General features: G+C 35.7%; 3 protein-coding genes across 4 annotated transcripts in view; all 3 read left to right on the top strand.

The window, feature by feature from the left end:
* The window catches only part of LOC139495717 (carboxypeptidase inhibitor SmCI-like), a 19,858-nt gene extending 14,266 nt beyond the window's left edge, over positions 1-5,592 (top strand). Inside the window, exons 3-6 of the mRNA XM_071284047.1 lie at positions 615-779; positions 1,595-1,722; positions 3,835-3,946; positions 4,767-5,592. Coding sequence (XP_071140148.1) covers positions 615-779; positions 1,595-1,722; positions 3,835-3,946; positions 4,767-4,915 — 554 coding nt within the window. The 3' untranslated portion in view covers positions 4,916-5,592. The remainder of the gene's footprint in view (positions 1-614; positions 780-1,594; positions 1,723-3,834; positions 3,947-4,766) is intronic.
* A 3,395-nt stretch (positions 5,593-8,987) lies between these two features.
* Positions 8,988-37,376, top strand: LOC139495683 (uncharacterized). 2 transcript variants are annotated; one of them, XM_071284012.1, is made up of 11 exons: positions 8,988-9,088; positions 10,852-11,002; positions 12,038-12,271; positions 14,508-14,717; positions 15,620-15,682; positions 16,258-16,380; positions 32,815-32,961; positions 33,928-33,984; positions 34,751-34,864; positions 35,990-36,554; positions 37,173-37,376. In XM_071284012.1, exons 2-11 carry the CDS (start codon positions 10,951-10,953, stop codon positions 37,360-37,362), a joined length of 1,755 nt encoding a protein of 584 aa, XP_071140113.1. In that variant the 5' UTR covers positions 8,988-9,088; positions 10,852-10,950; the 3' UTR covers positions 37,363-37,376. The 2 variants fall into 2 exon arrangements, with proteins under 2 accessions (XP_071140113.1, XP_071140112.1); XM_071284011.1 differs by having other exon boundaries at positions 8,994-9,088; positions 10,852-10,998.
* A 17,568-nt stretch (positions 37,377-54,944) lies between these two features.
* LOC139494866 (Rieske domain-containing protein-like) lies at positions 54,945-62,727 on the top strand. Its single transcript, XM_071283024.1, has 3 exons — positions 54,945-55,314; positions 61,184-61,299; positions 62,418-62,727. Exons 1-3 carry the CDS (start codon positions 55,122-55,124, stop codon positions 62,517-62,519), a joined length of 411 nt encoding a protein of 136 aa, XP_071139125.1. The 5' UTR covers positions 54,945-55,121; the 3' UTR covers positions 62,520-62,727.
* Positions 62,728-68,497: the final 5,770 nt, after the last annotated feature.

Genomic DNA, 68,497 nt, shown 5'->3' with positions numbered 1-68,497 from the left:
TCGATCTTCAGTCGGACTTAAAAAGTCTACCTCTAGAGGTGGTTTTAAAAAGATCGATCGTACATGTATTTGAATCGATCTTTTTTTGGTGTAAACGCTAAGATCGATCGCGATCGATCATTTTCAGGTGAATGTTATAGTTAGATATGAAAATAAAGGTCAGATCGGTTCTTTTTATGTTGTAATGTAAACGCACTGGATTAAATAAGATCGATCTTAATCGATCTTGCTTGTGCTATGTAAACGCGAACTGGTCTTTTTAAGATCGATTCAAATAAAGATCGATTCAATTTCGTTGCCAGTGTAAACGGGTTATATCAAACTCTACACCGATCCAAGGCTGGATATTGAATAAAATTTAATATATAATAAATTAGACATTAATTTTTTTCTCGCATAGATTTAACGACTCTCGTGAGAAATAACGATATATTTCTTTCCATTACGCAGTAGATAACAGTCAGTTTGAAACTTGTAAGCATGTAAGCATGTATTCTGCTCTTTAGTCAGTGGTTGTCGTTTTGACACATTCCCAATTTCCATTCTCAATTTTACACAATTATGCTGTGTTAAATTTAACAAATTGATATAAGACATTTTTTTTTTCTCTACAGTATGTACTTTGGTAGTACATTATGGGTCTGGTGGAGCTAAAATTAAAAGATGGTTCTACAATTCTGAGACGATGAAGTGTGAAACTTTTATATATGGTGGATCATATGGCAACAAGAATAGCTTCAAAAAAAAACGAAGCTGCAAAAAGCTGTGTAAGGGCGTAGGTGAGTGCATTATATTTAAGTTAAAAATAAAATACAAAAACGCATTATACAATAAATATGATGGAAATGATAAAGTCATGAAACTGAAATTTTAAACTTATTAATTGGCTTCTTAAGGGAAGATTTTTTTTTTAAATCAGTTTGACCAGAATTAAGTTTTAAACTTTTCATTTGTGAAAGAAATATCCCAAAACTGCATCAAGCGACACTGTTCGATAAAAGAAATAAAAACATAATGTTTAATTTGAATCAAAGGTAAGCTAATCCATAACAACTTTTGTAGACAGTACTATTTGAACACTTATTTTGACATTACATGGATAAAATCAAGTGATTTAGACTACTTGCATCAAGCAGTATTCAAAAGAAGAGAGGGAGTATGCTAAAACTATAGTCATGGCTAACAACAATACAAGCTGTTTTTGCTGCACAATTACTAATTTTAAGGTGGTACCTAACACTACAGGGAGATAACTCTGTAAAGTCATCTAAACGTTTTAATTACGTTGTGTTGTAAAAGCAATATTAAGCTTCTCAATGATCAAAATTGGTGTTTGTCAAACTGCTATATAACCAGTGTAATTTTTCTGACAAAACGGTTGGTTCAAAATTAATGAAATTTTTATATTTTTGTTAAAGGGTCAAAGTAAAATACAAAATTTTATGAAAATTAAACGAGCCAAATTAATTTTACTGAAAGTGTTGGGTACCACCTTAAGTCATGATTGGATACCCTATATAGTTTCTTTTCTATTATCAATACATTTTTCACTTTATAAACACTTCAAATATAGATCATTACTTTTGTATTGCAGAAAGAGATCCTTGTGGGAATATACCACCATGTATTCGTCCCCAACCGAATGAGTGCAGTGATTTCACATATGACATTATAAATGGAGTAGAGTGTATTGTTGGCTGTTTTAATTCACGATGTAAACAGGTGATATATCTAGATTTACACATAGATTTCATACTTAAGTTTGTATATTTGTTATTCTCGTGGGATTTTGTCTCATGCTTGGTCCGTTTCTGTGTGTGTTACATTTTAGTGTGGTGTCGTTGTTCTCCTCTTATATTTAATGCGTTTCCCTCGGTTTTAGTTTGTTACCCCGTTTTCGTTTTTTGTCCATGGATTTATGAGTTTTGAACAGCGGTATACTACTGTTGCCTTTATTTGTACATCCATAATAACTTTTGTACATAAAAATTTGGGTTATTTCTAACCAGTTATTTTGTCTCATTTGCAGCAATTAGTCATTGTTTACAATTCAGTGCTTGACTGACTTATCACCGTGTTGGTACTTACATGAGCAACACAAAGAGTGTCACATAAGGGAGCTACCATTTGATTTTTATGGGGGGTGTGGGCTAGGATGAAAAATTTTGTCTTGAATTTTTTTTTAGCTGTAATCTCTGTCCTGCCTTTTTATTTTTCACTCTGTACGGTCCTGCCTTTTTATTTTTCACTCTGCTCGGTGCTGCCTTTTTATTTTTCACTCTGTACGGTTCTGCCTTTTTTTTTTATAGTTTATCCTGACTTTTTTACCTAAATTGTCGTCCTGCCTTTTTTTTTTACTCAAAACTCCTGTCCTGCCTATTTTTTTCAAATTTCAGCCTACCCCCCCCCCCCCCCCCCCCCCCATAAAAAATAAAATGGTAGCTCCCTAAGCAGTAAAATCTGCTCACCTTTCGGGAGCACCATATTTCTTTTTGATAGATGACGTATTTGTTTAGTGATATTTCAACAGACAGTCCACCTTTACATATATTGATGATGTCCTAGCACTTAATTAAAAGCATTTTAATAAGTAATTGCATCTCATATAGCCCACTACCTTTAAGATAATGGCTACTTTAAACCTAGAAAGTCTGTTTTATTTCTCGCTGTCTGCCTCTATATTGACAGAAAAGGACGACTTAAAACTCGTCTATAAAAAAAAACGTGATGTTTTCAACTTTTCAATAGTCAACTTCCTATTCTTCACTAGTAACATCTATCGTAAAGTGTTTATAAATATCAATTGGGCGTGTTGTTATGATATGGTGGTCATTAGCTGGGTTTTTTTTCTCATCTGTAAATAATGTTGCAACACAAGTTTAAACTCATTTGATATTTTCCCTGGTCAAGTGAGGCTGTTAAAAAACAGGGGTCCCTAAGTATGCGACCTGGGCTACTTAGGTATTTATATAGCAGGAAGTAATTGAATAAAAATATTTGTTATCGTTAAAAAAAAAAAAAAATGATGATGAAAAAAAAATTAAAAAAAAAATGTTGCAACACAAATATAAATATGCACGAATGAAACATACTATACAATGATGTTACGATCGCATTACAAGTTGATTGATGTGTGTATCTTAAATCACTAGTGACATGTTTGTGTAATTGACACGAGTATATCTGTAGGTACTGAAAAAGTCGTGTAATATGGTGTTTTATGGGGTTCGTGTTGTTTATTCTTTAGTTTTCTATGTTGTGTCGTGTGTACTATTGTTTTTCTGTTTGTCTTTTTCATTTTTAGCCATGGTGTTGTCAGTTTGTTTTAGATTCATGAGTTTGACTGTCCCTTTGGTATCTTTCGTCCCTCTTTTATCACATGTTTCCCTTTCCCGATTACGACATTTTGATTGTGGATTTTCACGACGAATGGGGCTTTGATAAGAGAAGACGTGGTCACGCTTAACACTTTCTCGGTTCATTTTAAGCTCATGCTTTAATTTCAACATTTTTTGTGTGATATCTTAATTTGTCTTTTTTGTCGGTTAATAAAATTTGAATTCGATGAACACAAAATTTAAATTCGTTCAATTTCGAAAAAACTAAAGCCGACGATGTATTATGTTTGTCAAAAGAAAATAAACAGAGAACATATTTGTATCCTGAAATTAATTGTTCCTTGTAATTGCTTAACATTCAGTGCTTTGAAGTAACCAGGTTATTGTAAGTGCACCCCCCCCCCCCCCCCCCGGTTTAAGGTTTAAGATTGCATTGTTTCTTAGTTGGTATAACGTAACTATCTGTTTAAAAACAATAATATTTTATTACTTTCAGGGATCCTGTCCAACAAGTCCCTTTCCAGTATGTACAAGTGAATGTTTGTTGGATAGCGAATGTGCTGGTAACAAGTTATGTTGCTCCGGTTGCTGTCGAAGTCCAATTCTAGGTATGGAAAAAAAATGATTTTATCGGTTTTATACTATATGTGTACACAATGCATATGAATCTCATTTACTGTGTATCTATGAACGAAATAGATTAACTAATTCAAACAGGGGATAACACATCTAATCAGGTATAATCACTTTTGATGTGATCAATTCTAAGTTATTCCTCTTTTTGTAATTAATTTTGCCAATAATGTTGTTTTGCAAACTGAAGTATTTGCATTAGTGTGCATTAATATCAAGAAAATTTATGGTAAAATCGTTCCAATAGCTGTAACAGCAATCCGATCCTCTTGTGTCCTATCATGACATCAGTTTATTGGTCTACTGGGTAATTGTGAAGCTGAATGTGCCTCCCGTTCGTAGCATATTATATCACCTACCAGTTTTAGGTAGAGTTCTGTTGTTCGGTCTTTTATCGAAATAAAGGATATGGGGTTTCCATCTTTGAATGTGTCCCCAGTACACGGATGCCCCACTCGCACTATCATTTTCTATGTTCAGTAGACCCTGAAATTGGGATCAAAACTCTTATTTGGCATTAAAATTTAAAAGATCATGTCATAAGGAACATGTGTACTAAGTTTCAAGTTGATTGGACTGCAACTTCATCAAACACTACCTTGACCAAAACTTTAACCTGAAGCGGGACGGACGAACGGACGGACGAACGAATAGACGGACGAACGGACGTACAAACCAGAAAACATAATGCCCCTCTACTATCGTAGGTGGGACATAAAAACACAGTAAATAAATGTTGGACAGTTTTGGAGCAGCATTTCTTTTTATTTTATCATTCTTTTTATTTTATATCAGATAACAAACCCGGAACATGCCCAACTGATCCTGGACAACAACAGTGTTATGGGAGAACATCGGAGTGTGAAAAAGATAGTCAATGTGACGGCAAGCGAAAGTGCTGCAAGTTCTCATGTATGAATTTCTGTGTAGATCCAGAAAAATAAAATAGAAAAAAACTGTAACACTGTTTTAGGTGTTATATTTTCTTAATTATCATTAGTTTAATAAAATAAAAAAAAAGGAACAGATGCAGATGTCAAGTGACATGTCGACAATACATAATGTCTCACAGCCTATAAGAACAGTTTTATTCCACAGACTCTTGAAAAGTGGAATTCACTTGATGGAGAAGTTAAAAATATTTTAAGCTTTACAGGATTTAAAAGAATACTGAATGCGGACATAAGTCCTTGTCCTGTTTTCTTTTCCACTGGTTCACGTAAAGTTAATATAATCCACTGCCAATTAAGAAATGAGGCTAGTGATCTAAAAGATCATCTCTTCTGTGATCATTTGTCGGACAGCTCTATATGTGCCTGTGGAGATCCAGTAGAAGATAATTTTCATTTCTTTTATATTTGTCCATTTTACATTTATCAGAGATATGAGCTCTTTCGAAAATAAGTAACTTTAATAATGTAAATCTTGATGTCCTACTACAGGGTTGCTCAGACTTTAATATTGATGAAAACACAGAGATATTTACATATGTACAACAATATATTCATGAAACTGGAAGATTTTTTATAATATTTCATGTGATACTATACTGTTTAGAAATCAGCTTATAACCACTCTTTAGTCTTAATTAAAGACAAACCTAACTTTTAACACAAAAAAACAACCAATTGTGTTTAGCATCTTTTTGCAAATAAATTTATATATATTTTATTTTATTTTTTGTATAATAATTATATTTTCAAAAATCAGGAAATTAATAGTCTTGTAATAAGATAGTAAACTAAATTACTTATGTATTGCAAAAAAGGGCCAATCAATTCTTTTTATTCATATAAATAGAACAACTTTTTTGCAGTGAGTTTGTGAATTTGAGTAAAAAAATACTTAATGATCTACTTGATTCCTAACCAACACTTATTAATGTGGTATAAAATTCGACACCACCTTCAGTAGGTCTTGCTTTGACTTTGTTAACATAGTTATTTATATACGTACTAGAACACACCCGTGATATCGCGGGTCCGTGACTGAATTAAATATATAACTATGCGCAAGCCTTATTTTAGTATTAGTACTGTCATCTGATAAAGTCATGCCGATTATAAGATACACAATTTTCTCTGCTTTCAAATCATTCTGTTTGAACCCGTCGAACTGGAACTTATCAATTATTGGTAATATTAATTATTTGGAAAACAAAAGGTCCTGGAATGGAGTATTTTTTTAATCAACAGCATTGTCCTATATTAGTTATAAATAAAGTTGAATTCTTTGATTCGCTGTTTTACGTCATGCCCGCTAACAAATTGAAACTTATTTTTAGTCCAGATTTTTAGTATTCGTATTGTTATCTTAGAAAGTATTACGGATTAAAATACTACAATAGGTAACAATTTGACAATTTAGTAGTGTCAACCCTGTGATTATGACCCGTGTATATAGCATATTTATCCTGAATACACCGTTTGGTGGTGCGCCTGTCAGATGGGGAACGTACAGATAAGGTAATAGGTAACAGGTGATTATACTATTGCTATCGGTATCGGACTCGACCCGGAACTTCCTAATTATTGGCAATATTAATTACGTGGAAAACAAAAGGGCCTGGAGTGGTGTAATTTTTAATCTACACCTTTGTACTATATTAGTTGTATATAAAGTTGAATTCTTTGATTCGTCGTTTTTACGTGATGACGGCTGATAAATTGGACCTCGTAATTTTAGTATTATAGATACACAATAAAATACTTCAAGAAGTGGGAGAATTGCCTCCCCTGACTCACTGCAACAACGTATGATCTATTAACTTATCAGAAAATTATATACTATCATGCATGTTATTCAATCCATCTTGTATGGGAAAGGATTTGTATAGGCACTGCCTTTTGTCCAATCCCTTTGTTTAAATGTACATTTGATATTTGAACAATAAAATATTTTGAATTGAATTGAATACATAATGTCAAAATAAATTTATGTAAGTTTAGTTATAACTGCACAATTTGTTTTTATTGATTTTTTTTTTGGCATTAATTTGTTCTGTTACTCAGTCATGTAGAAAACTGTAACAAAGAGGGACGAAAAATACCAGAGGGACAGTCAAACTCATAATTCAAAAATAAACTGACAACGCCTTGGCTAAAAATGAAAAAGACAAACAAGCAACCAATAGTACACATGACACAACATAGAAAACTAAAGAATAAGCAACACGAACCCCACCAAAAACTAGGGTTGATATCAGGTGCTTAGGTGAACAACATGTTCCAAAATGTTAGTAATTTTATTTTTAATACTTGCAATTGTATTTCTGTGAGGTTCACTCTATAGTTGTACTTTGAAAAACAATTGTGTGCAATGAAACTGAAAATTCAGGGAGAGGACACAAGGAGAACAACCAAAAGTCATGAATCAAAAACAAACTATCAAGACATTTGCTATAAAGGAAAAGAAAAACAACAATAACAAAATATTATCAGAAAGAACTATAGATAAGTACTTGTACAAATGTAACACGAACCTAACCAATACGGCTTTGAACTCGGGTTCTATAGAGAGTTACATAAAATTGCTTGACTCATTATTAATCTCCCACATTCAACATAATGAATTTGTATTCATTTCAATTTCCATTCGAACAGAATGATTACAAAAGAATATTTCGAATATGGAAAAATTAAAATAACAAAAAACAACTAACTCAAAGGGAAATTCAAATTGGAAAGTATATTCGATGGCAAATCAAAAGACAAATCACATCAAACATATTGATATTACAGTAGTTGTCGTTTGTTTATGTAATATATACGTGTTTCTCGTTTCTCGTTTTGTTTATATAGATTAGACCGTTGGTTTTCCCGTTTGAATGGTTTTATACTAGTAATTTTGGGGCCCTTTATAGCTTGTTGTTCGGTGTGAGCTAAGGCTCCGTGTTGAAGGCCGTACTTTAACCTATAATGGTTTACTTTTTAAATTGTTATTTGTATGGAGAGTTGTCTCATTGGCACTCACACCACATCTTCCTATATCTATATAGGTATCCTCCTTATGTAAAAAAAAAGTTGAATCACTTGTTTGGCAGTCGGATTAAATTCTCTTTTATTGACAGCAATGTGTGAAAAAAACAAACAGACATAATAGGTGAGAATGCCTAATTAATTGGGATACAGAAGTATGGGTATATTTTCTCTCTTTTTATAGATCGTCCTCTCTATGTGAAGATTTGTTGCGCTGACTTTAAGGCTGTTGACTAAAATTCAGTTTTGTATTGACATTTTTATCGAGCTTATTCAAAGGTACACGAATATAAAATAGAAGATGTGGTATGATTGCCAATGAGACAACTCTCCACAAGATACCAAAAAGACACAGACATGAACAACTATAGGCCACCGTACGGCCTTCAACAATGAGCAAAGCCCATACCGCATATTCAGCTATAAAAGGCCCCTATAAGACAATGTTAAACAATTCAAACGAGAAAACTAACGGACTCATTTATATAAAAAAATGAACGAAAAACATACATGTATATGTAACACATAAACAAACAACAACCACTGAATTACAGGCTCCTGACTTGGGACAGGCACATACATAAATAATGTGGCGGGGTTAAACATGTTAGCGGGATCCGAACCCTCCCCTAACTTGGGACAGTGTTATAACATTAGAACATAAGAACGAACTATACAAATCAGTTGAAAAAGGTTTAACTCACCAGATGGACAAAAATACAAGTAGTCTATTTAGAAATTGATGACGTAATTTTGGATTCCCTGTTTGTGCTATCTTAATCTATGACAAGATTATGGTAGCTATACGTATAAAGTCAAAAATTGCGTAGCCCTATACGTAGCAACTCTGATATTGATCACATCGACCCCTGGTAGATGATTTTTTTGTGTTTCTAGATTGCTGTCTCATCTAGGCATACTGTCATCCCTTATACCCATAGTCTTGAAAACACCAAAATGTTCAAAATAAATTGTGTGCCCATTAACGTAAACCATGACACTAACAACAGATATTCAGGTTCTTATCACCCTCCAACAGGTGCTGTCGATATCTGTACTATGTGACATTGTTTACAACAATACTTAACATGTCAGTTGGAAAACTTATAATAGGAATTACATATTTCGCAGTTACCTATGGTATGTTTATTTTATTTGATACTAGTACATATAGAAAACTTTGATTTAAAGTTAGTCTGTCTGTGGAAAACTAGAAAAGAGTCCATCAATGATTATTATATTGGAAAAATAAGCGATTGACATATTCCCGATATGATTAACACAGAAGGATTGGTTGTTGGTTGCTTAACGTCCAGTGGCAAATATTTCATGCATGTTCATGATGATTAATGCAAAAGGATAAATTCAAATGATTTAGTAGGGGGTCATGATTAACGGAAAAAATAATAAATTTCAATGATTGAGGAGGGGGATATCAGTAATTAGATCTTACTTTATGATAGAACAGGATACATGCGGGATCAACTTCCGAAGCAAGGTTGTCGGCTCTCCGGACATTCCCGAAGTCCTGCGTTTGATTGCCGAGTTTATGAGCTTCGGTCCTTGCTTGGAAGTTGATGCGAGATATCCAATCGCAATAAATGACATTTTGCATGTACAATACAGAAAAGGGGATACCGTATATCGGAATGTTTAGCAAGCTAGAGGCATTTGTGTATTGGTTGTAATTATGCCTTGTTTTAATAGATCATTTAGATTCAAATAAGGGAACGACCTTTTAACTTATAAAAAGACGGGGTATTTTGTTTCCTTAAAATACATTCTGATCCCCTATTTGATAAACAAAAATATTTTGGTCAAGCAGATGACAAAAACAAAATATTCTGATTCCAGATTTCCCCCAAACATTTGTAATGTTACATTTTGAAACAAAAATTTGATTGATAGCGTCGAAAAACAAAAGAAAAATGTTTGCGCTTTGTGCAAAAAACAAACTTTGTGTCATGGAGGACGGTGGTGGTTGCTTCCTCATTGACGTAAATGTACAGCCCACATATCCAGTAGTTTATAAACAACAACGACTAGATAAAAAAAAAAAGATAACGGTACGTGGACTTAACAATATTTCAAAGATGTAACTGAAAAAAAAATCAAAAATAAAGATAAGAGAAAAAAAGTGCAAAGAAGGGAAGTAAAATAAATTTTTAATTTTAACTATACACATGTCAAGGACCCCCAAACCAGACCCTAATAACTGTATATTAAAGAGTGACGTTCTTATTATTATTCTTACATAGTACAAATGACAGTCCTTGCATAATCATTACTATTCAACACAACCAATATCATTTTGAATTAATTACGTTGACCAAACAATATAAACGATTTTCAAAGTCGTCACATTTTGAATGCTATTCTATATCATCTTACTTTCTATAAATTTCTTGGAATATGATTGGTGATCAGCTATAATATTTCATATTAAGTTAGTAGGCAGGATTATACCAATACACGGTTAGAAATGATGACTTCCAATTTTTTTTTATTCTTTTATATTTGTTCAAACTACATGTATCTCTATTAACTAAATAGTTGTGTACAGCTTGTTATAGGTTTCATGTTTGTTTTTATCATAGAAGTAAACGCTGGTTTTTGTTTGAAAGTTTATGCTAAATAAGATATAAAAAAAATGTCGATAGAAGAAAAAAACATACATGTAGCCTGGAATTCATTTTTCACTTTTATATTTTATTGCGTAACGCGTTAAATGCGCTTTTTGGGGATTTTTATCTTTATCAGGAATAAAAAAAGATGAGAGCCAAAACACGTGAAGAGCTACATATATATGATCATAAGTGGTCTCTGTCTTCTTTTCGTATGGGTGTTATCTTTTGAATTGATGATATATAAAATATGCAGTTTGATTTTAATTTCCATTTCAGCTCAAACGCAGGCCACACCATCGTTTTATGCCCTTGACAATCCATGTTATGATAAATTTAAGCTATGTTCTTCATCGTGTGAGGTCGTAACCTTGAAAAATGACGTGGTGTGTGAGTTTTGTATTTGTAAAAACCCAGATAATAATAGTAGGTAATATATATTTAAAACTATAAAACACATATACTTAGATTTTTTAGGGAAACAAATATATTTGTTGTTGTCAGTTAATTTCAATCTATGAGTGTGACTCCCTCTGGTGTATTTCGCCCCTCTTTTATTTATTTGATGGAAATCTTCAAAAATGTCTGCTATTGAATTGATGTCTTCCCGTGCTATAATTTACCGACAGCTTTCTTGCATGCAGTGATCATAACCACGGTCACGCCCACCTCATCTTTCGTTTGAAGTTCAACGTCACAAACAAGGTACTAAGGGAAAACCTTTAACTAAAGACATTAGAAAGTAAATAAACATGGAAAGTAGATATTACCTATCGATTATGTGAACAATATTTTTATACGTCAAATTATTTCACTAAAGCAAATAAACATGGCTCAACTATATCATTTTAATATTTTCCATGCGCTCTATTATTCTTTGTTGATTGTTTATCAAGGTCCGTCGGTAATCTTCGACACCATGAAAAGCAGCAACAACAACAAAAATAATCTCAAAATCACAGTGAGGTCTTCAACACGAAGCAAAATATAAAAAAAGACCATTTGTCCTTGAACCAGAAACTTTAGTCTGTACACGAATGGACTGTGCTATGTTATAGTCTTAGAGAACAAACACACCAGCACGTGACCCAACTTCTTTCTAAACCACGTGTCTTATCTATGTTGGAGAGCCCTGATTCAGTATACCTTGTCCTAGGTGGTTAACATTTAAGTAAATCAGGTTACATGTACCCTATTTATCAATTCAGGATTTGTGCGTACACCACATATGGAAGTCACGATACAAATAATCGAAAACCTGTCTGAAAATCGTTGCTAAACGGAACAGGCGTCAGATAGATTTTTTTTAAATTTAGTGAAGATTTGTCCAATTTTCTAAAGGAATAAAAAAAGGTGTATTTTACGTAAACATTTTTTTTAAATATATTTTTATGTAGATTCACATTAATATATAAAAAAGACTACATATGTATGTTTAATTCGTTTTCTGGATTATTTATCGTAGTTTTATGGCCGACAACCGTTTCAACTGTACCAACAACGATTCCACCAACGATAACAACGTCTGGAACGAGATCTCCGTATATCACTGTTAATAACATAACATATGTGACCTTGAGGAACCCATGTCAACAGAAACTTGCCATGTGCCCTACGTTCTGTGACAAGTCCAATGTGTCATACCATGGTCGTATTTGTGAAACTTGCGAGTGTAAAGTTCTTCAGAAGGAGTCGTTTGGTAAGTTTTGTTGACATACTTTTAAACGTAAAAACGAAGGCACGTACTTATCTTAAAAACATAACGGAAACTATAACGGAACATTTTTATCTTTGACCCTTTGACAAACAAACATATATTTTTTTTAAACTTGAGCCAATCATTCTTTCGGAAAATTGCATTGGCTCCTAAAATGACTAGTGTAGAACAATTCAAACATGCAAACGAACGCTATAATCCTTGAACCACACCAACAAACGAAAACCACTGAATAGCAGGTTCCTAACTTAGGGCAGTTAAATACAAATACATGTATAGCAGGTTGAAACGTTTTAACAAGCACCAACCTTCCCCAAACCAGAAACAGCATTGTAACAGAACAACGCACAAAGACACGATTTAAAATATCAATTGAAATGGCTTAAAATGATCAAAAAGACATATAGAAGCTGTTTTCCATTCTTCCGTTGGTTTGATTTTCTGAGCTTTAGGGGACTTCCCGTTTTTGGGGAAAGACGGCTTCAAGCCGTCAATTCCCTAATGGGGTTGGCCAGAGTATCATTCCCTCACGTCAATCATTTTGTTTTGATAGTTTGGAAACCCCCTCAAAATGTCATACTGAAATTGATGACAAGGAGAACAGATTGACTTTAAATACATTTTTTACACATTTCCCTTCTGTTTCTCGTGAAATTATCGTATATTGAGCTTTCCCTTACACTACATACGTTTCTTTTACAGTCCGGAAAAATCAGTATTACGAAATATTCTAAATATATCTAACGTAGTGATGTCATTGTAGGAATGCCACACAGGGATATCTTTTATTCATTATAAAAACCAGTCACAGTATTTAAATACCAATTTAAAATCCGTATTTGTTAAATGTAAACCTAATGATGTTTGCTGTAGTGTAGATCATTCACACACCAACATGCAATGCTTTAATCTGAGTCTATAATCAGATAACTTGTAGGTCAACTTTCGCGGTAAACAATGTCAATGGGGATACATGAGATTGGGGAGAGAAACGACAGTTTTCATTGTTTCTGTAAAGTTCTGTTTTTAGAATCTTCCTCCAATCAGGAGCACCTCCATTGATGAGTAATTATACACTAAAATCAAAGTAAATGTTTCTGAACACTTAAAATGTGACATTAAGTATATGATAAGTAGTCTTCTATATAAAACAAAAATTGTGTACCAACATAATTATTGAAATGGTAAAAAAAGAAAAATTAAAAAATTTAAATGTTGCTTTTTGTAGTTTATACCTATTGAGATTGGGGAGAGCAACTCCAGTTTTCATTCTTTCTGTAAAGTTATGTTTTTAGAATCTTTCTCCAATTAAGGAGCGCCTCAATTGATGAGTAATTACTCACTAAAATGAAAGGTAATGTATCTGAACATTAAAAATGTCACATTAAGTATATTTATGATAAGTAGTCATCAATTAAAAAATAATTTTGCGTACCAACATAATTATTGTAGTGGTCATTTTTTTTTTTTTTTTCATTTTTTTTTTTAAATATTGTTTTTTGTAGTTTAAAGCTATTTATTCATGAATTTTACAGATATATCAAAATGTGGGATCTGGAAACAAACTTCACACAGCTTATATCAATCATATTTGATTTTATAAGTACATGTATCCCTGTGATGAGAGTTGTAACTGGGAACTTTATTAATGGAAAATAAAACTGAATAGATTTTTCAGTCCTCACTTTCTTGAGAATACTGTCACAAAAAATTGATAATGGTCTTAGCCTGCCGTTCAGTTGTACACAATTAAAATTCTAAAATATATTGTAGTAGTTGTTAAATTCAATTGAATTTTAGATAATTAACTCCCAACTGTAATCAAATGTTTTGATTTAGAAGGTGCAGATCTCATTGGTCCAAATTGTCTCTATGATGAATTCTTGACTAAGGAAATGAAATAACAATAAACAACAATTAGTTTCAAAATTGTTAGCCTTTCTATATGTTCTAGCTGTTCTTTTGCTCATTCTTTGTATGTAGACTATCAAAAGATACCCCCCTAACAATTGAAACAATGGCCGTCTTTTCCCTCAGAGCTCTTCAGCTCTTTGATTTCTGTTTACCATGGAGTTTGGTTTTTCTATAAATACTTTTAGGTAACTCCCTATCTTATATTTCAGTACATATTAATATACTTCAAGGAGTTCATATAAATTTACACCAGAAAAAAAGTTTCTCGGTATACTTTTTATTTGTTGTTTATTTTTTTTTATAGGAAAACGTGACAATCCACTAGGAAATGTAGTGCTGCCTGGTCGTAAGTTAAAGCGGGAAAATACCAGAGACAGTATTCAGGAATTTTACAATAGGAAAACAAAGCGGTGTGTTCCATTCTTCTGTCCTTTATTCCGTTGCACTGCTGGGAAAGTTTTTGAAATAGGACCTGACGGATGTCAGGTATGCCGATGTATCAAACAACATGCAGGTAATAAATATATTACAGTGAAACCTAACTAAATCGAACCCTGCATAAACCGAAAACCCAAATAAACCAAACATGTTCTAAAGCACTGTCATATCAACTGTGTGCGTTGTGAGCGTGATAAAACCGAACATCGGCCAAAACTGAACAAAATTTTAAATCCCGAAGTGTTTCGTTTTTAACAGGTTTCACTGTATATTATTTTTTAAATACATCTGATATGCTTAACATGATACTTGGGATATATGTCAAAGGGACAACAACCAAATGTGGTATATATTATAGAGGTCAGCATACTATTCAACATTAGACAGACAGGCAGGTATAGAGGCCATACAATATGTTACCAGCTATCCATTTGCCAAATGTGTAATCAGATTGAACGAGTGACAATTTGACAACTCCGTCGAGTACATAAAATGAATTGTTATGACAAGCTACGGGGTTCTATACAACTTGACATCGACCAAAGATCTAATATCAGCACCTTCTAGCAATTGGCCACAAACAAAAACCACGATAATGCTTAATGCTTAACACACATCAACCGCTATACAAATTAACACTCAGTCAATAGAACATATTCGCATAACATGTGTGTAGGTCATGTGATTTGTTTGGTAGATAAGATCTTATACCGCAGAAACCCGTTGTCAGTGAGTAGAGAAACTGGCACATAGTATCGGTCAACCAATTCGCGATTGTCCCGTAAAACGTGTGTAGAGTCAATTTCAGGTGTTTGTTCATTCTAACGGTGCTCATATAAATACATATATTAAGCTAAAGCACGCATTAAGTGCTTTTTATCTTCTGTAGACAATGAACTAACATTATCTCGTGCTCTAATATTGACCTCAATAAATCAATGTTTATTTAGACAAAAACTATCATTGTTATTCTTAAAGCAACAAGTACCCTGGAGCCGTCAACGACACAAGTGGAAACCTCAACAAAGATTGCACATTCAGGTATTATAGCGTTACGATAATTCAGGCAACGAAGACCTTAGATAAAAGTGTACTAATTTTTTTTTATAATTTATTTTCATTTTCTTTAAACATCTCATTTCGGACTTTTTCACGTATATATATACAACCCTACAGGCATTCAAACTTGTTCCGCTGAAGAGTTATATAAAAAAAGCTTCTCTGAATCTCTCAATTTATAAAGTACAGAGTTCAGAATATATTTGTATTAACCTTGCGCGATATAGTTGCTTTCGTTATATTTGCAATTTAGATAACTTCGCATTATAAGAAACATACAAATGCGATTGTAATATCTTACAAACTGGTTTGACAAATTACTATATGGACATTCCGTGAAAATAAGCACTTATTAATTACAGTTAATATCTATGTATAAAACTGAAATTGTGGTTTAAAGATATTTTATTGTTCAAAATGACAAACGGACCAGACACAAGTTTTACAACTTATAGTAACGTCTCCCCAAAAGACGGGTTGTAGTTCCACATATACACAAACATTTACACACAAACGTCATACGTTCTCGATACACATTGGCGTATTTTTTATTTTAGGCTCGAAACCTGATCCTACCGAGCTGTTCTGTTTGCCGGGCCCAGAATACTGTCACCGTGACTGTCTGGTACACAACATTAAAGTCGATGATTGGCATTGTTTCTTCTGTCGCTGTCCACAAGGTTTGAATATGTAGATACTAGTATTCGTTGGATACCAATTTTCGAAGATTTCGTGGGTAAATATAAACCACGAAATCAAATGTTCAACGACCAACACATTTCTACAGGCTTGTATGCAGACTTCAACAAAACCACGATATTAAATGTCCACGCACATGCAAGTTTTTTTTTAATCCACGGAAATTGGTACCCAGGAAAATAAACGAATTCACAGAATAAGATATGGTATGAGGGTCAAAGAGACAACTTTCCATTATAGTCACAGTTTGTTAAAAGTAAATCACTAAGTTCAAAGTACGGACTACCACACAGAACCTACAATATGAACAGCCAGCTATAAAGGGCCCCACAAATGAGCAGTGCAAAACCATTCAAACAGAAAAACTAACGGTCTTGTCCATGTAAAAAAAACGAGAAACGAGAGAAACGTGTGAACCACGTTAACAAACGACAACCACTGAACATCAGGTGGTTTGCATTTGTCTTAAAACTTTATTTACATTGGACTTCAAACCACTTCTATCGTTTATTTGTTAATACTGTTAATCTATTTTATTCCGCTTCAAATCTTCGATATAAGATCAGATTTATTGTTAAGATTGCCAAGAAAAGAACTATACACACCTGAGTCTAAATGCTGAGATTACAGGACTTCTCAAACTTGTCGCAATTTGATACCAGACTCAAGCTAGCGACCAATTCTATCGACCAATCAAGCTAGCGACCAATTCCATCGACCACTTAAGTTAACACTTAGCATAAACACGTAACAGAACCATTTCGAGATATGTCTGAAAATCACAAAATGACATTATACTACAACGTTCTACTAATATTTAATACATGATGTATCGCTATTGATATTAATTTTGGATTCCAACAAATAAACATGAGTAGCGTGCTTGCTTGCTGGAGTCTAATAATCTAAATCAGTTATTCAGTTTTTGAAGACTTTATATTAGGCCAATTAAAATTAATTGATAGATTTTCATCCCCGCCCGCCCCTCTGAAATCGTCCCGCCCCGATTTTTTTTATTTTGGAAAAATTACGATTTTCGGATTTTGTTCATGTCTGTTACCGGTAAACATCGATATGTTCGTTTCATTCAAAACTTCCTGTTTCATATTTCGGTTTTGTATTTCTTCGAGTTATCTAACGAAAATGATTAAGTCGACATATTCTGCAGCTCTATGATGTCAACATCATGTACCGAACATAGATATAGTTTACGAGAAGGGCATGAAATATTCAGGTTTATACGAGTTGAACGCTGGTGTCCTAGAACGCAAATCGCGATATGTCACATTAGAAAACCGTTTTTTTTTTTAATATGATCATTTATACAATGACTTTGTGTCAGGAAATTTGGACTATGAATTCAACGATATCGAAAGCGCAAGAATCGTTGAACACATTGGTACAAAAAACATGTCAGGATTATAGAAATTATAAGAATTGACACCAGCACGAACTTGTTAGATTGATTACCGTATATTGAGCTAAAACAAGGGTCGAAAAACATTAATATTATAGCAATTCCTTAGACTTTAATACCCATGGCTGTTGTTTTTTGTTGACAAACAGCAAACACCCTCTGTCCCAATACCCTCAATATAGTCATTAAACAACAACTTCTTTTTAGTTCAGTTCATGTTTTACATCATAATTGTATGTGCATCTTGCTTTAGCACCAACCCTATTGCTTTCAACATTGTTGGAGTTTTCATTTAATTCTGTACTCATAATACTTGTATTGCATATATTTATACAAGTTTACTTAATTTTATGGGAACTTCAAACCATCGCTTAGAAAGCAAAATAAATTTGGTGTAGGAATAGTCCAACTGAAGAGAGCATTAATTTTCTCCATGTTTTTGATGTTTACTATAGATAGGTTTTTAAAGTAGCAATTACATGTAAAACAGTCAATTGTGGTTGCCTATCAGAGATATTTATTTTTAAAGAGTTTGAAAATTTATGAACGATTCCTTATATATATATACATGTATATACAATATACATGATATATTAGCTTATTTTACACTTGTTTATACGCCTGCGGTATAAAGAACTCGTCACTAGAGGGTTTCTTATGAAATAAAATTTTAAAAATAAAATCCTCCCACCCGCCCCATTTTTTTCAAAAATTTGGATGAAAATCTACTAATTAATTTTAGTTGGCCTTACATGGTATTATTATACATTTATTTCAAATCGAGATTTTTGTTTTAACTAGATCTACTGTTTCAAGATTGGATATTTAAAAAAAACCCTTATGGTCCAAATACCTCATATGGTCCGGCCCGTTTTTAATAAAACGAGTATAATACTGATATGGTCCAATCATACCCCTACGGTCAGACCATATGAGTATATGCATATGGTCATGACCGCACGCATATGGTCCAAATATTGATATGGTTCGGAACATATTCGCAAGTATTGTAAAACAGACTATAGCAAATCTAAGTACAGCCGTTCAAATGTCAACTTACGGTGAGATAAATAAAATGTTTAAGTGAGCAATGAACTAGAATAATCATGTAAGGGTTTCTATATCCGCGGCATTGTCAAATATCGAGTATTTCCTCAAAACCGTTTAGGTTTGAGGGGAGTGGTTCTCGAAACAGTATATATAGGGTATAGTCCAAGGCATTTCAGATAATACTGAAAGCAGTAAAACAAATAAAAATATAATAAGAAAGACAAAACAAAATTTATTCAATGCAACATTCATCAAGTCAAAACATTTAAACTACGTTCAGCCAGATGCATTTTTTTTAAATCTTTAATTCAACATTTATATACAACAGACATATTACATATTACTTAAAAATATCACAAGAATGTTTTAAGTATAATGACATAAATAATCAACACGAAAATTAGAAAATGAATGTTATGAATCCTTCGGTTTCTAGTACAACAATGTTGTTCTTTAAAAAGTGTTTCTCAAAAATATTTCTTATACATCTTGCATCACACAAGTATTCATACAGAATAGTCATATAATGTTTTATACTGTATAAGGTCAACTTTACTGTTTAAACTCTTAAGTAAATTCCTTCTGTGAAGATACAACTTTCATTTTTTTCTCTCGTTTCAACCTTTATTCAGACATTATGTAGCATGTTATTAATAAAGTGACCGATAAAGACAAAAGGGTAATAAGTTGTCTAACAGATAACATTTTATACATTATTCCTTATTCAATACATTCTTTTTAGATAAATTATTCGTATTCACACAATGCAATGTCAAGAAAAAATACTGATTTAATGGCAAAAACTTATGTTGTGTGAATATTCTTTCTTATCTTCTCAAATGTAATCAGAGTAAGTTTCAAATATATCTCGTTGATTTTGTGCATCAACTTGTTTTTATTTTACCTTTATTCAATCATTCTACATATATATTCATAATAGAATTATTATATATTACGCAAAACGATACTGTTACATCAACAATTTTTTTTATCTGCAATATTTCAGTATACAAATCAGTATTTAACAGTTACATTGAAATATTATTATTATTTCATCTAAATAAGTATTAGAAAAATTGTAAGCAAACGTAAATAACATAACAAAATTATAACAAACGTCAAATAAATAAAGGAGCTGGAATGTCAGTCTTGTTCAATTATTAAATATCAATTAGAATGAATAAAATGAAAATATAATATGATAAGCAAATAAAAAAAACCAGTCGAAAATAATTGATAACTGTAAAGGGAAACAATCTAGTCCTATTACATTTATAAAAATTACTATAATATCGGCCCGATCAAGAGAACATACAAAGAAGTACATTATACCAAACAAAATAGTTACTATGCATATTTATAAATCTTTGTCAATAAGTATAATATTTAGTTCATTTTGGTATCAAATGAAAGCGTATTCACTTAGGATCACTAAAGATCCGTGTTGAATAATAATCAGAAAAAAAATAATAAAAACAGGGCAAATTTCCCCCGTTGTATAGTTGGCTTAGTACCGGTTTTTTATTCTGGAATTTCTGGGAACCAGAAGACAGCAATACACAGTTAGGAGTTTGGTTTCGCATTTTGGCCCCTGTGGATTTTTTATATATGAAAGTTGTTGTGCAATAAAATTCATTTTCAGACAGATGACTACTAATTTAGCCTTCAAAGATGGTTTATTAAAGCATCAATGTTATTTTTACATGTTTAATGGGCTATTTTCTGTTTGATTTTCCGTATTTTCATAGCTATACCAGCCATAGTTCCAGATATTAATGTAATATTTCTGGTGCACTTTCCCACCCGGGCATTTTCCTGAATAAAAGGGTCTGGGACAAGCTTTCAATCCCACTAGGTGTGGGTAAAAACTTTGCCGTAGGGAACTGTACAGAAAGAGTGAAAAAATGAGCCCATACCCATTACTGTATAAGTACATCAGACTTTGGATGGACAGTGACGTCTTCAGGTGCACTTTCCCACCCTGGAATTGATACGAGTTGAAGATATGGATAAAAGCTATCAATCTAACCACCTGCGGTCAAGAACTTTGCCGTAGGAGGGTGGCAGTAAAGCCACTGCTGCCACCACCCGTAATGGACAAAAAAGAAAAATTTGGTATGGGGTTGTCAGCTTCTGGTGCACTTTCCCACCCGGGCATTTTCCTGAATAAAAGGGTCTGGGACAAGCTTTCAATCCCACTAGGTGTGGGTAAAAACTTTGCCGTAGGGAACTGTACAGAAAGAGTGAAAAAATGAGCCCATACCCATTACTGTATAAGTACATCAGACTTTGGATGGACAGTGACGTCTTCAGGTGCACTTTCCCACCCTGGAATTGATACGAGTTGAAGATATGGATAAAAGCTATCAATCTAACCACCTGCGGTCAAGAACTTTGCCGTAGGAGGGTGGCAGTAAAGCCACTGCTGCCACCACCCGTAATGGACAAAAAAGAAAAATTTGGTATGGGGTTGTCAGCTTCTGGTGCACTTTCCCACCCGGGCATTTTCCTGAATAAAAGGGTCTGGGACAAGCTTTCAATCCCACTAGGTGTGGGTAAAAACTTTGCCGTAGGGAACTGTACAGAAAGAGTGAAAAAATGAGCCCATACCCATTACTGTATAAGTACATCAGACTTTGGATGGACAGTGACGTCTTCAGGTGCACTTTCCCACCCTGGAATTGATACGAGTTGAAGATATGGATAAAAGCTATCAATCTAACCACCTGCGGTCAAGAACTTTGCCGTAGGAGGGTGGCAGTAAAGCCACTGCTGCCACCACCCGTAATGGACAAAAAAGAAAAATTTGGTATGGGGTTGTCAGCTTCTGGTGCACTTTCCCACCCGGGCATTTTCCTGAATAAAAGGGTCTGGGACAAGCTTTCAATCCCACTAGGTGTGGGTAAAAACTTTGCCGTAGGGAACTGTACAGAAAGAGTGAAAAAATGAGCCCATACCCATTACTGTATAAGTACATCAGACTTTGGATGGACAGTGACGTCTTCAGGTGCACTTTCCCACCCTGGAATTGATACGAGTTGAAGATATGGATAAAAGCTATCAATCTAACCACCTGCGGTCAAGAACTTTGCCGTAGGAGGGTGGCAGTAAAGCCACTGCTGCCACCACCCGTAATGGACAAAAAAGAAAAATTTGGTATGGGGTTGTCAGCTTCTGGTGCACTTTCCCACCCGGGCATTTTCCTGAATAAAAGGGTCTGGGACAAGCTTTCAATCCCACTAGGTGTGGGTAAAAACTTTGCCGTAGGGAACTGTACAGAAAGAGTGAAAAAATGAGCCCATACCCATTACTGTATAAGTACATCAGACTTTGGATGGACAGTGACGTCTTCAGGTGCACTTTCCCACCCTGGAATTGATACGAGTTGAAGATATGGATAAAAGCTATCAATCTAACCACCTGCGGTCAAGAACTTTGCCGTAGGAGGGTGGCAGTAAAGCCACTGCTGCCACCACCCGTAATGGACAAAAAAGAAAAATTTGGTATGGGGTTGTCAGCTTCTGGTGCACTTTCCCACCCGGGCATTTTCCTGAATAAAAGGGTCTGGGACAAGCTTTCAATCCCACTAGGTGTGGGTAAAAACTTTGCCGTAGGGAACTGTACAGAAAGAGTGAAAAAATGAGCCCATACCCATTACTGTATAAGTACATCAGACTTTGGATGGACAGTGACGTCTTCAGGTGCACTTTCCCACCCTGGAATTGATACGAGTTGAAGATATGGATAAAAGCTATCAATCTAACCACCTGCGGTCAAGAACTTTGCCGTAGGAGGGTGGCAGTAAAGCCACTGCTGCCACCACCCGTAATGGACAAAAAAGAAAAATTTGGTATGGGGTTGTCAGCTTCTGGTGCACTTTCCCACCCGGGCATTTTCCTGAATAAAAGGGTCTGGGACAAGCTTTCAATCCCACTAGGTGTGGGTAAAAACTTTGCCGTAGGGAACTGTACAGAAAGAGTGAAAAAATGAGCCCATACCCATTACTGTATAAGTACATCAGACTTTGGATGGACAGTGACGTCTTCAGGTGCACTTTCCCACCCTGGAATTGATACGAGTTGAAGATATGGATAAAAGCTATCAATCTAACCACCTGCGGTCAAGAACTTTGCCGTAGGAGGGTGGCAGTAAAGCCACTGCTGCCACCACCCGTAATGGACAAAAAAGAAAAATTTGGTATGGGGTTGTCAGCTTCTGGTGCACTTTCCCACCCGGGCATTTTCCTGAATAAAAGGGTCTGGGACAAGCTTTCAATCCCACTAGGTGTGGGTAAAAACTTTGCCGTAGGGAACTGTACAGAAAGAGTGAAAAAATGAGCCCATACCCATTACTGTATAAGTACATCAGACTTTGGATGGACAGTGACGTCTTCAGGTGCACTTTCCCACCCTGGAATTGATACGAGTTGAAGATATGGATAAAAGCTATCAATCTAACCACCTGCGGTCAAGAACTTTGCCGTAGGAGGGTGGCAGTAAAGCCACTGCTGCCACCACCCGTAATGGACAAAAAAGAAAAATTTGGTATGGGGTTGTCAGCTTCTGGTGCACTTTCCCACCCGGGCATTTTCCTGAATAAAAGGGTCTGGGACAAGCTTTCAATCCCACTAGGTGTGGGTAAAAACTTTGCCGTAGGGAACTGTACAGAAAGAGTGAAAAAATGAGCCCATACCCATTACTGTATAAGTACATCAGACTTTGGATGGACAGTGACGTCTTCAGGTGCACTTTCCCACCCTGGAATTGATACGAGTTGAAGATATGGATAAAAGCTATCAATCTAACCACCTGCGGTCAAGAACTTTGCCGTAGGAGGGTGGCAGTAAAGCCACTGCTGCCACCACCCGTAATGGACAAAAAAGAAAAATTTGGTATGGGGTTGTCAGCTTCTGGTGCACTTTCCCACCCGGGCATTTTCCTGAATAAAAGGGTCTGGGACAAGCTTTCAATCCCACTAGGTGTGGGTAAAAACTTTGCCGTAGGGAACTGTACAGAAAGAGTGAAAAAATGAGCCCATACCCATTACTGTATAAGTACATCAGACTTTGGATGGACAGTGACGTCTTCAGGTGCACTTTCCCACCCTGGAATTGATACGAGTTGAAGATATGGATAAAAGCTATCAATCTAACCACCTGCGGTCAAGAACTTTGCCGTAGGAGGGTGGCAGTAAAGCCACTGCTGCCACCACCCGTAATGGACAAAAAAGAAAAATTTGGTATGGGGTTGTCAGCTTCTGGTGCACTTTCCCACCCGGGCATTTTCCTGAATAAAAGGGTCTGGGACAAGCTTTCAATCCCACTAGGTGTGGGTAAAAACTTTGCCGTAGGGAACTGTACAGAAAGAGTGAAAAAATGAGCCCATACCCATTACTGTATAAGTACATCAGACTTTGGATGGACAGTGACGTCTTCAGGTGCACTTTCCCACCCTGGAATTGATACGAGTTGAAGATATGGATAAAAGCTATCAATCTAACCACCTGCGGTCAAGAACTTTGCCGTAGGAGGGTGGCAGTAAAGCCACTGCTGCCACCACCCGTAATGGACAAAAAAGAAAAATTTGGTATGGGGTTGTCAGCTTCTGGTGCACTTTCCCACCCGGGCATTTTCCTGAATAAAAGGGTCTGGGACAAGCTTTCAATCCCACTAGGTGTGGGTAAAAACTTTGCCGTAGGGAACTGTACAGAAAGAGTGAAAAAATGAGCCCATACCCATTACTGTATAAGTACATCAGACTTTGGATGGACAGTGACGTCTTCAGGTGCACTTTCCCACCCTGGAATTGATACGAGTTGAAGATATGGATAAAAGCTATCAATCTAACCACCTGCGGTCAAGAACTTTGCCGTAGGAGGGTGGCAGTAAAGCCACTGCTGCCACCACCCGTAATGGACAAAAAAGAAAAATTTGGTATGGGGTTGTCAGCTTCTGGTGCACTTTCCCACCCGGGCATTTTCCTGAATAAAAGGGTCTGGGACAAGCTTTCAATCCCACTAGGTGTGGGTAAAAACTTTGCCGTAGGGAACTGTACAGAAAGAGTGAAAAAATGAGCCCATACCCATTACTGTATAAGTACATCAGACTTTGGATGGACAGTGACGTCTTCAGGTGCACTTTCCCACCCTGGAATTGATACGAGTTGAAGATATGGATAAAAGCTATCAATCTAACCACCTGCGGTCAAGAACTTTGCCGTAGGAGGGTGGCAGTAAAGCCACTGCTGCCACCACCCGTAATGGACAAAAAAGAAAAATTTGGTATGGGGTTGTCAGCTTCTGGTGCACTTTCCCACCCGGGCATTTTCCTGAATAAAAGGGTCTGGGACAAGCTTTCAATCCCACTAGGTGTGGGTAAAAACTTTGCCGTAGGGAACTGTACAGAAAGAGTGAAAAAATGAGCCCATACCCATTACTGTATAAGTACATCAGACTTTGGATGGACAGTGACGTCTTCAGGTGCACTTTCCCACCCTGGAATTGATACGAGTTGAAGATATGGATAAAAGCTATCAATCTAACCACCTGCGGTCAAGAACTTTGCCGTAGGAGGGTGGCAGTAAAGCCACTGCTGCCACCACCCGTAATGGACAAAAAAGAAAAATTTGGTATGGGGTTGTCAGCTTCTGGTGCACTTTCCCACCCGGGCATTTTCCTGAATAAAAGGGTCTGGGACAAGCTTTCAATCCCACTAGGTGTGGGTAAAAACTTTGCCGTAGGGAACTGTACAGAAAGAGTGAAAAAATGAGCCCATACCCATTACTGTATAAGTACATCAGACTTTGGATGGACAGTGACGTCTTCAGGTGCACTTTCCCACCCTGGAATTGATACGAGTTGAAGATATGGATAAAAGCTATCAATCTAACCACCTGCGGTCAAGAACTTTGCCGTAGGAGGGTGGCAGTAAAGCCACTGCTGCCACCACCCGTAATGGACAAAAAAGAAAAATTTGGTATGGGGTTGTCAGCTTCTGGTGCACTTTCCCACCCGGGCATTTTCCTGAATAAAAGGGTCTGGGACAAGCTTTCAATCCCACTAGGTGTGGGTAAAAACTTTGCCGTAGGGAACTGTACAGAAAGAGTGAAAAAATGAGCCCATACCCATTACTGTATAAGTACATCAGACTTTGGATGGACAGTGACGTCTTCAGGTGCACTTTCCCACCCTGGAATTGATACGAGTTGAAGATATGGATAAAAGCTATCAATCTAACCACCTGCGGTCAAGAACTTTGCCGTAGGAGGGTGGCAGTAAAGCCACTGCTGCCACCACCCGTAATGGACAAAAAAGAAAAATTTGGTATGGGGTTGTCAGCTTCTGGTGCACTTTCCCACCCGGGCATTTTCCTGAATAAAAGGGTCTGGGACAAGCTTTCAATCCCACTAGGTGTGGGTAAAAACTTTGCCGTAGGGAACTGTACAGAAAGAGTGAAAAAATGAGCCCATACCCATTACTGTATAAGTACATCAGACTTTGGATGGACAGTGACGTCTTCAGGTGCACTTTCCCACCCTGGAATTGATACGAGTTGAAGATATGGATAAAAGCTATCAATCTAACCACCTGCGGTCAAGAACTTTGCCGTAGGAGGGTGGCAGTAAAGCCACTGCTGCCACCACCCGTAATGGACAAAAAAGAAAAATTTGGTATGGGGTTGTCAGCTTCTGGTGCACTTTCCCACCCGGGCATTTTCCTGAATAAAAGGGTCTGGGACAAGCTTTCAATCCCACTAGGTGTGGGTAAAAACTTTGCCGTAGGGAACTGTACAGAAAGAGTGAAAAAATGAGCCCATACCCATTACTGTATAGGTACATCAGACTTTGGATGGACAGTGACGTCTTCAGGTACCTATACAGTTATGAGTATGGGCTCATTTTTCAGTCTTTCTGTACAGTTCCCTACGGCAAAGTTTTTTACCACACCTAGTGGGATTGAAAGCTTGTCCCAGACCCTTTTATTCATGAAAATGCCCAAGTGGGAAAGTGCACCGGAAGCTGACAACAACATACTCAATTTCTCATTTTGGTCCATTCTGGGTGGTGGCAGCAGTGGCTTTACTCCCATCCCCCTACGGCAAAGTTCTTGACCGCAGGTTGTTAGATTGAAAGCTATTATCCATATCTTCAACTCGTATCAATCCCTGGGTGGGAAAGTGCACCTGAAGATTTCACTGGCCATCCAAAGTCTGAGGTACCTATACAGTTATGGGTATGGGCTCATTTTTCAGTCTTTCTGTACAGTTCCCTACGGCAAAGTTTTTTACCACACCTAGTGGGATTGAAAGCTTGTCCCAGACCCTTTTATTCATGAAAATGCCCAAGTGGGAAAGTGCACCGGAAGCTGACAACAACATACTCAATTTCTCATTTTGGTCCATTCTGGGTGGTGGCAGCAGTCGCTTTACTCCCATCCCCCTACGGCAAAGTTCTTGACCGCAGGTTGTTAGATTGAAAGCTATTATCCATATCTTCAACTCGTATCAATCCCTGGGTGGGAAAGTGCACCTGAAGATTTCACTGGCCATCCAAAGTCTGAGGTACCTATACAGTTATGGGTATGGGCTCATTTTTCAGTCTTTCTGTACAGTTCCCTACGGCAAAGTTTTTTACCACACCTAGTGGGATTGAAAGCTTGTCCCAGACCCTTTTATTCATGAAAATGCCCAAGTGGGAAAGTGCACCGGAAGCTGACAACAACATACTCAATTTCTCATTTTGGTCCATTCTGGGTGGTGGCAGCAGTCGCTTTACTCCCATCCCCCTACGGCAAAGTTCTTGACCGCAGGTTGTTAGATTGAAAGCTATTATCCATATCTTCAACTCGTATCAATCCCTGGGTGGGAAAGTGCACCTGAAGATTTCACTGGCCATCCAAAGTCTGAGTTACCTATACAGTTATGGGTATGGGCTCATTTTTCAGTCTTTCTGTACAGTTCCCTACGGCAAAGTTTTTTACCACACCTAGTGGGATTGAAAGCTTGTCCCAGACCCTTTTATTCATGAAAATGCCCAAGTGGGAAAGTGCACCGGAAGCTGACAACAACATACTCAATTTCTCATTTTGGTCCATTCTGGGTGGTGGCAGCAGTGGCTTTACTCCCATCCCCCTACGGCAAAGTTCTTGACCGCAGGTTGTTAGATTGAAAGCTATTATCCATATCTTCAACTCGTATCAATCCCTGGGTGGGAAAGTGCACCTGAAGATTTCACTGGCCATCCAAAGTCTGAGGTACCTATACAGTTATGGGTATGGGCTCATTTTTCAGTCTTTCTGTACAGTTCCCTACGGCAAAGTTTTTTACCACACCTAGTGGGATTGAAAGCTTGTCCCAGACCCTTTTATTCATGAAAATGCCCGAGTGGGAAAGTGCACCGGAAGCTGACAACAACATACTCAATTTCTCATTTTGGTCCATTCTGGGTGGTGGCAGCAGTCGCTTTACTCCCATCCCCCTACGGCAAAGTTCTTGACCGCAGGTTGTTAGATTGAAAGCTATTATCCATATCTTCAACTCGTATCAATCCCTGGGTGGGAAAGTGCACCTGAAGATTTCACTGGCCATCCAAAGTCTGAGGTACCTATACAGTTATGGGTATGGGCTCATTTTTCAGTCTTTCTGTACAGTTCCCTACGGCAAAGTTTTTTACCACACCTAGTGGGATTGAAAGCTTGTCCCAGACCCTTTTATTCATGAAAATGCCCAAGTGGGAAAGTGCACCGGAAGCTGACAACAACATACTCAATTTCTCATTTTGGTCCATTCTGGGTGGTGGCAGCAGTCGCTTTACTCCCATCCCCCTACGGCAAAGTTCTTGACCGCAGGTTGTTAGATTGAAAGCTATTATCCATATCTTCAACTCGTATCAATCCCTGGGTGGGAAAGTGCACCTGAAGATTTCACTGGCCATCCAAAGTCTGAGGTACCTATACAGTTATGGGTATGGGCTCATTTTTCAGTCTTTCTGTACAGTTCCCTACGGCAAAGTTTTTTACCACACCTAGTGGGATTGAAAGCTTGTCCCAGACCCTTTTATTCATGAAAATGCCCAAGTGGGAAAGTGCACCGGAAGCTGACAACAACATACTCAATTTCTCATTTTGGTCCATTCTGGGTGGTGGCAGCAGTCGCTTTACTCCCATCCCCCTACGGCAAAGTTCTTGACCGCAGGTTGTTAGATTGAAAGCTATTATCCATATCTTCAACTCGTATCAATCCCTGGGTGGGAAAGTGCACCTGAAGATTTCACTGGCCATCCAAAGTCTGAGGTACCTATACAGTTATGGGTATGGGCTCATTTTTCAGTCTTTCTGTACAGTTCCCTACGGCAAAGTTTTTTACCACACCTAGTGGGATTGAAAGCTTGTCCCAGACCCTTTTATTCATGAAAATGCCCAAGTGGGAAAGTGCACCGGAAGCTGACAACAACATACTCAATTTCTCATTTTGGTCCATTCTGGGTGGTGGCAGCAGTGGCTTTACTCCCATCCCCCTACGGCAAAGTTCTTGACCGCAGGTTGTTAGATTGAAAGCTATTATCCATATCTTCAACTCGTATCAATCCCTGGGTGGGAAAGTGCACCTGAAGATTTCACTGGCCATCCAAAGTCTGAGGTACCTATACAGTTATGGGTATGGGCTCATTTTTCAGTCTTTCTGTACAGTTCGCTACGGCAAAGTTTTTTACCACACCTAGTGGGATTGAAAGCTTGTCCCAGACCCTTTTATTCATGAAAATGCCCAAGTGGGAAAGTGCACCGGAAGCTGACAACAACATACTCAATTTCTCATTTTGGTCCATTCTGGGTGGTGGCAGCAGTCGCTTTACTCCCATCCCCCTACGGCAAAGTTCTTGACCGCAGGTTGTTAGATTGAAAGCTATTATCCATATCTTCAACTCGTATCAATCCCTGGGTGGGAAAGTGCACCTGAAGATTTCACTGGCCATCCAAAGTCTGAGGTACCTATACAGTTATGGGTATGGGCTCATTTTTCAGTCTTTCTGTACAGTTCCCTACGGCAAAGTTTTTTATCACACCTAGTGGGATTGAAAGCTTGTCCCAGACCCTTTTATTCATGAAAATGCCCAAGTGGGAAAGTGCACCGGAAGCTGACAACAACATACTCAATTTCTCATTTTGGTCCATTCTGGGTGGTGGCAGCAGTCGCTTTACTCCCATCCCCCTACGGCAAAGTTCTTGACCGCAGGTTGTTAGATTGAAAGCTATTATCCATATCTTCAACTCGTATCAATCCCTGGGTGGGAAAGTGCACCTGAAGATTTCACTGGCCATCCAAAGTCTGAGGTACCTATACAGTTATGGGTATGGGCTCATTTTTCAGTCTTTCTGTACAGTTCCCTACGGCAAAGTTTTTTACCACACCTAGTGGGATTGAAAGCTTGTCCCAGACCCTTTTATTCATGAAAATGCCCAAGTGGGAAAGTGCACCGGAAGCTGACAACAACATACTCAATTTCTCATTTTGGTCCATTCTGGGTGGTGGCAGCAGTCGCTTTACTCCCATCCCCCTACGGCAAAGTTCTTGACCGCAGGTTGTTAGATTGAAAGCTATTATCCATATCTTCAACTCGTATCAATCCCTGGGTGGGAAAGTGCACCTGAAGATTTCACTGGCCATCCAAAGTCTGAGGTACCTATACAGTTATGGGTATGGGCTCATTTTTCAGTCTTTCTGTACAGTTCCCTACGGCAAAGTTTTTTTACCACACCTAGTGGGATTGAAAGCTTGTCCCAGACCCTTTTATACGTGAAAATGCCCAAGTGGGAAAGTGCACCGGAAGCTGACAACAACATACTCAATTTCTCATTTTGGTCCATTCTGGGTGGTGGCAGCAGTCGCTTTACTCCCATCCCCCTACGGCAAAGTTCTTGACCGCAGGTTGTTAGATTGAAAGCTATTATCCATATCTTCAACTCGTATCAATCCCTGGGTGGGAAAGTGCACCTGAAGATTTCACTGGCCATCCAAAGTCTGAGGTACCTATACAGTTATGGGTATGGGCTCATTTTTCAGTCTTTCTGTACAGTTCCCTACGGCAAAGTTTTTTACCACATGTAGCGATGTTGGTTTTTTTTCGTGTCCAACGTACATTCTTTAGGCAAGCTTCGCAAGCTCCATACGGTAAAGTTTGCCACCGGATAGGGCTCAAATGAAAGGTAATAAATCAGAGCAGGGCCCACTGAAATGAGTTTTTGGGGGTTTAAACCTTTTGTGAATTGAATCCCACCTACACTTTCTCAATAACATCCAAATATTAAAGAAGAATTTCTTGGCTCTAACTCCAAATATGAACAATTTTATGTTAAGGGGTCCTGAAATCTTTTGAAAGCTTCCGATGTGCTATTTTTTAACCTTTTCTAATTAATCGGACCAAATCACTACTTTTAAATTAGTAATACTTTAAAATTGATGACCCAATTTTTTTTTTACAGTACGCTTTAACCCCCCTTACTTGCTGTTTGAGGCATAGAACATGAAGAAATACATTTGGAAGGGGTATAAAAAAAATGGCAAGTAACACACTGTCCACACTAAGGACTATATTCGGACAACGAAAAATCAAAGGACGATAACTGTGTATCGTACTCGGACCATTTGAGGCGGCCGAATGTATAGAAAGCCAGTATATAGTAATTCTTTCGAACATAAGATATTTTTTATTTCGCTTATTTGAAAGCTTATACATTGTACACAGGAACGAGTCTAAGTCAACTCACATTAAATAGTTATTCTATGCTACGCCTACAACAGTAAAGACCGTAATGTTATCTGATCTGTAGGTTTGTTTGTCCGTTCGTTTTTCCGTGTATCCATCCATTTAAACTGTATTAGATTGAATCTAAGACGACATTGTAGTCAGATCAAGTTGAAACTAGGTACACATGTTTATTAAAATATGTTCTTTTTAAAATTATTTACGGTTCTCTGAATATGAAAAATAACTGTGTGAGCAAATTATCATAGACAAACACTGTTGGTTTTTTTTTTCTAATTCAATTCGTTTACTTTTTATTCTCATTTCGTATCCGTAAATTACTAAATAACTATTATGTGATGGGGCATATACGATCCGTTTTTAATAGTTTATTTGCAATCCTTGATTTTTGTTTACCATCTAGGTTAATAGTTTGGAAAACCGAGAAAACGTAAAGAAGACCTCAAAATATAGTATATGCCCTTCTCTATAGAGTAAAATACGTAGAGGAGCGCACTTTCCATTCTATAAATACATATATAATAACATAAAGTATGTGTTTATGTAGGGGAATAAAAATCGTTCGCTAAAAAAGATTGTTCCTTTGCTTTTTGTGTATTTTTCGCTGTGCATTTGCTGATTAAAGATACCCTATCTCCTTTGTTGTTCTATTGTATTACGATATTTTGAGGTTTTACGATTTTCTGGGACGTTCTCCCTTTACTTATTTATATTGATGCAGACATTTAGCAAGCAAACTAGTCAGTACATTAGGCTACAGACAACATTGATGTTGTAGTGTATCTTCTGACTTGATATGGTGGATATCTCTAGTTATTTAAAGATAAAAAAAAAACAATATAAACCGTATTGGTAGCCATATTTTATTTTTAACGGAACGTTGTTTCATTATGTCGTTTTGTGGTTTTCTCATATACCACATTATGATTCTTTGACAAGTTGATTCTCATTGTGTTCTTCAGTGGTCGCTAGCTTGATTGGTCGCTAGGATTGGTCGCTAGCTTGAGTCTGGTCAATTTGATATGTTACCTTTTGATAAAAACCATAAACTAATATTAAGTTCTGCAATAATTAAATCCATCTGTCAAATAAATGAAAATATTCAAATGAATAATATTGATTCTCCTTTGATCTTTCTTTTATTCAAATTTATTATGTGTTTATTAACAAACAGTGTGTCCTTTATTTAGGAGAAGTGTTTATGGCTATGTTAAATCCTTGCAACCATAAAGTTCGTGTTTGTCCATCGTATTGTACGATCCGACATTTAGAAGATATTATTCTTGGAACTATAGAATGTGATTACTGCGACTGTAACACGACAAACAAACAAAAAGGTAGGTAAACTGTATAACTGCGCAGGTGCAATGTTTACGACAATTGGGAAGTAAGAAATATGTCGAACTTCAAGGAATGTTCGAAAGACAATATACATTGGCTACTTTTCTTTGAACAGTTCTAGTTGGTACAATTTTCCATTGATTTGGTTATTATTTCTAGATCCCATTTATTATTAATGAATTTCAATTATAGTATACATGTGTATAGTAGCATAAAACGCGACATTGTACCTACACTCATCGCAGTCCAACGGACAAGCTCCATAAGCGTTCCTAGCATAGAGCTCTTGTCCGTCAATGTAGCCTAACATGATACATTTGCTGTGAAGGATACTTGTGTAGCGCCGCAATTAGAACTTACATGTACATGTAACTGTGTATCTATATTCTGGTATCTACACATTTTATAAATTATTATAATTCGTTGGATTCAAATGGATTATACTTTGGTCAAGCCCAACTCTACTGCGCCATCAACGGTTTTACATCTGTCTTTATTTTTATATCAAACGTTGCTTAAGGCATTCTTGACTTAAGCGAAAAGCGCGTCTGAAATTTACAACGTGTTTGTTTCATTTAATAAATTGGTTATCTACATGAAAATCATATACATGTAGGATATAATATATAGAATTGCCATATAAAACCTATCTTAATTTCATAATTGTCCTTTTAGTCAACATCAACAAATATTGTTAAATAGTTATATTAAGTAGAGCTGTCAAATTGGTCGTTTTAATTCGTGGAACATTCATTCAAATACGGAATAAAAGATGATATTTAGGGTTCTTGTGGTAACTCAATTTTCAATGTTACAGAATTTCAGTAGATATTTTGTCAACCCGAAATAGGTTAACAGATATAATGGTATTCATTTGTATCATGTTCTTTTCTGTTCGACATAGTTCATATATTTATATTGATATTATGTGTTTAGTAATGTTTTTACTTATGTTTACACAGGCTTAGAAAGAGAATCAAGATTTTTACTCCAAGTTGATTCAAAAGTAACAAATATTGGTAAGTTATAGATTTATTAGGAACTCAACTTAGAAACAGTGTTGCATCATGGGAATAAAGCCGGTGTAAACGTATCTTAGTCAGACAAAGAAGGTAAGTTGCACTGCAACAATGTTATTTAGGGAGGTACCATTTGATTTTTATGGAGGGATATGATTGCTTAAACTAAAGCGACATGTATGTTACATTCTAGATCTTATTGGACTTGAATAAAATTTCGATATATGTTTTAGTATAGATGTATGACATAGACAGTTATAATTGAATGACAATTTTACAGGAAACACGAAAATAAACGTTTTCAACACATTATGCTTGCTATTCACGTTTATTTTACAATAAATGCTCTACCGTTAAGAGGAAAGTAGGACGTCCTAAAACTACGGACTGTAGAGACTGAAAGAACATCACTTGGATGGAACAGCTGGGCTACAGCAAGAACAGCAGCTAAAGACCCTGTAAAATGGAAAGAATCTACCAGGGCCTTAAATGCCGACCGGCATGAAGAGGATAGGTGAGGTGAGGTGCTCTACCGTTATACAAGTGTATTGAAAAGAGCATTATAGTGGACTATGCGGGTTTGAGTTTTTCTCATTGTTTAAAGCTGTACATTTTACTTCTATTAGTGTTGAAATCCACTCCATTTGAACTTTGGTGGATAGCTATCCAATTGGCAATCATACCACCTCTCCTTATGTTTATATTACATATTTGAATTAAAAATATATGTTTCTTTTCGAATAAACAAATGTAGGATTTTTTTCAGCCATTGCATCAACTATACATTGCCTTGAATTAGCAAGTGACTGTCCATCGCACTGTCATGCATTCACAGTTCACAATAACGCCTGGAAATGCCACGTGTGTCTTTGTCACGGAGGTTTGTTTTCTTTTTAGAATAATTTTTATTAATAATGGAAATTGGGAATTTGTCAAAAAGACTACAACCCGACCAAAGAGCACACAGAACAGCCGAAGGACACCAATGGGTCTTCAACGCAGCGAAAAAATCCCGCACCCGGAGGTGGTCCTCATCTGATACCTACATAAGATTGTGTACTTGTTTAGTGAAAATGGACGTCACTCAAAAACATATCAGAAGCACTAAAATAAAAAAAAACATACAAGACTAATGAAGGCCAGAAGCTCCAGGCTAGGGACAGGCGCTAATACATGTACATGTAAGCTGCGTTAAAATATGCTGTATAAAGATCATTATGATTTAAAATTCGCGTAACTTGATCACCCTTGCACTACAAGATAAGCCGATATACAATAAGGATTCACCAGAGGACGGGATGGTACCTAAATGTCATATACATTTTTAATTATTCATAATGAAAAGAAAAAAAAACAATAAATAGATTATTAACATACATGTACATGTAGGACAGATTAACTTCACTATTTATAATACAATGATTTGTATGAAGAAAAAAATCAAATGTAGCAACCTTCTATCACAAACATAAAGACTGGGATATAAAAGACTAGGTGTATTAAAGTCCATGAAAGAAGGAGAAGTACTATATTTTCTGAAGAATGATTGATGTCTCAAAATATTGAAGGACTTTACTTATCCTATAATGTATTTCTCTAAACACCATCTTTGAATATAGATTTAGGTTGATAAAAATATGTTCGAGCATGCCCGATAAATTTCTTGATAAGATTTAATATGAAAGTAATGCTAAAACGAATGCAGATACAAAAGGATCTGAATTGGGGTCCTTTATAGCTGTGTTCTTTACATTTGTATGTCAGTTTATCCATCTTTATATTTGCTTGCCTATTACCAGTATTCTCTATTCTAAAAATCTTAGCAACCCATCATCATTTTCTATTTATTTATTTGGCCCCTATGTCTGTAGTATTGACCAATTCTCTAATCCCATCCAGACTCTCATATAAAATGTTTGGTGTTTATTTGTTTTAGATAATACCAAGAAATTTTATAAATTAATGATATTGAAATTTATATATATATATAACTTTTTGTTTATAGTTCTAATCCCAAGAACATTCATCCATCATCTGCATTCATCGTCATTAACATCGGGAATTGCATCGACGTCAATACCAACACTACCACATTACACGAAGCCGCATTCAACGAAAGCATCAGAAAGTCAAGCAACCAGTGAAAAACCAGTCACAACTATTTACCGATCGTCGCCACTGCCAACTAGTGAAGAACTTGTCACAACTGTTAACCGGTCGTCGTCACTACATTCTACTGAAGTACCAGTTCAAACTGTTTACCGATCGTCTCCGCAACCTTCAAGAGAAGTACCAGTTACAACTGTTAATCTGTCTTCTCCACTTCCGTCTCAAGAAGTACCAGTCACAACTATTCAACGACCGTCGCCATTACCTACTAGTGGTTCGACTTTGTACCCACACACAACTAATATCAACAAACCCACAACACATGGTGGAACAATTAGTTGTTTCATATGCAATTCTACAAATTGTAATGATGGTGAATTACAGTTATGCAGTTCTGGTAAAAAGTATTGTATGAATACCTTAACTGCGCACACTGATGGTACAAAATCTATATTTAGAAGGTTGGTGTCTTTTTTTAAGCACAAAATTCGTCGTTTTATTATATAATGACTTCTGGGTACTTTTATAATCCGAACGCATTGTTCTGCATGGATCATATCAGTCTTTGCAATAACAAATTTATACCACGTGCGTATTGTACATGTAGAAGCAGCAAATACCAATTTTAAGGTATTTTGTTTTACCTGACTCTGGTTCAAATCCGCGACTTCCCGCACTCTTGCCGATGTCACTGCCACCCTGGCCTTTGTTAGTCTTGTATTATTTTAATTTTAGTTTCTTGTGTACAATTTGGAAATTAGTATGGCGTTCATTATCACTGGACTAGTATATATTTGTTTAGGGGCCAGCTGAAGGACGCCTCCGGGTGCGGGAATTTCTCGCTACATTGAAGACCTGTTGGTGACCCTCTGCTGTTGTTTTTTATTTGGTCGGGTTGTTGTCTCTGTGACACATTCCCCATTTCCATTCTCAATTTTATTTTATATTTATTCATATTGAATATTATAATCTATAAAATTATATACAGTGTTTTGATACATTAGATTAATGTATCGACTAAATGTTCCTTAAAATCGTTAGCATGTTTGTATCGATTAATTGTTTGTTAATGTTTTCAGTTGTGTATCTGAAGACGAATGCAATAAGAAATGGTGGTTGAAAACTGCAGACGACCCAATGTGTCTTACTTTACAAAATGGCGAATCTGTGGAACTAGCGGATGCCAAAGAGTGTAATTTTTGTTGTACAGAAAATGGCTGCAATAAAGATCTAAAAATTGACGATCATATATTTATTGGAAAGGAATAAACGATAACATTGTATTGTGTCAGTTTGTTACATTTGTAAGTGCATTCTGTAGTTTAATTTGATTTGAGTAAAGACATACTCCGGGAAAAGAGGATGCTTGCGCTAAGGTCCCTTATTTAAACGAAAAAAGAAGAAAAAATACATAAATTTCATAGCAAAGAATTTCTTTTTTGGGATATTTAAAATTCATAAAAAATATGATTGCATATTAGAAAAATATCCACCAGAGTTTAAATGCCTTATTTACTACCCGCCGCGGTTAATGACATTTAAAGGGCTCTATAATTGGTCCCGTTACCAAGTACCTATGGAAGTTTTGGTGGTTTTAACGACTGAATTTGTGGTTCTGAAACATGTTATTTACAGTGACACTTTCTAATTTAATTTACATTTTTCCAAAAAAATATATAGATTCTTCTAGGAATTGGTCAAATAAAGAATACGACATTATCAATCCGCTAAAGCTAGGTTCACACTGCCGATCAGATCAACTCGATGACCCGATTGTCCAAATTTTCACGACCTAGCTCAACCAAATTCTTGATCGGGCCTGTTTACGACTTCTACTCGACCGCCATCCGACTGTACACGACCTTAACTCGACAATTCACGACCCAATCAGGACTCCATCCCGACAACAAAATGCAAACTTATTCGATAATTCTGATCAATTCACGATCTTTACACGATCTTTTCTCGACTAGCTAGACCAAATCAACTTTTTCACGATCTCAGTCTGATCTTGACCAGACCAGATCGACCTGATCGTATATGGGTCGTAGGGATAATCGGGAATTGGTCGGGTATGCACAATTTTAGTATAAAAACGTCCGAAACTTTAATTCCCCGCCGCTTCGGAGTGAGCATTACGTGTCACCCTTGTCCGTCCGTACGTATGTGCGTACGTCCCAACAATATTAGTTTTCGTTCTCTAATTAAATTTTGCCTCAACCAAATTTTATGAAACGCCGTATACACAATGCTTATTACCATAAACGCAGTTCAAAAGCGAATTTGGGTGGCTGTTCTTGAGTAATTACCCTTTATAATGTTATATATGATAGCCGGGGTATTATCACTGTCCCATGGACACATTTTACGTATATATTTGGTTATATTCAGTAGAAGGTCCGAGTAAAATCATACATTTAGTCTGCTTTATGGTCGGGTTGTTGTCTCTTTGGCACATTCCTTATTTCCATTCTCAATTTTATTTAAATGGGTACACTGTAAAAACAGTGTTTAGATCCAAAACACTTATCTAAACACTTTTTCTGTGTACCTTTTGAAACGCATTTAGCATCTAAACATGTTTAGATTTTAACAAGTGTTTAGATTTCAACAAATGTTTAGATGTTATATGTTTAGAAATATATGGTGTTTAGACCTTCCAACGGTTAGCCTACTAGTACTATGATTTCACAGGAACTACTTGTGTGGTACAGCACTACAGGTTTAATAGTCCACACTGTATTGTAGAATATACAATACACGTGTACATTTCTGCTTTCATGTTCTTGCAATGATTTTTACCATAATAAAATTGTTTGACTTGTCTATATAGTGTATTAAAGCTGGAAAACTTCAGTAATGATAATAATAATATTAACAATAATAGGTTTACACATTTTATTCTTCCTGGAGACCAAAGAAAAGTTTGTAAACAATACGACCAAGTTAAGAAAAGTCTATAAACAATTAGACAAAGTTTAAGCCTCCACTATTTTTAAAGGAAAAGCCTGTACCAAGTCAGGAAAATGACTTTTTTTTCGTTCCTTTTGATTGTTTATGTAGTCAAGCGTTTGATTTGTTTTAAGTTTTATGGACCTTCCACCTTTTTATACAACTTGGAGTCTGGTTCTTTTGTTTTTGTTTTTTTCTGATATAGTCTTAAACATAACATATAATCTATTCAAATTAGTTCAATAATTTATTTTTAAGTCTCACTAAATGCAAACAAAAAATACAATTCTAAAATTTGATGATTTTTATCCTTAACAAAACAGAAATTGTCAGTCCATCTATCATAAAGGAATGTTTCATTGCGGAACAATCTTCTTTTGAATGATAAAGGCTCTTGGTGTGCAGTTCCTTTTTGGTTGTCAGGTGAACTTTTGTATCCTGAAATGAAAAAAATGAAACCTTCATGTACATTTGTATGCAACAGTCACTTATTCTTATGAGAAAACCATGCAGATGGTGCTCCATGAAAGGTTGTTTGATTTTGATAAAACTTTGCTTAAATGATCAGGTTGACTTCATATGAAAGTCCAATTTTGATGGCCTTACATCAATGGTAACTATGGTAACGGTAGGAATTTGTTATATTCTCTCGTTCATATATAGATGCTCCTAATGAAATACAGATACTTTATAGATTTCTCAAATAATATAAAGACTATAATACTTCTGAGTGTTTAAATACTTTTATAGCATAGATAGACACCCATTACAAATATCTATATAGAAATAAAGCAATTGGATTTGTGGGCAAGGTGGTTAGAGCTCAAATAGACAGATTAATAGCTGTAACGGAACTTAAAGAGTGAAAGAAGACGAACAAGAAGGTGTAGACAGCAACGGGCGCCGAGAAATCTAGATGAGGCAGTGGCTGACACGCCGACCACAGTTTGGCAGTATGAGAGACTTGCACTAACTTAACAAAGAGGAACCCAATGCTTATAAAAACTTCCTTGTAGTGGACACTGATATGTAATGATAGTTGTATTGCTATTTTTTGGAAATGACACCACAAAATGAGATTTGTCACTGGATTATTACTTATGTTAGATAGCAATATACATAAACTTTACCATTCCCTTTTCCTTGCTATGTTATATATATAGCACGGCTCTTACGAATTAAGATTTTTAATGCATCGAAAACGCTTAGCGTTTGAGTGTATTAAAAATTTTAATGAGTAAGGCGTGGCTATATATGATTTGTATTAAATATGACCAATGCAAATGCTATATTATACAGACATTAAATATGTTAATTATTAAGGCGTGGCCAAAATGACGTTATTCCCGCTAAAATTTTGCCCGAGCTCTTGTCTGTCTAGAAGCTTAAAATGTCGGAGGCAATGGTTGATTTTTTAGGCGACGATGAAGAAAACTTTGTCCTCTCTCAAATCTCCGAATAGGACGTTGATAATTTAGCACTTTCGCAGTTTTGAAAATTGCGATGAAAATATAGATGGATTATGCGGATGATGCTTTGTGCCAAGGAGGAGACCGCAATGTTGAGAATTTTAGCATCCCACTGCAGTTTGAAAGTTTCGTTTCTAAAGAATCTTTTGATGACACAAATTTGGTCGCAGAGAGTGATTTTGATATTTTTCAAACTGCCATTTTTGACCTTGGACTAAATTTTGAGGAAATGCAGGTTCCAAGTGACCGTTTTGCTAAGGATGTCATCGATGAAGAAATTTCAAATCTAGGTTTAAGCGATTTACGGCTGGATAACAAAGATATCAAACACTATGCAAGAGGTAAGTGTATACGTATTTAAATTATTTAAAAAAACATGTTTTTAAAACGGCAATTAGCATATCATGTTTTATGTATTTTTGAAACAAAAAGAATGACAAAGCCGTGACAAATTTGTTTCAGGCTAAATCGTACAAACTTGTAGAAATCTGAAGACTCCCATATTAAAAGCACGTGGTTGTCTTATTTTCACTTTGTCCATCCGTCCGTTCGTCCGTTTGTTTGTCTCTCCGTCCATCAAAAGCTAGTTATTGTGGCGCTTCATCTCAAGAACCTCTCTAGCAAGACAGGACGGGGTTGCTGACTGGCCTATATCATTTTCTGAATCTTCAGCTGTTTCCCATAAAATATTTAAAATTTTGCCGGGTAGACCCTTTCTAACTAATCAGCTGAGTTTTCTAGTTTTTATATTAATTTTAAACCTGTTTTAAATACCACTTGTTATTTCTTTCTGTTTCAAGTTCTATACATGCAACATAAGTTTAGCGGAAGAAAATACATTTTAAAGTTCATACATGTAATTCTTCTTTTGCAGGACCAAGATGCATAGTTGACTTCTATGAAACATACTTGAAGGCAATTGGATCTTGCGTATTTTATCGCAAACCACTTATTTATAATGTCCAAGATAAGCATCGCAACGGAAAGTCCGCGTTAGGAGTGAACAAGTTGAATGGTTTAATGCGTGAAATGTGTGAAAAGGGGGGCTTGGTTGGCAACTTTACCAACCACTCGGGAAAAAGAACATGTGCGATTATGGAAAGGACTGGGCACCGCTCTACGAAAGGCGTTCGAACATGCCAGAGTTCGCGAAAAAAGGTCAGTCCTCAGGATTTTACCCCCAAAATTTTGCGTGAGACTGACACCTTAGTATTTTTCAATAGAATTAATAGTGAGGACCAGTGGATTTTCTTCAAGGACCACCAGGGGAAAAAAGATTTCGCGAACTCTGACATACAAGACCGCTAACAGTAACATTCAAACGCGAGTATCGGATGTCTTGAACCCCCGTCCGATCGTGATATGAATGACAGTTTACAGGAATCCGTTCAAACCAAAACTGCTGTGGCCGAACCGTTTGAAAGGAATTTAAACAAGAAACACTGTCTGGGTGATATCACAAATACATGCCGTTTGAATGATTCTGGTGCTGTTACATTCTCAAATTGTAACTTTAATTTTCATTGAATTAATATGTTGCCGAGTTATTAACTGACTAACTTTGAATTTGTTTCATTTAATGTAAAATATAACGGTGGGCTTTTATATATTTTCAATTGAATGTATAAATTACAGTGCTAGTAATTAAAATTTCATTTTATTCAGTTTTTGCTATTTTGAGAGATATTCCCTGTGAGGTTCTACACAAGAGTTTAATATTAGTGCGAATCTTAGAAAAAAACCCACACACTATTCTCTTCTTTCAAGTAAAAGAAGTTTACAATTCCCAGGGAAATCCTGTAACAAAAACAACATTGGGAACAGAAAAAAACGAGGGACAAAAAAAAAAAAAACTTAAAAAATACACACAAAAAGAAGTTATAGATAATTTGTTTATGTTAAAAAGAGGTGGAGCCTTACTGTGCACTTTCAGTGAAGTTAATGCACTACTTTTTTTTGGCTCCTCCCACCAATAGTTTTCTAATGGGAGATTGTTGAATAATCCTACGACAGTGCAATAACGTTCAAATCGGGAAGTTAGTGCACTCTTTTCCAAAACATCAGATTTTAAAGCACAAAAAAGATCAAAGAAATTAGTAAAAATCATATTACAACTTACAAATAAAGCATACTGTTTGTGTAATATACGTGCATAAGTATGTTATCAGTATTTTTCATAGATTTGATATCCAGTAGTTGAATGGTTAAAGATACTTATTTCTTTTTTTCTGTATGGCAACAACCTGCATGTATTTGCTTAAACATATTGCAAAAAGAGGGCAAAGATGTCACATATTACCCCAAAATTTGACCCAAAGTAGAATTTCAATCCCCTGGAGTGATACCTTTTCTGAAACTGTTTACAACTTTACATATATCTATCAAGAGATCAAGAGTGCATTTCTTTCTAATCAAAGTTTAGTAAACGTGCCATTTGTTATAGATTGTTTAACGTTACATAAGTAGAAACAAATGCATCGTTTAAGCAGTGTTTGCTGACCCTGTTTGAACTGTCAAAAACGCATGCACAGTGTGTTGTTATTTGAACTTATTACGCGGGGAAATAGGTTTATGCAAACTTTGGAAAAGTATGTTAGAAACAAATGGTCAAAACGTGTGCACGCAGAACTGTTTGTACCGCTAGCGTAAGAACGAAATTCGCTCCAAATAAAATAATATTTGTCTTTCGTCTCCTTTTTGTGTGACATTACGTAAAAAAGTTCAATTGAAAACAGTTATGTGACCTATAGTTGTTATTAATCATTTCTATGTCATTTGGTGTTCTATGGAGAGCTGTCTCGTTGGCAATTATACTACATCTTTTTTTTTTTTTATACTAGTACAAACATTTCTAGACAAACGAAAAATACGGACAGACAAAACAGAAAATATCCCATAAAACATGTAAATATAATCTTGATTGTTGCTCTATAAACCAACTTCGAAAGATAACTTAGTCGTCAGCAGTCTAATAATGAATGTTATTGCTCAATTACTTTCACATTTGAAAAACCCGCCGGTGCAAAAATTGCAGGATATTCTTCCCTTACGGAACACCTGAGTTCATCCCAGGTTTTTGTTGGGTTATGTGTTCCTAAGTTTTTAGTTGTCTATGTTATGTGGACTGCTGTTTGACTTCTCGTCGGTTTTCTTTTTTTTTTTGCTATGGCGGAGTCGCTTTGTTTTCGACCTATGAGTTTGATTGTGCCTTTGGTGTCTTGCCTCTTTTTTAAAAATATTACCTCTACTTACAAAAGTGAAGACACGTACTGTACAAAGAGGAATTTTTGTACAGGTAAATATGATGTTTCCACTATGTTTTTGCGGAGACAGAGTTATGAGAGTTAATCAGATCTGCACACACTTTTAGAGAATCGTGTGGCAGTCATGTACTCTCGTGTATTGGCGAGTAGAGATCGAAGAGTGGTCGAATGTGGACGGTAAGGGATCGGGTATTAGTCGAGTTGGTCTGGGATGAAATAAATATAGAAGTCGCAGTGATCTGGAAGAGATCGGAAATTGGTAGAGTTAATCTGGAAATGATCGGACATTAGTCGAGCAAAGGTCGAAATGATCGAGTACTGATCGGTAATATTTGTGTATTCCGACCAAACTCGATCCCTGCACGATCCTTTCCCGATCAATTCGACCGCTACTCAACGAATTCTCGATCTCTTCTCGAGTGGCTTGCTTTTCGGTCCTTACTCAATTGTTTTTGACATGTCAAAAACTCTCGGGTAGATAGTCAGATCGATGACGAGTTAGGTAGACTATCCCGAACATCATTGTCGATTGATTCAGACCAGTCTCCCGATCACGTAATTTGTCTTGATCGGGCTTGATCGAGTTGATCTGATCGACAGTGTGAACCCAGCTTTAAAGCGGCGTTTTGCATTTGCGCCGATTGTTTTTTTTTTAAATTGCGCCGATTTTTTTTACAGGTAAAGTATAGGTGAAAAGATATAAGAAGATGCGGTATGAGTGCCAATGAGACAAATCTCTATCCCAGTCATGTTATAGTTGTTTATTCTTTAGTTTTCTATGTTGTGTTATGTGTACTATTGTTTGTGTGTTTGTCCTTTTCATTTTTAGCCATGTCGATTTGTGAGTTTGACTGTCCCTCTTGAATCTTTCATTCCTCTTTCGTTTACCATTTAACAACCTCTTCCGTTAGCCAGTTGTACAAATGTTATGAATTATCATAACATGTGTATAACTGTTGTCCTCTGCTAACAACGCGGAGGTGGAAGTATGGTTTCGAGCAAGATAAATCAATATAAAAGCTATACATTCACATACTTTAAAATCAAAGAGTAAAATCCTAAGATTAAAGCACTCTGTTATTGCTACAATGAAGGATTCAAATCCATTAAAACGGAATACATTCAAATCATAAATCTGTTCTTGTCGAGTGTGTTTAAGCAACACATCTAATATATTCCTATAATTGTCGATTACGAGGTCCATCTTTTCTTTGTCTGGCTTACGTACTGATGCGGGCATTTCTAGAGTTCGCATTTTAACATACGTAACGGCCTGGATTTTCTTGATAAAATCTATAAAAACATATAAGTTGGGGTGCAGCTGCTCAGAAATGCGGTGGATAGCGTTACCTTGTGCATATATATGTACTTAGTCTGTAGGCTAAGAATGTAAGACATTTGTCATCAGAAGGAGCGTCAAACATATTGTCAAACGTGAAGCAGTCATCTATTTCATTTGGGGGAAGGAATGGTAAACCGAAAAAATGCGATAGCCATTTACCAATGTTGCTTAATTTGTCGTATACTCTGTGCTCAGCCCATGTAAAAGTATTAACTTACCTGTAACTTACCTGTCAATCCAATAAAGAGAAAAAATAAAATCGGCGCAAATTAAACTAGAGGCTCTAAAGAGCCTGTGTCGCTCACCTTGGTCTATGTGAATATTAAACAAAGGAAGCAGATGGATTCGTGACAAAATTGTGTTTTGGTGATGGTGATGTGTTTGTACATCTTACTTTACTAAACAGTCTTGCTGCTTACAATTATCTCTATCTATAATGAACTTGGCCCAGTAGTTTCAGTGGAAAATGTTAATAAAAATTTACAAATTTTATGAAAATTGTTAAAAATTGACTATAAAGGACAATAACTCCTTAGGGGGTCAATTGACCATTTCGGTCATGTTGACTTATTTGTAAATCTTACTTTGCTGAACATTATTACTGTTTACAGTTTATCTCTTACTATCTATAATAATATTCAAGATAATAACCCAAAACAGCAAAATTTCCTTCAAATTACCGATTCAGGGGCAGCAACCCAACAATCATCTGAAAATTTCAGGGCAGATAGATCTTGACCTGATAAACAATTTTACCCAGTCAGATTTGCTCTAATGCTTTTGTTTTTGAGTTATAAGCCAAAATCTACATTTTACCCATATGTTCTATTTATAGCTGTGGCGGCCATCATGGTTGATTGGCAGGGTCACGCCACACATTTTTTTAACTAGATACCCCAATGATGATTGTGGCCAAGTTTGGATTAATTTGGCAAAGTAGTTTCAGAGGAGAAGATTTTTGTAAAAGATTACTAAGATTTACGAAAAATGGTTAAAAATTGACAATAAAGGGGAATAACTCCTAAAGGGGTCAATTGACCATTTCGGTCATGTTGACCTATTTGTAAATCTTACTTTGCTGAACATTATTACTGTTTACAGTTTATCTCTATCTATAATAATATTCAAGATAATAACCAAAAACAGCAAAATTTCGTAAAAATTACCAATTCAGGGGCAGCAACCCAACAACAGGTTATCCGATTCATCTGAAAATTTCAGGGCAGATAGATCTTCACCTGATAAACAATTTTACTAACATGTCAGATTTGCTTTAAATGCTTTGGTTTTTGAGTTATAAGCCAACAACTGCATTTTACTCCTATGTTCTATTTTTAGCCACGGCGGCCATCTTGGTTGGTTGGACGGGTCGCCGGACACATTTTTTAAACTAGATACCCAATGATGATTGGGGCCAAGTTTGGTTTAATTTGGCTCAGTTGTTTCAGAGGAGAAGATTTTTGTAAAAGTTAACGACGACGGACGACGGTCGCCAAGTGATGGGAAAAGCTCACTTGGCCCTGTGGGCCAGGTGAGCTAATAAATAGTGATAATTGATGAAACCAATAAACCAAAATGATTTTAACACATGTTAATATCGCGATAATAATATATATATACTAATATGACTTTTGTATTTACAACACGCAAGTCTTATTCACGCCTTTAAAGATAATTAGAACATAGTGATGTAAATAGACAATAGAAGTCGAAGCTTATTACGTATTAAGTTGAACAGTTAACTCTCCATACACGATTCATTGAATTAAACATCCATTTTCGAACCGACTTGGCTACGTTTTAACCTGGGGGGGGGGGGGGGGGGGGGGGGCACTTACTATATAATGACTGATAGGGATTAGCCGCTGGAATATGTCACTTTTTCATGCTCCATGATATGTGAAAAGGGTTAGTAATTCAGATTAAATATATCAATAGGTTTATATTTTCTCTTGCTTGATTATATCATATGTATATGAAACTAATCAGATGTCCTTATTTTCTTGTGATGGGGTTAAACCACAGTCGTAAATGCATCAGCTATTTGTCAAACCAATTAAACTCTATTTAATCCAATGTGGTATTGCTAGTTATAGTTGCAATATATTATAAATCTCATCATTTTGACATTTGCACCTAATTAACATTCAAAGGTTTGTTTACATGAAAGATGATGACAATTATTTAAAAGAAATTCTATAGTGTCATCTATGAGAGGGAACAACAATGTAACTTTTGATCAGTTTTTCATTAATATTAAACTCGGTGAAAGTATTTCTCTCTGGAGTGTTACTACACTTGTAGTGGCCTGACCATTAAGTATAACCAACGATTGGGCTCCAGCAATAAGAATATCAGGTGCTGACAATTTATTCTCAAACCAATCTAACAAATGGTAAAAAACTGAAAAACAAATAAAATACAATTTTACAATGTGTTGAATTCATATTGCTAGTGTATGAAATGTCCAAAATAATTGATTGTACAGTCCGTTAATCCGAGAAAATGTTGTATACTCTCCAGAACGGTTACATTTCCGGTATTTCACGGAGAAAAGGTTCAATTATACGAAAGGCAATTTGAAGGCTTTAAATACAATGTTATATAATTAACTCACTCTGTGGTTAGCCACGAGTTGTGTCCAAGATGACGTCTCGATGTTCCTCGTGATCGTAATGACCTTGCAGTTTTCCTGTAATGGATACGTTTGAGAGAGGGAAAGGTAGCGATGATACGATGTTTTAACGTACTTATAAGGTTAAAGATGATTAATCCTCCTAGACTGGAACACATAAATAGATTAAGAATATAATCAAACAAGCTATATAAATTGAGGAACGGCGTAAAGAATACTCCCCGTCTGATGTATATCTGGTATCACGTTTCCATAACTAAATCGCATATGAATATATGAAATAGATAAAACCCAAACATAAATTGATTATGTACAAGAGTAATGTCCGCTATTGGTCGCATGATAAATATCAGGTTTCAACTTACGACCTTTCAATATAAATTTTCCAGAATAGATTAATTCCACGGGAAACTGGTTTCGGCACAGTTTCTTGTCCTAAGAAGAAGGATCTCTCCAATAAGGTTGCTGTGATTTGCAGAATGTTCCATTGTTGATGTTGAAATAGTAGGAACTGTTTTCTCCAACGTTGTTAGACGGCGACGACGGTTGAAGGTGGTCCTCCGGCGGGTATGACGAGATCCTCTTCCGGTTTGGCGAAATGTCACATCTTTTTGAGTATCAGACTTAATTAGGCGTTTCGTCCTAACGTTCCATCCTGCTGATCCAGTTGAAGTGAAGTGGGGTCCTCTATGTTTGATTTTGTTGTAGTAATGTCCAAGAAAAGGGTTTTACTTTGTGATGATGTCCAGATAAGACTACTGGTTCCTTTCCACTAAATTTTAAGTCAGATTTGGCAATACGGCTTCCTCCTGGGAGTAGAGGTTGTTTGCTCAAAGGCAGATTGATATTGGCAATAGGTCCTTCTATCGGAATAGGTTTGTGAATGCTACTGATTTCCTCACCATGAACTTCAGGTCCTGTTGATTTCGGAATGAAATTTTCTTTATCTATAGATTTTTCTATAGAAGTCAAAGATTTTGCTTTAAGTGACGCGAGTGATGTCTATTTAGAGGAATTCGTGCGTTTACCAGGCTTGGTACTAGGTCCTGTACATTCAAGGGATTGTATTGAATTCGATTTTGCGACCTTGTCATTCGAATGAAAGTTTTTGTCGTTAGACTGAACAACAATTGGATTCTTGTCCTTGACGGCTATTTCCGGTCTTGATGCAAGACGTTGTTCTGATTCCGAGATTGAAACGTTAGTTATCTTTGTGTTGTTTTCAATAGGAACAGTTTGCTTGTCAATGTATGTATTTCCAATTATGACCCAACCAAGTCTCAACTTTTGGGCAAATGGAGTTCGGGATGGTCCTAGGCGTTGTTCAAGGACGTGGTGTGCGCCCCTATAAGGTCTCTTCCAATTATGAGTAGAATTTGACAACGTTCCTCTATTGGTTGAATGCTTCCTCTGAGTTCTTTCAGATGAGGATGATGCATTGCGACTTCATGAGTAGGAATTTCGTCTCGATTACTGGGAATATTATTACATTCAATTAATGTAGGCAGATCAAATTGTACGTCACTATGTACAGATTTTGTGCGAAATATTTTCCTCTTTTCCCGGAAGTAGCTACTCTGCCGGAGCATATTGTAAGAGAATAGTTTTCAGTTTTTTCCCGAACGTTGAACAGACTGAAGAATTCAGGCGAGGCAAGAGACCGGTTGCTTTGGTCGTCAATAATGGCGTACATCCTGATAATTTTGTCTGACTTGTCCTTGTGGTACACGTCCACAGTTAATATCTTGGCATAAGATTTCTCGCTCTTATGATCTTTGTAGATCTTTGTGCAGATCGAACTCACAGAGGTTAACTTTGTTTCAGTGGGCTCTGTCTGCTCCCCGCCGTAGACTTGTGTTAGCTCCCTGTCGTAGGCTTGTCAGGGTGAGCTAAACTGGGAACTTTCAGATTGTTATGGTCTAGTGAGTTGAAGTGCTGTGGTATGTCGTTCACTTTCACACTCGTTACAACTGATACTTGCGTTGCATTCCCGACTTCTGTGTGTGGTTGACTCACAACACTTGTAGCACACATTGTTTTGTCTTAGCAGTTCTTTGCGTTCCTCGATTGGTTTGGCTCGGAACGCTTGGCATTCATTCAAGGTATGCTTTGTCTTGTGTAGGATACAAAGATCTTGTTGTTGACTGCTGTCTTCAGTTTGTTGTTCAACAGCCGTCTTATGGGCGTTGACTTCAGAGTACGTCTGAGGTGTGCACGTGTGTAGCGTCTTTTGTATTTGGTGTAACTTTTGACCCAAAGATGAACCCAGGATCGTTCTTAATTTTGCTAATTTCCCTGATGAAGGCAGAGAATTATGTGAAAGGTGGAAAGGCAACTTCATATTTAGACTTGTATCTTGAAGCCCTTGTAATCCACTTTTCTTCGAGTCTGTATGGCAGTTTTTCCACAATAGGATTTATCCCGGACGAAGAGTCGAAATAAGCAAGCAAAAATCTCAGCTTGGGATTTTCCTTGTGATATTCGATTTCTGATAGAATATCAGACAAGTCATACAGACGTGCGTTATCTTTGTTCGTCAAGGTAGGAAAGTTGACGAGTTTACTTGTGAGAGAGGCCTCCAACATTTCTGGAGCACCATATCGCTCATCCAATCTCTGCCATAACCTCTGTAGGCCTCTTGTTGGGTTGTTGGCATTTAATGCCCTTATACGCATGGCATGTGTAGTAGACTCTGGCCCTAGCCACTTAATTAATAGATCTATCTGTTCCGAGTCCGAAACTTGTAATTCGCCTATGACATTTTTAAAGCTGGCTTTCCATGTATGGAAGGATTCTGATCGGACGTTAAAGCTTGTTAGCCGGGAAAACAACAGGTCCTTACGTAGGAGAACTCTGGTTATTTCCGACGTAGGATTGATTTGTTGCTGGCATGCGACAGGGGTCTCTTCTATTACGTCTTGATTTTGGTGTAAGACAAGGATTTTTTCTTTAACACCCTGTTTTTGGTGTTCAGCAGGGATCACCTCTGAAAGGCCTAGTTTTTGTATGCCGGTTACTATTTTCAGATGTGAGATAAAGGTAACTTCCGGTGACCAAGTATCAGAAGGCAAGACAGCAGGTGTCTGTGACGGCAAGTTCAGTGCCACAGATGTCCCGAACGATGGTGCTTCATGTCGCAGCTCAATCTTAACAGGATTTTTTATTTCTTTTGAGGTCCTGTTACTTCCTTTACAACAGTTGATACATGAAGCTTATTGACGAAATCTTGCACACGCTGGATAGGGTCTTCAGTTTCATCTGGGAGATCGACAAATGCTTGGCTACCGTCGTATTCCAGGATACGAACCTCGGCTTCTGTGGCTGCAGCCTATCTGCGTGCTTCTAGAAGGTTTAACTTGGCCTTCAACTCGGTTTTTTCTCGGCTTACATGTGCAGCCTCTTGTTTGATTTGTGCTTTTCTGCGTATGGCCTCTTGTTCTGCCTCATGTTCCATTTTAGCCTTTGAACGTGCGGCGGCTTGTTCAAGTTCGGCCTTTTTAGGTGTGGCTTCCTGTTCAATTATAGCTCTTTTGCGTGCAGCTGCCTGTTACATCTCAGCTTTTTTGAGTGCTGCTACCTGTTCCATTTCAGATTGTCTGAACAGGGCTTGTTCCTCCAACATTGCCTCTTGTTGTAGGATGAGTGAATGTTGTTCAACAAAGGCTATTTTTGATTTAGCGGCCTCTGCTTTGGCACGCTTCCTTCTGCTAGACTTGATATGTCTGCCACGTTAGAGCTACCGTTGTGTGAGGTTTTCTTACCCTTTGAGGTCTTTGTTTTAGTGGATTTGGCCTTTGCTAAGGCGAGGCGATGCTCGTTTAGTTTTTCCATAACCAGTTCCACTTTGGACAGACGAAAATTCAAAGAGAGTTTACATGCATCTATTTCTTTTTGACTCTCCAATGTTCTGGTCCTTTTCAGAAAGTCTAGGTATTCATCTGTGAGCCTACGATAATTATTACAGGCTTTAACAAGTTTGTCCAGGGCTGTTATGAGTTGCTGGAGCTCGTTGGGAGGCGTTGTGACTTCCAATAACTGTGATTCAATGTCTGTCCAAAGAGTCTCTTGTTCCTGACAGAACTTGTCACGTTTTTCAGTGAAAGCTCCTGTTCCTTTTTCCGTGAGGTCACGTACTAGCCTAGCCTCAGGATTTTCATCTGACTGTGTTGTATTAAACGGATTTTCTAATAGTTCAGGGACATCTCCATCTGGAAGGCTGAATCTCTTCTTGTTGTTCCACATAACTGGGATCCATGTTGACTCAACGTTGTTGGGTTACTGTCGAGTACACACAAGATATGTAGTCCACTGTCAGTGTAAAGGTTGCTACGTTGTCGTTCCTTGTCTGGATATGTAAAGACAGGTTGTCGTCAATTTACTGTACGTCACGGGATGACGCGTACATGCAGGGCTCAACAGGTAGGTTATGTAGCTGTATAACTAACGTGGAGTGGTTTTATCTGTGAGACACAACAGGTAAATTGTAGACTTTTTACTGTAGTGGCCTGACCATGAAGTATAACCGACGATTGGGCTCAAGCAATAAGAATGTCAGGTGCTGACAATTTATTCTCAAACCAATCTAACAAAAATGGTAAAAAGCTGAAAAACAAATAAAATACAATTTTACAATGTGTTGAATTAATGTTTCTAGTGTATGAAATGTCCAAAATAATTGATTGCAGTCCGTTGAATCCGAGAAAATGTTGTACTTTCAAGAACGGTTACATTTCAAGTATTTCACGGAGAAAAGGTTCAATTATCATGATTATACGAAAGGCAATTTGAAGGCTTTAAATACAATGTTATATAATTAACTCACTCTGTGGTTAGTCACGAATTGTGTCCTGACGTCTCGACGAAAGGTCTTCGTGATCGTGATGATTTTGTAGTTTTCCTGTAACGGATACGTGTGAGAGAGGGAAAGGTAGCGATGATATGATGTCTTAACGTTCTTATAAGGTTAAAGATGAATAATCCTCCTAGACTGGAACACATAAATAGATTAAGAATATAATCAAACGAACTATATAAATTGAGGAACGGCGTAACAGAATAAAACTTATCTGACCAAACATTTTAATTGTCTTGAAATTATTTATTTTTTTAAATATCTAAATATATATCAATAGGTTTGTTTCAAGTTTTGTTAATTGATATATGACAATGTATATATTTTTTACAAACAAAATATATGAAAAGGGTGGGGTTTTGATGTCTCAGCTGCTCATCCCTACCAAAAAAAATTGAAGTGACCCCCACCCACCCCCATCCTCCCGCCCCCGAGCGTTTTATACACCCGCCAATTACAAACAGTACTACCGGATAGTCATACATGTGGTTCATTATCCCAGGCATCCGGTGGGGTTAATGTTGTCTTCATATTACTATTGTTTCACTTATACATTTTTAAGTTTTTGTCGCCGGTAGTGATAAACATATATGTTGCTTAGTTTCTTCTGTTGTCTTTTTTGACACCGGCCTCGGACTTCTTTTATACATAGTTTTACTGTGCGTACTGCCATGTGTTTGTTTTTTCTTCATTGGCTGGAGGTATAAGAAGAGGGTTGAGATTTCAGAGAATATGTTTAACTTCATCACATACTAGTATTGCGCCTGTCTCAATAGGGCTCTTCACGGTTAGTTCGGCCATTTTGGATAGGGGACAGATTTTTTTGAAAGAGATGGAAATAGTATGAAAGTATGGGAAGTCCTATGAATGTTTCCAAGCAACTGCTCTGTTTTAATGATGTTTTCCCGTTATTTTTACACCATTTTTACCTCCATTGTGAAAATCTGCCCCCTATCCAATATGGCCGAAATAACTGTGAAGAGCCCTATTCAGGAGCATCTGGCTTTTACTTGGCATTTGCAGATGTTGTGTTTTTTTTTATATTTCAGTTCATTTATATGTTTCGGGGTTTTGTGACGTTCATTTTCACGGAACTGTAGTGCACTTTTTCGTTTAGGAGGTAACTGAGACCCGCTTCATGTGCGGATATTTCTCGATATGTAGAAACTCATTAGTGGCCTTGGACTGTTTCTTGTTCTTTTGTCGGGTTGTATTGTTTACATATTCCCCATTTTCATTCTCATTTTTATTTTAAACGAACAAATTTAAAATTTTGAACTCTTTTAACCATATCTACGTTTAATTACATGTTGTACCGATGTTTAAAATCATAACAACTCATCAAATATACAAGGCATTTCTTTTTGTGCGTTTATTGCGTTTTGGCGTGTACGCATATGCAACTAAAGGTTCATCATGTGTGCTCATAACAAAACAGTTACATGTAGAGAGCCAATAAAATACGAAATAACAGAAAATTTCCGAAACTGGTGCCAAAAAGAGATGAGACTATCTATGTCCGGAGACGGACCTACTTTTGTGTTTCGAAACTTGTTCAATACTATTGTGTGACGGTTGGTCCTCCTGCTCAGGAAACCCTGTTATGTGATTTTAAAAGAAAACGTCTAAATGATTGCAAAAATGAAAAGCGAAAAACAACAAAGGTGGTTATATACCAAAGACAGCCACTGAATTGCATGTAGGCGTGTATGGATATATGTAACATCAAGTACACAAATATACACAAATTAGTTTTCTCGTTTGAATTGTTTTAATTTCGGGTCCTTTTATAGCTGACTATGCGGTATGGGCTTTGTGCATTGTTGAAGACCGTACGGTGACCTTAAGTTGTTAATTTCTGTATCTTTTTGGTCTCTAATGGAGAGTTGTTTTATTGGCAATCATACCAAATTTTTTTTATACAAAAAACTAAATAAAAAAAAATTGAATACACCATCGATGGAACACTTCGAGTGCACTAATATGCTGGGTTACGTGTTTATCTGCCTTGATGAAACATCGAGAACACATACAAAACAAAAATAGTTGAATATGTCAACGATGGAAAAACGTCTTTTTTACCTACCTGACTCTTTTAAATAACTATAGAAATGTGCGTAATCAGACGAAGCATACTGACTTGAAAATACATTTAATACATGATTAAAGAAAATTATTGAGAATTAGACTCGGCGATCTAAATCAATAGCAGACATGACATTGATATAAGTCATAATTTACTTTAGTTTAATTACATCTCTATGGTTACCGTAAACATCACTATCGATACACGTGGCTTATTGATCGTTTCTTGGTAAATATAAACAATGGTTTCTTCGCACATTGTTCGTTAACGCTAGCATACTAGTAGTTATTCATCAGTCGTTATAAAAAAGAGAATTCGATTTTATGGGGAATCTTTTATTTAATAGATAAAGAACCGATGAAAGAGCTATAAATCATTTTATACATAATATTTAAAGTATTTTCTGAAATATATTTTATCAACATCATCATGGCTGAACCTAGAGATGTTCCAAAACCGGAAGTAGATGAAGAAAATAAATGGCGGTATGTTGGAGAAGTTAAGGAATTGAACAAGAAAAAATGTCATCATGTGCACGCTAAATCTGGAAAGAAATACGACGTAGCCTTATTTTGTGACGAAGGAAAATTCTATGCAATATCAGCATGGTGTTCGCATATGGGTGAGTACTTATTTTGTAAAATGCTGATCATTTTAGTTCGTCGTCAACCTAACATAAGTTGGTATCCAATGTATACCAATAAACCAAGGTTAAGTTGAAAAGGATAATTTTTATACACTAATCGTTTCTTTCTCTACAAGTAATCCCTTTAAAATCAAATTGTCAATCTGAAACAGCACATTAAAAATAGTCCAACCCAACCACATTCTGTATGTAACTGTCTCATGTCAGTAGCCTGTAATTCAGTGGTGGTATTTGAATTTGTTGCTGTATATTATATTTATATTTAGTTCAGTGTTTTACATAAAAATCAGGCCGTTAGTTTTCTCATTTCAATGATGATGGAAGTGTTTAACGACCTTGACTGGCTATAACGACCTTGACTGGCTATAACGACCTTGACTGGCTATAAAGTCCTCGGACGAACGGACGCACAGACAAAAAACATTATACCCATAGGTGGCGCATATTAACAGAAACTTGGATTGTAAAATAATGAGGCTTAAATAAATCTTTTCTCATGCTGCTTTGTTTACAAACCGATTATTTGCTTTCCATCAGCATTATCAACATTTTTATTTTTACCAATCATTTCTAATCCCGAACTGCTGATTTTTTTCTATACTTTAAAAAGCAAACAATTATGTTATCTTTAGTTATTAGTTCGCCTTAATTTAGGCACAGATAGCGTGTATTACTAGTAAATTAATTGTTCTTGAAACTTTGCATATATAAGATATGACATGGCTTTGAGTTTAAACAAGTCGTTTAATCAGACCATTGACATAATATTTGATCAGCCTGATGTTCAGTAGTTGTCGTTTGTTGATGTGGTTCATAAGTGTTTCCTGTTTCTCGTTTATTCTATAGTTTAGACCGTTGGTTTTCCCGCTCGAATGGTTCTACAGTAGTCATTTCGTTGGCCCTTTATATCTTGTTGTTCGGTTTGAGCCAAATCTCCGTGTTGAAAACGTGACGTGGATGGAGAGTTATCTGATTGGCAATAATAGAGTTCTACCATATGCAACTATTCCAGTCATAATTACGTTCGATAACTCTGCATGTCACTGGTTTAATTAGTAAAAATGACGGTCTGATTTATGAGAGAAAAAAAACAATAAAAGAAAAGCATAAATGTTACAACCAGCAAAAGTACGAAAACCACTGGAACTGAGACTTGCTATGTATTTATGGTAGAAAATGTGTTCCTCCTTCGGTGGGTTATGGCAATGTAACCAATGTTTCCTAAACATCGCGACAAATTAATACCATCCGCACTCTGTTAAACGAACTAGGCTTACTATTAAAAATGGCTTTGGTTAGTTGAATATATGTTTTTATCGTTGCCATGTGTTTTTTTTTTTTTTTCGTGTACTGTTTTGTCTTTTATTGGGCCGTTGATTTATTTCCGTGTATAAAGCTGTTCCACATTTTCTCATATCAGGCCCTCTTTAACTGACATTACGTAATGGATGTTTGCTGTTTGTTGATGGCCGTACGTTGACCTTTAGTTGCTTAAATCAGCTTCATTATGAATGTGTTGGATAGTTATTTCAATGGCAATCATACCACATATCCTTATCATAGTCAATAAACGTGTAAAGTACAGAAACATGATATATGTCTTTCTTCCGCACAAGATAAATCAATGTTTGCTCGGACAAGTATGTGACCTTCAAGTCTTACGGAAGTATATCGAAATTAATGTAATGAGAAAATAACGATCAGTAAAAACATTAATAATCTTTAATATTGTGTTAATTTGTTATTGTTACCTGTAGTTTTGTAATATCGATATCGCAAAATGTATCAATCTGCTATATCATGGATCTCGGACAACGCTCTGTTCTATGACAGCTATTTTCTATGGCTTATATTATGAATCTACAGTAATCCAAAACAAAACAACAGAATAACATCTGGTACTGATATATAAGTGCTTTAATACAAAAAAGTTGAACCTTAAATTGCGTATATTTACTCCCTTTTAATTTTGGGACAGAGTTGTCTAATTTGGCATTCACACAATATCTCCTTACTGCTTAATGTTAGCCCTGTCTAACTCTTTAATTCAGTCTCAATGATTGAACCTTTAGTCTAGCGATTGCAATTAATTGATCATTACGATGATTGAACCTTTAGTCTAGCGATTGCAATTAATTGATCATTACGATGATTGAACCTTTAGTCTAGCGATTGCAATTAATTGATCATTACGATGATTGAACCTTTAGTCTAGCGATTGCAATTAATTGATCATTACGATGATTGAACCTTTAGTCTAGCGATTGCAATTAATTGATCATTACGATGATTGAACCTTTAGTCTAGCGATTGCAATTAATTGATCATTACGATGTTTCTTAAAATATGCTATTAGATTGCTATTAGATATGTTTCACACTTTGCTACCCCCGCAGCTTTGTACAGCCTTCTATTTTGTATTCAATTCTCATAGTTGAAGAAGTTGGTGGCCTTCAACATCCATTGACTACTTATGTGGTTTTCTGGTAGCGGGATGTTATGAATACGATTTTCCTGTGCACCAAGTAATTTTCTTTTAAATTGGTATATGTATTAGCTGATACTCTACTATGAAAATGGGAATTAGGGAGTAAAAGCAAAGACTGGTCGGCTGAAAGTCAGAATAATGTGTACAGATAGTGACATGTGTTCCTGTGTATTGTTGCCTTCCAAAATTAGTAAAGCACGACAATTATTCGGCTCAGCGTGTCGGTCTAGCACAAAACAAAGTTTAAGACTACTGATTTTTACCCCCCCCCCAAATAAAATAATAAAAAATCAAATGATTTTTAAAATGATGGTTTGTAACTCTTTAATATGTGGAATAGTTCCCTATTTGATAGGTTGGCCCAAATTTGATTATACCTTATCTCCTTATTTTTAAACACGTTACCTTGTTTATCTTAGAACATTTAACTTTATAAAATAATGTGGGACAATCAGAACTTTTCATGTGGGACAATCAGATTCTGAACTTTAAAATTTTAAAAAGTTGGACACTCGGGAATAAACCATAAAACGTATGTATAATAACTGAAAACATTCAGAATTTGATCTATAACTATCGTTCATGATTTCAGTTTTTGATTTCAAACATGATTTAAGAAGAAACAAAATATATGCACCCACCTAATTTCCTCTCAGTATTCATTACTTTTCAAATTTAAAAGAAAATCTTTTGATCTTAATGAATATTAATCACGTCTTGACGTAATATGAGGTCTATTATCGAAAATGCATAAATCTTTAATAAGGGCAAAAAGAAATGAAATGGAATCATTAGCCGGTATGAAGTAAAATTAATGATGTACTTCAATATAAATCCCATTAGCAATATGACAGATTTTTCTGCTTTGTCAAAACGTTAAATTGATTTTTCAAGAATTCTTATAAAGTGTACAGATATTGATGAATATCCGAAATGTATTTCATGATTTCTTAGCTTGTTAATGTTTGTCTTATTTCAACATTATCTGCAAACTTTGCCGTTTTTAAATGATATATTCCTTACAATAAGACCGACCTTATTGATAGATCTTATACGAGAACACATTTTGATGTAAGGCAAAAACCTTATTCATCTTATTGGTTCCGCGTCCTGATTTCGGAGTCATCTAATGATGTAACGGCTTATTCTCATTTCGCCTTAGCTGTCAAAATAATTATACAAAATTATTCCCAGTTTGCCTTAGTACAAATTTCCAGGTACATAATAATTAACTAAGGCGAAATGGGAGCTTCTGTAAACATTGTAATTAAGTTATGTTTTGTTGGTATTGCAATTAGTTATTATTTGTTATTTTGATGTCAAATTCTACCATGAAATATTATTTATATTTGGTGTCCCACTTTTTAAATAATTCTTTTTTATAGTTGCTCTTCCTTTTCTGATTTTTTTTTTACTCATGTGTTATATTTCGTAAATAAAATCTTTTTAGATATGACAAATTGTATATGGATATTTTATATTTCAATGAATAAATAAAGACAAATATAATACTATCATACTACCATAACAAATATTTATTTTTTGAATCAGCACTGAATTCAAAACTTAATTTTAAATTTGCATACTAACAGAGAAAATGTACATGTTATAATTAGTAGCAAGAGAAAAAAGCACTAATATAACAAGAATTATTTTTATGAGATTTCAATATAGTTTATATTGGGAAAAACAAGTCACTGATATACACATTTGAATATTCAAAGTTCATTTACTTTCTAAGTTTGAGGATGAAAGAATGCTGCATCACCATACTGAATATAGTCACTTTCAAAATTTGTATTGGCTAATCACCTGCACAGATAAATATAACGGGCAAATTACACGTGCGTGCATTTGGGGATTTTCATTTAATGAATACTGGCTGTTTGCGCGCAAATATAATGGTAATGCGCACAAACGTAATGCACCTAATACTATAAGAACAGAGTATTGTTTGGTACTTGTAAACGAAGCGTACGTAGTTGTGGTGGTGGTAAACGCCGACCTTCAGCTGGAAAATGACACACATAATTATATATATAGTCATATTATACATGCACATGACACGTGTATAGGGTTCGAACTCACAACCTCATTGCTGACAGATAAGCTTGTAATACAGTATAGATGAACTTCTTTTTCTCTTGAACTACTTAGACCATTCGACCACTGATTAGTTTAAAAAGACTAGTGATCATTTACCAGACCTAGAGTGGTTCAACTTAAGTTTTAGCAACACTACTTTCATATTAATGCTAAGTATGTGATAAATACAGAAAATGCATGACAAATTACAATTATGAGTTGTAAAAGAATAAATCATCCTACACTATTTTGACTTCCGCAACGCCCGCACATTACGGAGGTATATAACAAGTAATAGCCTAATGCCATGTACCGGATGCTTAATGGAGGTAAAATTTTGTATTGATTTTATCATAAATTTCTATAGACATTGACAAACTATTACATTTTGATTAAATATTGCATTGCATCTTAAACAACATTGAAATGTCCTTTCCTTATTAAAAATCGCAAATGTGATCGACTTTGTGTTTTTACTTTTTGCCATTCGCCAGTCGTCTGTACAGTAAGATTGGTTACTTCAAATAGGCTAGGGCGTAGCGGGGAATGCGTACACATATTTTAATGAAATAAAACGTTAAACATTTGCGACTCGATTCGCTTGGATAAATATTCACGAAACCCTAGGCGAAGGTCTTTTTTGGACTTTATCCTTGATGAAGGTCTCATTATATGACTTTAATATGCGATCCATTACTGAGCGTATGGTTCATGTTGCTAAGTCTTTAGTTTGTATGTTGTTTTTTGTGTACTGTTGTTTGTCTTTACATAGTTTTTCGTTTTATGTCATGACATATACTGCTCCTATATATATATGTGACATCCGTCGTTTTGCTCCGTAATGGTAAGCATATACTGCTCCAATATATATGTGACATCCGTCGTATTGCTCATTTAAGAGAAAATCCTGTAATAAGTTTAATTCGGTATGTCACATACGAGGAAACGAGGACCAGATTTTCTGAGAAAAAAAAGAAGAAAAGGAAAAATATAAAATGGGCAGTTTACAAAACGCAACATAGAAAACTAAAACCTGGAACAAAACCAAAAACACAAACAAAATTAATAGAGATGACATTTCATGGGAAAGATTTCGTTTTCTTTTTTTTTTTTTTTTTTACAAGATTTCGTTTTTTTGTTTGTTTTTTTTTACAAGATTTCGTTTTCTTACAGTCAGCACCTGACATTCGTTTCATCTTGCACGTTTTGTGTTTACTAATTTTATTTTCTGTTAGATAAGAATAATTACTATAAATTTGTTTCTATTTGAAGGTGGCCCCTTATATCATGGACAAATCGAAGACTACAATGGCAGGTGTCACGTGATGTGTCCGTGGCATTCCTACATGTTTGATTTGAAAACAGGTGCAAACGATCTTGGGTTACAGGTAAATTAATGTTCAATATTCAGAAGCTTTGAATAACAGTGCACACATGTATGTAGTGCCTTGTGGACAAAAATCTATAAACAGTCGGCTTGATGTGCTAGAAAAGGCCAGGAAGGAGACGTAATTGTAACGCTTTCTTCGCGTTAAGATCGAACCCTTATCATAAGGGGTCTGTATTTGGCCTCTTACGTTCTTGTACAATATACTTTCACTTTCAACGACCTTCTTCACGGACGACCTTTATTATAGACCTTTCTATTACAATTTGTTCTTGTCCTGACTGTGCATGAACTATTTGCCACTTGACGTTATATAATATTACAATATATCAATTATGATGAAGGTCAAAGCATTTCCTTATTTTTCATTGACGCAAACATAACTATGTCATAAAATGCTAACACGAGATTACACGAGATTACACGTTTATAACTCATTTATCTAACTAATACCATGTTAACAACAATTCAATTTGCGTAAACGATATTAATTTATTTCCTCGGTATGCGTTTGGTGTTATTTGATAAATCTCTTTTTAATATGCGAAGATTGAATGAACTTGAGAATTAATGTAATTGAAATATTTGAATTCGTAAAATATATAGGATCTACACATCTCATTTTATACAACATACTTGAGTTTTTTTTTGGTTTTTTTTTTAAGAATAGTGAAAAGAATTACAAATGAACAGTACGTTTATAAAAGAACCATTGTGAATGTTCTTGCGTGCATATCTTAAAATGGACATAATAATTTATATAAGATTAAGCAGGTGTAGTATGATTGCCCACGACAAAATTATCCACCGAAGGACGAGTATGTAAAAACCTACAACAATCACATCAAGTCTTAAACAATGAACAAAACTCGTTTGATATACAAATAAATGATTGCCAATTCGCTTCGTTAATAAGAGTGTGTCCACGACCGGTTCTTCTTTCATTTGAGAAAGATCATTCAGGATCCTCGGGTTTTATCTTACGTCTAATGATAATACACCTACACATTTTTGTGGCATATGCAATTATTACCAGAACAAGGTGGACACATGATCTTTTTTTGGTTAATTGAGATTCCTTGAAAATAAAATACAGCTTAGTTTTTTTCTACATTGCAGCAAGATATTTATGAAATAAAGTTTGAGAAAGGCCAACTGTATATACAACATGATTCTGAACTGTCACTTGGCTCATATGTTATAAAGTGTCCAGTGAAATAAGATGACCACTATCAACACAGACCAGGATCTGATACATTCCTAAGGACAGTAATATAAAAATATAGCGACACTTATACATTTGTTTTATAAATAAAATGTTAAATACTAAATATTTTAGTAAATATGCATACATGTATCAGATTGATTGTGTATGATTAAAAATTATATTCAAACATTAGAAAAAATAAACATGTAATTTGATAGTTTACTTTTTTTTTGTGTGTGCGTTAATAATAAAATAACGAGGTCCAATTTGTCAGCCGTCATGGGGTAAAAACGACAAATCAAAGAATTCAATTTCATAAATAACCAATATAGGACAACGATGCTGGTTTTTTCCCACATAATTAATATTAGGAAAACGGTAGTATTACATTTTCCCAGCATTAGGTTGGTCTTTTGTGTACCCAAGGCAGGTGAAGGAAGTCAAATTAGGAGCTCTGTGATTGGATGTAAGGGTACAATATATTTTTTATTTATCTATGAATAACTGCAGTGTGTATATTTACAATATACATTTTGAAACCTATTGAAATATTTTCTAGAGAATTATTCGAAAAGACTTCAAAAATTTCATAAATTTAGTGCAAAATGACGGTGGGCATGGATAACATGAACAAGCTCCGTTGGCTTTAATTTTTTAAACAGAATAATAAAGTACTTACACAACATATAACTGTTTTATCGAGGTTTTTATCTTAAAAAGTGGTAAATTTAGAAAATGTTACTATTGTCGCCTATGGTAGAATAAATAGTACCGTTATCCCCATTGCCAATAATTAACAAATTCCGGGTAGAATCCGATACCGATACCAATAGTATATTCACCAGTTACCTTATCTGTATGTTCCGCATCTGACAGGCGCAACACCAAACGGTGTATTTAGGATTTGATATATACACGGGTCATAATCACAGGGTTGAAACTTCTAAATTCAATCATTGTCAAATTGTTCCCTATTGTAGTATTTTAATCAGTAAGACTTTCTAAGATGACAATACGAATACTCCATCTCAGGACCTTTTGTTTTCCAAATAATTATAATTATCAATAAGTGATAAGTTCCAGGTCGACGGGTTCAAACAGAAAGATTTTGAAAGCAGAGAAAACTGTGCATCTTATAATCGGCATGAATTTATCAGATGACAATCCCAATACTAAAATAAGGCTTACGCATAGTTATATACTTTAATTCAGTAACGGACCCGCGATATCAAGGGTGTGTTCTAGTACTCTTTTAAAAGCGTGATATAATTAAGACAAATGCTCCTCATCACTTTTTGATTTAGAATAAACCTTTCAAAATTGTCCGTTTATAAATTTTAAAAAAATTATAGAAAGGTTTCATCTCCCAAAGGCAAATTTAATCCTAGATGAATTGACCACATTGTTAATGTCCTTTCTTACGGATAGTTGGATCTTACTTTGTCTCAGTGGAAGAACGAATTAAAGAAGCGCAACGATGCTGTCCTGTAATTACATTCCATTTACGTTACTGTTACAGTATAATATATTGTTTTGAATGGCTAACAGCAATCTCGCGTCATTCTGAAATTAACCTGTATAGTTTTCAAACAGTTTTTACCTAAATATTTGGCAGACTGAGCTTACATGCAATTTCTACATTTATTGTTTGTTTTACCAGCCATTTCAAAGCATTTCTATATGAGGAATAAAATTGGGGTGACAACACAGCTTCAACTACAAAAATGTCAGAAAATGTAGTCCGCATATAAGCGAGTTGCGTGAAGCATTAGTTTCCACGTACAAACAAGAATGTGTCCCCAATGCACGGATGGTCCATCCGCACAATCATTTTCTATGTTTAATGGACCTTGAAAATGGGGGGAAATCTATAATTTGGCATTAAAATTAGAAAGTTCATATCACAGGGAACACATGTACTAATACCTAGTTCACACGTACGTTTAATTCAAATCCGCGCCTGCACCTATATGTTTCAGAGTTACTGGCTGTGCTAAAGACTCGTTTGTGGACTTTAACTGCTTTGGTCGGGTCGTTGCAGTCTTTTTAACACATTCCACTTTTCAATCCTCAATTATTTTATATGTGTACTATAAGTATATGTAGGGCATGTAAACATTGTTAGTCATTATATATTCAAACACTTTAATTATAACATTCAAAAGTTTGAAAGTATAACTTGAAGATAATTATATATACTGACAGATGGTTAAATGAAGTAAATGTCTATATTCAATTCATTATTGATTGGGTTGTGGATAAAATTACAACTTGAATAAACATCAAAAGGTATCGTGTTAAAATTATAATGTTTAAAACGGTAAAAACCTGATTACAGATCTACATTTACATAAAATTGAGAATGGAATATATATATATGTATGTGATGTGATAAATATGGATAGGGAGGGTGGTGTTGTTTGTAAGGGTTAGTGGTTCTTTATTTTTGTATTCTTTAATTTAGATCTTTTCTCCATTCTTTGTTTAGTTTTAGTAATTGTTATCTATATATTTTCATATTATCGCATCCATTATTTTAATTTGCTATTTGTGTTTTGTCTATTTTAAACTATTATTATATTATTCATATACGCGTGTCTCTGTGCTGAGTTTTTTTGTTTTTGTTTGTACTGTATTTTTTTGACACGTAGTGACGTCATTTTAGCGATATTTATTTAACATTGCCAAATAAGCGGGAGGTTTGGCAAGCCATTTAACCAGGTATTACCCACCAGTTTTGCTTAAAATGTCCTGTATCAAGTCAGGAATATGGCAGTTGTTATCAAAAAGTTATATGTATGTTGCATTTGCGTTTGTTTTTGTTGCACTTCAGTGATTCTGTCCGTTGTTTTCTTCTTATACATGTAGTTGACGTGCTTCCCTCAGATTTAGTTTGTAACCCGGATGTGTTTTATTTCGACCGATTTATGACTTTTGAACATCAGTATACTGCTGTTGCCTTTTTTCCTCTATTTTTTACTTCCCATTATTCTCTAATCTGTAAACCCCATCGACAATATCGTACATGTATGTCAATTTTGAGGTGAGACTCTAATAAAGTATTTGTCTTGTCTTGTCGTGTCTTGTATGTGTATTCAATTTCTATTTGCCTAATGATTTAACGGTAAGATTGTTCACGTTTCAATGTCTGAATGTAATTAGTTGACACATTGTCTGTAGCGATAAAGGATTATCAGCACACCTGTCAATTAATTATACACGTGGACAGAAATTTATTTTCTACAAAAGGAAGTATACATTGGAAACCTGCTGACATACACAGCTAATCACCAGTTATATAAAAGATATCATTTGCTTTTATAACGCGATTCGAAAGTTTTTACTATGATACAAATTAATGCGTCGTGATAAAATATTAAACGTATCGATCATTTATCTACCGATGAAAAATACATATTCTGTTCTCTTAAAATATGCAGTCTAGTCTAGATGTATCAATTTATATTGTAAACAAGTTGCTTTCTTTAAAAAAAGAAATGCAATCGTAAACCCAAATGCTTGTTTGGCATTATATATATATTAGATAATTGTTTAATAAAGATGTATTGTCTTATATTACTTCTGTTGTGCATAAGAATTAGAAACTGACATTGCCTGTTTAGTGGTTTAAATAATGTAATACCGGCTTCACACATCAATGTATAGATCCGACGTACGTCGGCCGAGGTAAAAAAAATCATGCACGCTACCAAAACGCTAGTAATTTTGATGCATTCCACCTGTCAATCATATCTGTATCGTGTACACAACGAGCTTAAAGCGTGTATTGGGTGTGCGTAAAGCGTACCTTAGCGTTTCTCCTGGTCTTCCTACATTCCCAACTGCAGGTCTGTCTATATGTGAATGTTTGTCAATAAGTCTGTCACATTCGCCCGTCTGTTTACATGTTTACCAGTCCGTCTATGTCCACTGGTTCGTCTACATGTTCACTAGCTTTGAAATAGTTTTCGGTAAGTGCGATTATTTCAGTGATTTGTGTCTATTGTTTTTATGTAAGTGATTATTGTGCACCGTACCCATAATTTTAGGGACGCGAATTGCAACTGATATTTTACAGTTTTTTCTTGCGATGTGTTGTCCTTAAGGTTTGGTTCATTTGGGAGGGTTGGGTTTATGGCCACCACATTGTTTATGTGCCAATGCCCATTCTAAAGCCAGAAACATGTAGTACAGTGGTTGTTGTTCATAATTCATGTCGGTCAAGTTGTTTTCGTAAATTATTTTGTTATCAATAAGGCTGTTTAGTTTTGTTTGAATTTTGTTTTTAAATCTTAATGGTCGGGGCATTTAATAGCCGACTAAATAGTAGTTTTTTTTCATTTTTGGAGGCCGCTCGGTGGCCTTTAAAGACTTACTACCACGTCATTGTAACTCTGGTTGGTATTTGTATCATTAGTGCTGGACCATGGTCGATCCTATATGCACCTTTGAGGCAGGCGGGATATTTTTGTAGATCTTGTACAGCTCAAACTAATGTGAGTAGTTCCTGTTCTTCTATGTCTAGTCCGATGTTGCATGGTTAGAGAGGGTGTTATATCTTCTGTAGGTTTGATGAAGTTTCACCCGTATCGGACTTCTTTTCCTAAATGAAAGCTTTAAGGCGACGAGTATTTTTGTATGCAATGTGCCCTTAACGTGTCTAAAACTTATCTGTAGCGTTTTCAACGCTCGTGTAGCGTGTATATTATGTGCGTGCAGTTTACAGGTACATGTATATACGTTTGACAAACGCTTGAGCTGAATGATTTTTTTTTATGTTCCATTAAAATTTTCCTGAAGTAAAAGCGTTCACCAAGCGTATACCTTTGCATTTCGACGTACTTCCAACTTATGGAACGCGTGTTTAAACGCTTGCGTAAAGTTCCTCTGGTGAGCAACTAAGTTACGCATACGATGATACGGACTTTGTTAATTTTCTTTTTTGACTGATTGATTTACATTGTCATTTCGGGGCCTTTTATAGCCGACTATGCGGTACGTGCTTTGCCTGTTGTTGAAGGCCGTACGGTGACCCATAGTTTGTATTTGTGTGTTATTTTGGTTTCTTGCAGATAGTTGTCTCATTGACACCAAACCCGATATCTTCTTTTTTTATATTCGATATCTTATCGCCGACCTGGTTAAGTCTGCTAAAAATGCATGCATGATTCATTTTTAGGTTATCAGGCGTAATTAAAGTGGCACATTTAATTCGTTGTTTCATTGCTTGAAGTATCATTTCTTACATCTGCATGGTCAAATGTGTATTTTTTTTAAATAAATTTTAGATTTAGATTTCAGTCACGGTTATTTTTTCCCCCTTCATATTGAATATCTATACTTATCAGTCGCATTTTAATGACGAAAAGGATTCAGAGGTTATTAAAAAAAGTAAATAATGTTGCAATATTTAAACAAAGAAAATAACTTTAAATTTGCAATATTAATGAAAACGAATACGGACATAACTTTCATAATTAATTTTAACGTTATTTTCAATAAACGATTTTTTTTTTAAACTGAGTCCTCGTTTTTACACCTATTCGAGGCACGTATTTATGATTATATTTCCATGTCCTTGGTCTATCCTAGACGTAAAATTTCAAAAAGTGCTAATACTTTTTTTAAAGATATTATTTTTAATTGTTCTCGTTCAAAATATTTTATTTTTTCATATTCAATATCTATTTAATTTTATTTTTAATAACCTTTTTTTTTTTTTATTAAAGTTGCAATATTTAACCAAAAAAAATAACTGTAATTTAATCATATGCAAGAAAGATGATTATATTTCCATGTCCTTGGTCTATCCTAGACGTAAAATTTCAAAAAGTGCTAATACTTTTTTTAAAGATATTATTTTTAATTGTTCTCGTTCAAAATATTTTATTTTTTCATATTCAATATCTATTTAATTTTATTTTTAATAACCATTTTTGTTTTATTAAAGTTGCAATATTAAACCAAAAAAAATAACTGTAATTTAATCATA

The sequence above is a fragment of the Mytilus edulis genome, chromosome 11 (genome assembly GCF_963676685.1).
Source record: "Mytilus edulis chromosome 11, xbMytEdul2.2, whole genome shotgun sequence".
Classification (NCBI taxonomy): Eukaryota; Metazoa; Mollusca; class Bivalvia; order Mytilida; family Mytilidae; genus Mytilus; species Mytilus edulis.
This window is presented reverse-complemented; position numbering and strand designations above follow the sequence as displayed.

Bases quoted from the DNA above. Each gene is read 5' to 3' on its own strand.
- LOC139495683 (XM_071284011.1), top strand. From the start codon at position 9,037: ATGTCAGTTGGAAAACTTATAATAGGAATTACATATTTCGCAGTTACC. The intron at 33,985-34,750 runs GTAAGTTATAGA...GATTTTTTTCAG, and splicing joins TTCAAAAGTAACAAATATTG to CCATTGCATCAACTATACAT. The intron at 36,555-37,172 runs GTTGGTGTCTTT...TAATGTTTTCAG, and splicing joins ACAAAATCTATATTTAGAAG to TTGTGTATCTGAAGACGAAT.
- LOC139494866 (XM_071283024.1), top strand. From the start codon at position 55,122: ATGGCTGAACCTAGAGATGTTCCAAAACCGGAAGTAGATGAAGAAAAT. The intron at 55,315-61,183 runs GTGAGTACTTAT...TTCTATTTGAAG, and splicing joins AGCATGGTGTTCGCATATGG to GTGGCCCCTTATATCATGGA. The intron at 61,300-62,417 runs GTAAATTAATGT...TCTACATTGCAG, and splicing joins CAAACGATCTTGGGTTACAG to CAAGATATTTATGAAATAAA.